Source organism: Panicum virgatum, chromosome 7K (genome assembly GCF_016808335.1).
Source record: "Panicum virgatum strain AP13 chromosome 7K, P.virgatum_v5, whole genome shotgun sequence".
NCBI classification, from domain to species: Eukaryota; Viridiplantae; Streptophyta; class Magnoliopsida; order Poales; family Poaceae; genus Panicum; species Panicum virgatum.
Genome location: NC_053142.1, coordinates 41,243,306 through 41,312,518, shown reverse-complemented (window position 1 = coordinate 41,312,518; position 69,213 = coordinate 41,243,306). Strand labels below are relative to the sequence as shown.

The window sequence follows — 69,213 nt, the reverse complement described above, 5'->3', positions numbered from 1 at the left end:
CCTGGAGACTTTTATTTTTGGACAGCAAATTCTGAAATTTGGTCACGTTTACCACCCTCTCCAAGTTTTTGTCTTCTCACAGCATGCTTTCTCTCACGTCTGCAAGAGTTGGGCCAAACCCAACGTTACGCAAGCTGCTGGCCACCGACGTCAAGCCCAACCGAGTTGGAACCGACATCGCCGCCGGATCGTTTTCCCTGGTGCACAATTGTGGTCCTCGGTCTCTCTTTTCGCTACAAATCACGTCGCCCTTTTAGCCTAGGGCACCGGTCCCTGCGTTCCCTGCAGGCCCGCGAGCGTCGCCGCATCCGCTCGCCCTCTCGCTTGCGCAGCACCCTGCCGCCAGGAGTCTGCGGAGCACCCAGCAAGCCGCCGTCGGGCGCTGGCCGATTCGCCGCGGCCTCGACGTCCCGTGCGAGTCTGATGCTGCCTCCGTCTCCACGGCGCCATCTGGCATCTCCTGCGCTACCTCGTCACCGCCCCATCGCCGGAGCACCGCTGCCCACGACAAACAGATCCGCCACCAGCCTTCGCTGTGTCAAGTCGTGCTGCCTGGGAACCAACGGACGCGGCTGAGGTGTCCAGGAGCTACGCAGCACGCGGCTGCCCGCACGCCACCGGTCCTTGTCGTCCCTCCCCTGCAGAGTCGTCATCGTGGTGAGCAGCAGCTGCGGTGGCTGCCGGTGAGCCCATAAACGAGACCCCCTTCACCTTCTCTCCGTGTCCTACTACTCACTCAAGTCCCTCATGCTAGGAGTCGGCAGCAGTTTGGAGCACCACAACCACAGTCGGTCATGGCTGGGACATCTCGAAGCTTTTGGGTCAAGACCGCTGGGAGACAAGGTAATTAGTCTCCTATTCTTTGTGTCTTGGCGCGTTCTCAGTTAACCTCTTCTGAAGTTTAAGTCCCTGCAGATCAGCCCAAGCCCATCCTTTTCCAAATCCTTTTCGTGAGGACTGTTCCTTGTACCTATAATCTGCAGTTCATCGCGTTTTAAACCAACAACCTTGTTTAGTTTATAAATTCATCGTTTTAGCTCTGTTTTTAGTGTTTCTTGCGTTCTCACGATCATAGCTTCAAGCCCTCTTCTTTAGTGTGCTCTTTTAATGCTTTTGTTCTGTTTAGTTTAGTGCTCTTATTTTAGTTGTGCTTATTTGCTTGTTTCTTGCATGTTTGCATCGATGCTTGTTGCGAGTAGAAAGAAACGTAGTTCGAGAACTGTGAAGACAAAGAGATGCAAGAACAAGTGTTTAAGACTCTGAGCAGTTATTATCTGGATTTAAGGCAAATATATTTCTTGATCATGCTTTATCCTAATAACATTTATTTTAAGCTTGCATGCATTAATTTTGATGGGTACCTATTGTCCTTATTGATTATCCATGTCCTTGAATAGCCGGGTTTCTTTTATAAAATCATTTTGGGCAGTTTGCTTAGTTGCTAAATATTGGTTATGGGTGGTTTATAATAATGCTACATGAGACTTATTAGTATATCTTTTGGGACAATATGATAAATTTGTGAACTTCATTAAAATCAACCATGGAGAACCACCCAGAAAAACAGCGCAGCCACAAGAACTATATGGCTCTGGTCTTGGCTGATTAATTAGATGTCTCTAGCTTGTTAGTAGCTGACCGAAAGGCGCATGAGGGGGGCCTGTGATGAGGGGTTCGCTGCCTGCCAAGGGTGCCTTCTTTTGTTTGGTTTTTGGTCACGCCTTGGGGGAGGTTCACTCACGCAGCTGCTGAAACCTTAGCGGGCTACTACTGGTTAGGGAGTCTTTGTAAAGCCCTCGTAGTGAATCCCTGCCACTCACCAAAGAAAGTGTTTAAGGGCCTTGCAAACCCAGACATAAAGGGAGACACGACTTGTGGTGAAAGTGTGTAACCTCTACAGAGTGAAAACTAATATATCAGCCGTGTTCACGGTCAAGAGCGGCTCGGACCCTCACATGTCTACTTAATAGAAATCAGTGATTAATTTCAGATATTTTATTGTTCCAAGTTAATTGTTTTTCAGATATATGCTCTTTTTCATAAATGTGGGATGGTTCAAACTCATTGCTTAGTAAATAGCTGTTAATCTTCAACTATTAATTAAAATGCTCACCGCTTTATTTAGCCAGCCTTTTTCCTTGCTTTAAGCCTTGCATGTCATTTATTTCCAATATACCTGCTGAGTACGACATGTGCTCACCCTTGCTGAGAAGAAAGATGCAATGAAGTTGAAGATGTTGCTGAGTTCTAGGCATATACGCAACCCCTGGTCAATTGCCTGTGAAGTGTGGAGCCTTCGTTTTCAGAAGAAGTTGTACATCTCTGATAATCGTTTAGTGTTGTAAGTCTCTTTTACGTGACATTGTTGTTTATTTTCCATTATGACATCACTATATGTACGGAACTTGATTCTGGCATACATATAGTTATGCATTCGGTTTCTTTTAAAAACCGGGTGTGACATAACCATTAGACTACATGCCCTTTCGCGACTTGATCTCATTTGTGACTCTACCCAAATCTTTTTATGTATATCCTAATTCTAATGTACCTATTCATTGAACTCATTTTTAATATAACTTCGATAATGTATAATTTGGGTGGCGAGAGGACATATAAACAAACGAATGACATATATTTTTTAGGGAAAACAAAATACTATATATTTCTTGAGGTAAAACAAAATGCCATATATTACACATGTTAAGAATGAATTTTGGACCATAAGAAGTCCCATTTTTCCTTGTAATTTGTAAGAATTGAAAAAAAACTCATTTTTATGTGCTGTTGTAAGAATTTTGTATTTAAAAGATGGGCCACTGTGCACTTTCCTTGGCTTAAACATCATTGGAACTTCCATCGGAACAATATTTTCTCACTTGTTTCTGATGAAATACCCACATAGCGGCATCTAAAGCCCCAAAAGCCCATGCCGCAATACATCCTTAGGTTGTTTTGATTTAAATTCATGATCCATGGTAAATTTGAATGCTAAGGATGTGAAAAACTCATCTGCATTCAATAGCTCCTTGTGACCTGCTGGTTTCTATATTGTGTTGCAGTTATTGCTTCGTTCGATTAGTGCAGCTCCATTTTCTGCGGTGTTCATATATCGTGGAGTATACCTGACCCTTGGGTAAACTCTCAATTCTAATTTTCCCTTCGCCTGATTATTCTGATTTGGTGCTTGTGGTTTGTTTAGCCTAGCTGGCTATCTAACCATTCAAGTTCTATACTTGAATTTCATAGTTGCCAAATGAAGCACACAATTCTTCAAATCCCTCTACTATGGTATTTAGTTGCCATGTCAAAAATGATGGACTCATATTCTTTACTCCAATTGTGTCATTGTGTGCTTTTTGTTCCTGTGTGACTATGTGATAAACTTGTAGATTGATTAGTTCCATATCTATTTGATACGGTTAATTGCCTAGAATACTTCCATAGGATTAGTGCCACCATGGTCTATCAATAGAATCATCCTCGAATCACAATTCAAAGATATCAGATATGCTAGAAGAAAACAACGTAACACTGGCTCCAACAGATCAAGGCACAAGACGAACCAACAGAGGATAATGCCAAGATGAGGTGAAATTTTAAGGCAGCCCATGGATGTGGCTATGCTAGAAATTTAATTAGCATTCTGCACGAGTAGCGTCAACATAGGAAAAATAAAGACCAACAAAATCTCATCTAACCTTTCTTCTAAGGTTAGGATCCCCAACAACTTGCTACCAAATTTACCACTAACATCTAGGCACGCTGCCTCCCTACGCTGATCAGATGTCATACACACACATCGGGCTACTGGGGACACTGCAGGTTTGATTTTGCGCGGTCCACTGCAGAGTCGCCCCTTTCCACTCTAATGGACTCCAGCATGCTCCCTAGAACCTCAGATGTGAGGTTGTCGTCTAGGGCATGACATCTTGCAGGTTTGTCCCCACCATCCGGCTCCTGAAGCAGCCTTTCTATATCTGTTAGTGAGATCACATCTTCCATTATGACTTTGGCAAATAATTCACCTAGGAACTTGGTCGCTTTCGGGGCATCAGTCACAGCATCTTCCAGGGTGGATACAACATGTTGGAATCTAACAAAAGAGGTGGATTATGAATAGCGTGACTTTGGCAACAAGTCATCAATTATAAACTATACTTTTGTCAAATGCAAATGGACCATACCCATGGAGTAGTTGCTGCTGGCTTAGCAAATTCTCTTGAGATTTGCACAAGAACACCAAAAGTTTGGCCAAGAGTTCCCTTTCCAGGTCTTTCCTTTCAAAGGAGTCACTGATCCAAAGTGACACGAGTGAAGGGTAGAAGTTGGGTGCATTGAATTCTTTCATGCACAAAACAACCTCCTGCTCATCCTTAGCACTACATGGTAAATATTATGTTAGTATAATGATAATATCATGACAAATTGAAATTAAATGGGAGGTTCTAGGTTTGCCCCTAGGCTAATCAGCCACCCAAAAGTATCGGACATGTTAATAGGCAACACCACATGTAACATTTTAATTATTATTCATTTGATTATGTACATGCTCTACACACAAATTGAGAGACAATAATTCTGCATGTGTGAATAGATGCTATAAAATATACCTATAGTACAGGGAAGAACCATAGAAAAATGGATAAAATAAAATCCTTATTTTTTACAAAAAAATTAAAATCATACTAGAAGATGGAACTCATTACCTAATTTAAAAGTGTGGCTATCTAAAGGTTGAATATACCATCGGTTATGGCAAAAAAAAAATTCTACTAGAAATATAAAGAAAATATTACTAGATACAACCTGATACAAGTATGTGCATGTCATTTTTCGAAAAAGGGGCAATAGCTACATTGATCATCTTGATCATCATGTAGATTAACAAATAATCAAATATGATAGCTTCTGGAAATAATTTTTACCAAATGTACTGAGAACATATGACTACATATCAGCATATATTTCATAAAAATTGAGAAAGATAAACAACTGTAGCATTTACAACATATAAATAAATTATGATAGATGAGAGCTTGCCTGTAAAATTCCTTTATGGTTAATATCGATTTTTCTTGAAGAACCTCTTCAGGAAATGTTTGTGCTTCGGCACACATCTCCTTTTTGAGTATGGGCGATGTATGTGTTTGATCAACAATTGATAGTTGAGATGAAGCATAATCTGATGTTCCCCATGATGTATTACTAGATTTGATGTTTGCTCGATTACAAGCCATTCCAATTGCTAAACCTTCTCTTGAGTTTTCTAATGCTTGACAATGATGACTGTTCAAATGAACTTTTGGAAAAATATCGTTTGAAACAGGTGGCTTCCCACAAAGCAACATTCTTTTTCCTAGGTCACCTTGAGGACCAAGACGAATGGATTTATCAGAACGCTTTTGATTGTGAGAAACTGGCAAGACCCTATTTGAAGGCTGATATTTGGCATCAAGGTTAACATTCTGGGATCCATATGTACGTACTTGTGATGGTCCACGAGAATACAACATAGATGATCCACGTGTGCTATTTTCAGGCAGACCTGGTCTTAACCCAGAGTTTGTGCAGGCAACAGATGAGTTAAAGTTAGGAGAGGAGCCAAACCTATTTGATTGGCCCAACTTATGTTTTACTGCATCCCTATGGACTTCATCGATCTTTTTTGGCCCTTCCACTTTCCTTCTCTGCCTCCACTTATTTTTCCTAAGGTCAATCACATCCTCTAGCATAAATCTTATTCGAGATATTAACTTTGAGTTTTCTGATAGCTTTTGTATAAGGTCAAAATAAAAATCCATATATACCTTTGCTCTCGGATGATCTATCATCTCCCCGATTGTGCTCATCAATTTACACAGAGCCTCTAGATCTTCCTCATCTGGATTTTGATACTCACGTAGCAATTTATTTATGCATTCATGCATTATTCTCTCAGTCAACATTTTCTTTTTATACAACTCCCCAATTAGTCGAATATTTCCTAGCATGCATCTACGTGCTCGGATCCGTTTCTCTTCTCTCTCTCCTTCAGACTGTTTCATTCCACCCTCTTCTGCGGTTTTATCTGCTTCAGCTTGCTCTCTTTCACCTCTCTCAAATTCTTCTTGGCATTTATTTAAAAGCAATCGTTTGAAGGTGATTTTCTCATCATCCTTCACAAAGTTTGGTAGGTCACCAGCCAATCGAAAACAAAAACTAGCATACATCTCACAAAATGTGGGTTCCATCAAGGCTTTGTCAAATATCTGAGATATCACACCAGTAAGTGTGACAACATTATCAATATTCAACTCTTTGACTTGTGCAAAGAGTTTCTCAAAATTTTGGGGGGTTAACTTATTCAAAATACCTTTCAGTTGCCTTTGTTTAGCCTCTTCCTCATCAGACACCATACCAATCTCATATTTTTTCTCAGCTTTGTGCATAAGTGGCATAGATACTTGAGATGGTGATAAATTACCTTGTGCATTAGCTCTATGCTGCCATTTCTCTTCAACAGAACCGTGTGACATGCTATGTTGAAATACTTCTTTCACAGCTCTAGTGAGAACCTCACCACTATACTGACTCATAAATGGTTGGTTTTGTGAAATATTTCTTGTATACCCATGTCCAACATGCTTTATTACATCCCAACTAGAAGAGATAGGTTGATGAACATTGTCTGAAAGAGAGTTACGTCCCAAAACATGAGAAGGAAATTGTTTTCTCCATTTATCATCATCGAACTTGCTAGCCATATGACAGTTAGCTCGGGAAGTTACTGAACCTCGATCTTTTATCCTTGCATGGTTTGGATCAATCTCGATATTGTCAATAAATGCAGCACCAACATGTACACTCATTACAACTTCAGAAATATCAAATCCAATCTTGAAACCTGCAGGAAGTTCGATGTAGCTTTGTGCCAATTTCAAAAGAAAATCCCGAGAATACCGTTTATGATCAAACTCACATTTTCTATTGTTTACTTCTAATCCATTGATAGAATTCATATACCCAAACTCTTTTAACTTTCCTATAGAATTTTTTGTTGTATCTTCCCAGTCAATCTGGCTATCAATCTCACGAGCTGAACTAACCTGTTTAGTATCCAATGAACAATTCTGCTTCATGTCAAAACTCTGGACATCTTGTAATTTATTAAATTTCTCAACATTCTCATTCAGGGAGTTAGCTGCACTATCAATATTATGATACTTTTGTCCACTAGCCTTAAGGAGCATCTTCTTTCGCTTTTTTCGCCGTTCATTGGTATTTTTGGCTTTGGTTGATTCCATATCAATCTTTTTTGTTTGCACCGCTGAAGGTGCAGCAATCGAGCATTGATTAGATATTTCTGAATCAACATTTTCATGCCCCATTTTCCTTAGGGAACTACATGAATTAGAAATAGGCGATGCACTCTTTACATCTGTACTGCCATTCTGCATATTCTCTGGTTGAGATGTTACAATTTGCACATCTAGTAATGGTTGCTTATCATTCTTTAATGTTTGCTTATCAATGGATGTGAAGTGATGAAAATCAGCTGATTCGTGGCATGCATTAAATCGTCCTGATTTGGCAACACCGGTGCCTTCCTCTGATCCAAAGGCAATACCTGGCATGGTCACATCTACTTGTTCTATGTTTGACATGGAGCACATCCCTTTTTCAGTTACGACATGTTTTTTAACCAAAAAGTCCTGATTTTGCAATGGAACTGAACCAAGTTCACGGCCTGTTTCTAGAAATGAAACTGGATTCACTTTCTCCTTTCTAAGACCTTTTGTGAGTGTATTAGATCCTTGAAATTTTGGTGAGACTATGTCTTGTGTATAAATTGCTGGAGGTTTCCCCAAAATGCTATTGCCATGATATTTAGAATTTCCGTCAGTCGGTAATGTCACATCAATATTGGAAATTATTGAAGTTGCGGTACAAATAACACTCTCGCTTCTGCTTGAAGACTTAGTATGTGATGACTTGATGTTTGCCTGGGATGATGTACTTGTTGTAATCAATGATGATTCTTCCATCTCACTAGATTTCTCTTTTACTGAAAATATACAACTTGTAGTAGATGACAAAGGTTGATTACCAATCGAGATAGTTTGAGGGGCCATAGTTGATGTGATATGATCAACTGAATCTTGTTGACTCTGTATCTGTTGGGTTGGAACTTTCTGAGGTATTGAATTACAGCTATCAGAAGTTACATCTGTAGCTTTAAGTTTCCCTTCAGCAAAAACTAAATTTGCAGCTTCAGGATAAATAGGTAGCCCAATCTTATGATTACTTTGCTGATATGACATAGCAGATTCACCAGAATAATTTAATGACACATCATTCTTTTCAACAGAGAATGTAATAGGTGGTTTTACCTCAACACGAACCGGAGCAGATAAGCTTGATGGAAGCAACCCTTTGAAACTAGAGACTTCTGAAGTAGTATGCAAATTAGTCACTGCCCTGGAACTAGCATCAACCCAAGATATCGGCATTGGAGGTTTCATTGAAGTAATTGGATGGTTGCTATTAATGGGGTCAAAGCTTTGCATTGGGGGCTGCATTTTGGAGGAAATATGCCTACTTGCAAGGGGGGCACTAGTGGTGTTGGGAAGATAGATAGGTCTTGAGTTGTATGTGCCTGGTCTAGGATAACACACTTTCTGAACTGGAGAAAATGTTTGAACAGGCTGAGGTACCTGGTTTATGTTATGTAGAGGCATCTGGCTAGAAAAAGGAATACCCATAACAGAATGGCCACGTCTATCCAACATGAGCTCTTCGTGTGTCTCTGGATGTGTTATCTTGACAGTTCTCTTTTGTTCATCACTGCTTCTAGGATGCTGCTGAGATAACTCTTTTGCAAACCTAGCATTGCCAAACTGAGGAAGGTGACAATTAGCTGGAGGGGCGCATCCAAAGCCTTGTCCTTGGTGGATGAAGGTTTGCTGATGCAATGCATGAGGAGGATGAGTGCCATGAACAAACATTGGTTGTATGTGAGGAGCATTGCCCATGGGGATAGCTATTTTCACAGGTAAGGAGCTAGATACACAGCCAATAGGCTGTGTTTGAAAGCCTACCCCCCTAAATTCAATTGGCACTTGAGGTTGCTTCTGCTGGAAAGCCACATGCATTGATCTCCCAGGCATTGGAAGCATAAATTGTGGTGGCGTCAAATTGGGAGGATAGGAAGCTGGAATTTGCACACTTATCTTGGGCTTAGTAGCAGGATATTTATATGTAATGTCAGATTGATTGGTATGAACCCTATCTCTTGTTTCTTCTTGGTTTTGGCACTGCTGTTGAGTTGCGGGAGATGGAATTCTGGGAAGTAGCTCGCATGAATCCATGCACACCTGTGGACCATATTGAGATAAAACTAAGCAAAAATAGGTTGTAATACAACTAAAAGCAGGTTGATTGAGGTGCTAACTCTGCTAGATGGAGGAATAGAATTCAGCATTGACGTTTCATGTGACTCAGAAACACGAACACTCTCATATTTGTCAATTAAGTCAGCTCCTCCACCAATAATCAAGTTATCTGCAGCTTCTTGCTTTTTCTGCTCATGGGCAGATAATGAAACTATAGAAGGCTTGTCAGATAATCCATAGTAGACCTGAGTTTATGATATCTGTAGGTAAGTGCAAAATAGAAGCACAAATAAATTCATTCAATGTAATAAATCATGAAAAATGAATGGACCTTTTCATGTCTATCCCCGTTCAGATCAGGAGAGGTTGAGGATGTGCATGTAGTAGTATGCTATAAGCAAATTAGCATGAAACTTAATTTAGTGGATATCAAAATAAAAGCCAACAAAAAATTAGGTGAACATGAATGGTAACACATACTTGCTTGTTAGTAACTCCTGGGCTGAAAGTTCCGAACTGAAGAGTAAATGTAGGGGATAAATACCCTGGAGCAAATATTATTAGAATTCAGAAAAATGTAATATTATCTAACATTAAAATCAATTTAAAATAAACTAGTGTGCTTGTTGTTGTAACAATGTTATGCCAAAAACAACCTTTTGTGGGTACTGTTGGGGTCGGCGAATCTGCCACCGAAGTTCCTTCAGTGGAGACTGCGTTTAGAACATCAATCTGAGTAGGCACTTTGGAAGGTTTCACATTATCTAATGACCCGAAAGACGCTAAAAAGGGAGAGTCGTCAAACAATTTCACTAAGGGAGAGCTTTAACAAAAGAGTTTGTGCTAAAATATTAGCTAAATCACATGGTAGAAATGTAATATGTTTCTAACATTATGATCTCATCAATATGCACTCAAAGATTATGTAAGGAAAATATGTCATGCTTACAAGATCATATACGAAAGAGTGTACATGGACGGTCCTTAAACTTGTTCAGTTGTGCTACTTAAGCCCTACTTTCAAATTGCAGATTTTGCTCCTTAAATTTAGCCTTGGGTGTCATTTAGGTCCATATACTCTCAAAATGCGAATATAAACCCCTAAACTTAGCTTCGGGCGTTATCTAGGTCCCTATACTCTTAAAATAAAGTTACATCCCACCAATAAAACATAATAAGATCAAATATTGTGCTTTCAAGCATGCCACTACCTTCATTGCCTTCTTGTCTAACTGATTTTAATTTGTCGCCCCTTCATTTGGTTATTCATGCGGTGTTCAAAAGCCATGATTTTCTAGTTTGGTATCTACAACTACAAGTTATTTAAGTTTCAATAATCTTCTAAGAACATACCTAACAAGCTAAGATATTGCTTCCAAAGTAAAATTTACTTTATTTGAGTATAATTAAATTATATCAAAAAAGTTTTATTAGTTTAGTTGGGATGTCACTGTATATTGATAGTACAAGGACATAGTTGACACCGGAGGCTATGTTTAGGGAGCCAAATCCGCAAAATGAGCTTAAAGACTGGCCATGCACTTTACTTTATAGAAAATATTAGACGCAAAACAATAGAGGACAACTGTTGCATGCTCAATATATAGTGGCATGATCCATATCTACATTCTTCTATGCACATCGATTACTTGAATGCATAAATGTACATGGGAAATGATTACATAATCACACATACCACAAGCATTTGCACCTTGGTCCACTGGCTCCATGTGCTCAACAGCAGCAGCAGCACTCCTAGCAGGAGCATAACTAGTGGCATTCCCCTGGGTCGGTGCACCTGCAAGTGACCTTGGCCTGTATTGCTGTTGTACACTCCCGAGTCTCCCGCTGCAAATGCAATTTGCATGAAGAAACAACACATAAATATTATAATCAATATTCATCATCACAGCGATCAAACACGCATCATACGTCTTACCTCCGGTACGGCGGCGATCGCGGCCGCATAGCCGGAGCAGTGCATCCTCGGCCACCGGAGATGACCCAATGTGGGCCACTGCCACTTCCACGACCGGTCCTTCGTGCGGTGAAGGTGTGGTCGTACGATCGATCTGACCTAAACTGGTTCTTGTACATATATCCTTGTTTTGATGCGATCTCTACAAAAAAAAGAGGTTGAAGCTTTCACCATGATAGATCCGGATGATCAGCTAGGGTTATGCTTGAACCAAACAGGAAATGAGAAAATGCATATAAATAACAGGAGAACAAAAGGTGCAGGAAAGAATTGCTAGAAACGATTCAGAAATTTCTCCCTACGGTTTGAGCACATGCAGAGAAATTGCCAAAAAAAAATAACACACACGTAGAGAGAGAGAGAGAGAGTTCGTAGAGATGATCCCTGCAGAGGTGTGAACAACACCATGATGCATGATCAAATAGGAATTTTTACAATGCATGTAAAATTAACCAAACATGCAGAAACATGCAACATCGAGGATGAGAGGAGGTTCTAAAATGGAGGGCAAAATGAGATGAAAAAAGATGATACGATTTAGAGGAGAATGAGGGTGGGAATAATCACAAGAAACATGAAATGACCCATATTCCAAGAGTGTCGTACATGATCGAGATGAAGCAAAGTGATGCATGTAACCACCGGGGTTTAGGGTTAGTATCGATGTGGTGGAGACAGGACAGAATCAGGAGCGAAGTTGAGTGGGGGTTGGAGATAGGGGAAGGCAAGGGGAAAATTTGGAGGGAAGGGTAGGGGAAGAAGGCGAGACAGGTGGGAGGAGGTGACGCGTGTGAAGGCTCGAACGTCGCTTATTAGCCACTTGTGCCAGGATTAGTAACTAGAAATTAGTGGATGGACCGCTCTAGAAGATACTATCGGCTGCTACTGTTAGCAAAGTATTTACCCCTATATCGGATCTGTCTCTTACTAATTCCACATGCTATTGGCAAATCACACCATGTTTATTTGAGTTGTGGCTCCCTGATGCGGTTTTCGAGTATCCTCGGGCATGGGTTGCGTTGAAACCTATAGCTAGTTAAATTCAGCTGTGAAAAAAAATCAAATGGCACAAAGAAAGAATTTTATAATGAAAATCTCAAATAGCGCCCATCATTCTAGCTACAAGAGCTCCAACATACATAGACTCCCTCTAGACATCTTCTTTAATTACTTCTCATTAATACATGGAACCTAGCTTTGCTTTGCTTATTAGGGCATGTACAACGCCATTTAATCACGTACTCGTATATTTACAGTTAATTACGATTACCAAAGATCATGGATGCCGTCGCCTCACGAGATGACGGCACGGGCTCATGCTCCAACGCCATACCGACGCCTCAACACGTGTTTTAACCACGGCTTCCACCCAGCGATGGCGGCAAGGGATCCCCTGCTCCTCGCTTCGATTTGGCGCGTGAACCTTCCTGTGAGGCGATGTGGCACGGCATGCAAATCCGGCCGGTGGGGAAGCGGCGCGTCGGGAGTGGGCGGGCGGAGCCCCCAGTGGATGGCGCGCCATGGTGGTGGTGCCTCTAGCGCGACTAGACCTTGTGGCCACGGCGGCGGAGGCCCTAGGCGATGGCCATGTGAAGCCCCCGGCGGAGCGGCTGGTGACGGCCGAGCGGAGCCGCCGAGTAGAGGCTTCAGCGGGAGGCGTGCAACATGGAGTCCCCTTCGTAGTTCGCACATCACATAGGAGAAAGAGGTAGTAGGGCACCAAGAAACAAAATAGCACACAAAATCTTGTTCATGCTTGATCATCATGATTTATATGCCCATGCATAGATTAAATGGCTAACCGACACACTAACAGGCATCCCACGTACAAGTTGTCTATTCTGTTATCTGTGCATGGTGTTCTAGACGCTTCCAGACAGTGGCCGTCTGCACGATTGTACATGCCCTTACTCCTATTTGAAATGACAACGTTATCTGGTCGAAGGTAGTACTTGCATTGGAGACTAGAACAAACACATTAATGGACCAAATCACTTCCAAGAGAAAACTGCCATTTTCTGTGTCTGTTAGTGTAGAGGAGCTTACACTAATAGCCGCAGTCAATGTCAACGCCTTTGGGGAAAAGCCTCTTATGCCATTTTTTTGCTTTTCAAGTCATGCTAGCTGAAAACTGCATCCGTGTGTAATCTTCTATATAAAGAAGCGACAAATTTCAAATATTTTAATTAATGTTTGCCCTATATTTACTCTCAACTGACCCGCAAAGAAAAGATATTTACTCTCAACTTAAATCAAAGCTTATAACTTGAGTTCCGGAGCTCTTTATCAAAAGAGTTAATCCTTTCAGATTAGGCTAGCAACCTTTTCAATAGGTTGAGTAAATATGTTTACTTTATAACTAATCCAACAGTGCGCACTTGCTGAAAATTTATTCACTAAATATAAGTCACATTTCAACATATTTATCCAACTTTTCACTCGGATTTATGAGCTATTAATAACTATACTTTTGCTTTTAACTTTGATAGTCAAAGTTTCTACTTCAATTTCAAGACATTTACTAACAAGTTTGCTTCTTAATTCAGGTGATCAAACTTTGTACTCGTAGAGCTATTAACAAAAATCTCCTACCTCAACTTATTGCCAAACTTTTAATGAAATTTATGAGGTACAAGTACTTACTAAATTGAAAATTAAAATTTTGAGTCAAGTTATTAAACTTTTCCTCAAGGTCCAAAGCCATTATATAAGATTTATTACTTTCAGTTTATCTTGAGCCACATAAAGATCCTACCCACTTCTAAATAAGAGTGTAAACACTGACACGGACATGATTAAAGAAATGTATAAAGTCTAGACATGTCTTACCACACGAAAAGCTAATGGAATCATGAACCACTTGGCATGCATTCACGCATTCCAAATGTTTGCAGCACATCCAACATTGAGAAATGTAGGACAGTATTTAGGACGCAAAAAAAAATGTGGAAGAAAATGAAATAGGTTATTAATTACAGGATTTGCTCCTCTTCTTCCTTACGTACATCCTATAGCCTACTACCATGGGAGCATATGCAAAGGAGGCGGCGGTGAGACTAGTATGGTGCAGAATGGAGAGGGGACTGTTGGGAAGAGAGCGCGTAGCGGCATAGGTTTCTCTTGGAGGGGCGTCCAGTGCAAGCGGAGAAGGGACGAAGAATCAGAATGGCAAAGGATTGGTGAGTGTGTTATCTAGGCTAGGCATCAGTCGAGGTGGGGCTAAATAATATGTCTGGATAACTTGTCATTTGTTTGCCGAGCTGATTTGCTTAAGAGCAAGGCTAATAACACTGCCGGCTACAAGATTGGCAGGTCTCAGGGTGGCAACGGGGCGAGTCGGGGCTAGGGGAGCAATCCACGTCCTTGTCCCGATCCCCAAACAGTGTTCCCCGCCTCGGCCCCGAAAGGCTTAACTAGATGACACTGATCCCCGGCCTCATTCCCCGCGGATCCCCGCTTCCCAATGGGGCCTCGCGGGAATAGAAGCCAAGGCAACGGCGACGAAGGGTGGCGGCGGTAGGCAGGAGACACGAAGGAGATGCAGATGACGGAGAGGAGGAAGAGCAGCGGCCAGCGGGGGCAGCTCGGCGCCGGCGAGCGCTCAAGCAAGCACCGGGAAGATGCGGCGGTTGTAGGATCTAGAACACCGACTAGAGGGGGGTGAATAGGTGGTTTAAAATCTAAAACCAATAACACTAGAGAAATTTAATTAGTAACAAAGGAAAACCCTATGTCATGCTACTATTATCTCTAGATGGGTTTGCAACCTAGGGTGACAAGGCACAATTCAAGCTCTAGTAAAGTAAATTGCTCAAAGTAAAAACAAGAATTAAAGTGAGCAAGAAAAGTAACCAAGCTTGACACAAGAATTTATTCCGTGGTGTCGATGACTTGCCGGTCACCCCTAATCCACGTTGAGGTGGATTCCAAGAATCAACCGCTCCTCTATCAAGAACCTCTTGATCTTGAGCCGGATTGAATCAAAGAACCGCTCCACACCTCGATTCCACTAGAGTTGCTCTTCACCACTCCGGTGAGGTGAGCACAAGACCTCTCACAACCGAAATCGGGGCTCCTCAACAATCTCCTTGGAGGTGCTCCACGAAATCCTCTTCTCCAAGCCGTCTAGGGAGCGGCAACTCCCAAGAGTAACAAGTTGATGACGCTTGCTTGAAGTTTCCCTAATGCCACAAAGCTCAAACTCTTGATGCAATGCACTGAGAAGCTCTCACACCCTCAAGAATGCAATCTCTAAGCAAGTGTGTGTGAGGGAGGGATGCCTTAGCTCTAAGATGTCAAGTATGCAGTCCAAATGGCCAAGAGAACCCTCCAAAGGCCGGGCAATGGGTATATATAGACATCCCTCCAAAAACTAGCCGTTAAACTCTTTTCTGCGAAATCGCGGACCGTCCGCGGTTCAAAAACCGGACTGTCCGCCGTTATAAACTAGTGAGTCAGAGTGCATTTAATGCGTGTCAGAACTAGCCGTTAAACCCCGGCGGACCGTCCGCAGTTAAGAGAACTGACTTCACCAGAGACAAACAAGCTCTCTGGTCCAAAAATGAATTATCCTGCGGACCGTCCGCGCCCCAAGGGCGGACCGTCCGCAGTTCACTTTTCAGCCCAAACCAGAGAAACAACCTCTCTGGTACAAATCTAAGATTAGCCGGCGGACCGTCCGCGCCCCAGGGGCGGACTGTCCGCCGTTCAACTTTGAAGCCCACCAGTGAGACACCCTTTCTGGTACAACTTTTGAAATAAAGTGGCGGACCGTCCGCCCACCTGGGCCGGACCGTCCGCGAGCCCACCAGAGACTTTGCAAGCTCTCTGGAACGGTCGCGGACTGTCCGCCCATCAGGTGCGGACTGTCCGCCGTTACTCTGTCAGCTCTCAAATTTAGTCTTTTTCAAATCTTTTCAAAACGTCGTTAGCCCTCATGCATGCAACTAGATATTTTGAGCAAAATGGCACTAAAGACCCATCAAGCATGAGTACACAACCCCTCTTGATAGTACGGCTATCTATCCAATAAATCCGGTCACTTTTCATCCACTAAATGCCTTGTGACCGGTAAAATGCAAAAGCCCTATTTTATACCTTTGTCTTGAGCCCGAGCTTTGCTCATCATTTCCAAAACTCCATACGTTCACAACCAAATCTCTTTCATCCGTGGATCAACCTATACTCATTATCTCAAATGAAATTGTTAATCCACAAACCGTTGTCATTAATTACCAAAACTCGAATTAGGGGCCTAGATGCTTTCAGCGGTGGCGGCGGATGGGGATGGGGCGGACCGGTGCAGGATGGGAGGAGCCGAGGAGGACGGCAGATGTGGCGACAGAGGGTACCGTGGAGGAGATGAAGAGGCCAAGAGGAGTGGTAGAATGATTAGGGTTCCGTAGTATTGAGCTCAATTGATGGGTTGTGTTGCCCGTTGGGCTGGCTTTCCTTTTTTTTTTAATTTTTCGAGTCCCCACGGGACCCCGCGGGGTAAATTCCAAACCCGAACCCATCCCGACTCCATTTCGACGCTCCACCCAGGCCTCCCCATGGAGGAAAACTTCCCCCATCCCCGCTGCTAATAGGGCGGGTCTCCGCGGGGATCTGCTCTCACAAGCCCTGTTGCCACCTTGAGCCAGGTCATCAGGCAAATAGGAGGAGTGGTGGTGGTGGACCCCGCCATCCTTTAATGCTCCCCGTGAATAGCGGTTGTGCGGAACCAACAAGAGTCAGCCAAGATGTGGGGCAGTTGCGTAGCAGTGCATTTTGCCTGCTTTTTGATAGTGCTCCACAAACCGTCTGCTTACTTCTCTCATGCTTTCTCTTTCTTCCATGTTGGATTTCGCCGGCTCCTCATCATTTATAATACTTCACTATAAATGTTGTGAAGCAGTGAACGTTGATCAATTGCGAGGGAATAACAACTATCAATGTTTTTAGAAATAAATTATTATATATTTTCAGGTAAACATGATCTTTATCCTTTTAGCTAGGAGAATTATTACAATCACGGTTTACAAGTTAGGCGCAATGCAACAATATTTTTCCCCAGCTAAATGCGCTAACACATGAGGCCAGTCCCAACGCTGCTGAGTAGCTACTTCACTCCGCTAACACATAGTAGTACCTCGATACCCTCATACGTTTCAGTAACATCATTTTCCTATGACCAAGGCGTTCTTGTGCCGTCATCTGAACAGACCATCCATTGGTCTATTGAATTTTCATCAACAAACATCATAACAGTAAATAAATTTGATATAAAACGCCAGAAATATTGAGGACAAAGCTTCCACACGCCCGGGGGGGGGGGGGGGGGGGTGGGGGCATGAAAAAGTAACTTTTAGTCTCAGTCATCAGTAGCAATACCGATACGGCTGTAGCTGGTACCAATAAATTGAACAGTATGGTACCTTTTTCATGCACAAATAAACACCTAGATACCAATAGTACAATAATACCTTCACAAAAGTGATGATGAAACAGAGGAAAAAAAAGAATTACAAACCTGCAGAAACAGACCACCAAATAATCAGTTCTCTGCAATGGGAAAGGCTGACCCAATTTTGTTCTTCCCCAACCTGTAGCACTTGATGTTCAGAGTGTACGGACCAATATCGACCCGGTTATCTTCACCTCCAACAAAGAAGCACAATGTGTAGAGTGCAACCTCAAACTCAGGACTGACACCAATCAACGTGCTGGATACTGATTTCAGCACACCGTGCCACTCAAATTGAACAGTCAGCAGTTGTGTCTCTGAATCAGGCTACAAGGACCAGGGTATAACATTTTAGCTAACAGTATTCGCATGCAACAGCATTGCATATTTGCATCATTTTTTTACAGGCAAAGAGAGTGCATCAATTTTGACAATATACTCACTGATTCACCGCGACGTCTTGGGAATATATAACCTTGGTAGTCCACATTTCCCTTGGCTTCTTCTAGGTAAAACTGCAAATTAGTCAAGGAAAACCCGTTACAAGTACATTCGAACAAGGAAACAAGGGCTTATGATACATCACAAGAACTTGCCTGAATCCAGTTGTGGAAGCCTGAGACCTCATTCTCTCCTTGTCCCCGTCCTTTGATCTCACCAACGAACACATGCTCAAAGGCAGAAGAGCAGTTAGAGTTGCCACCTCTTCCATATAAATCAAACCATAGGGATGCCAGCATTCTCTTGAAGTCCTCGTAGTCCTGAGATACTTCCCCCTTCTGCACTAAGTACCGGTGTAAGTACTTAATTGGTGCTGTTCTGGCAATCTCTTCAATGAATGCTACTTCTTCGTGCTTATCCTGCTGGGTAACAACTTCCTTGTACCCCTGGTGTGGGTTGTAGTTATCAAGAAGTGCACAAAAACGAGAGTAGGTGGGCTTTCGTAGCACATCATCACCGAGCCAGCTGAACAAGCTTTCGGATGCCATATCACCCTTCTGATAAACTTTCTTTCCCTCGCCACAGTCGATTCTGTAGTCCTTACCAGGAACTAGGCGGTTCATATCGAGCTCCCATAGTCTGCTGCATGCTTTCGATAAGCTGTTCAGCTCCTCCCTGGTAGGGTCCACATTGAGTCCTTGGTGGTCGACATCCTCAGAGTATTGTTGTTCTGATGGTGGCTTTCTGTATCCATTCCATGCTTCAGACTGCATTATGCAATTATGAAATTCAGAGTTCAGATAGAACAAGGAAGACAGAACATGCTATTATCACCATCATATGTTTCTAATGCAACTAGAGTTTCAATTGATTTATGAAGGCATAAAAGTGACAGTCATACGAGAATTAAATGGGGTGTAGCTGTGTAACAACACCATGGTTTGCTCCGATCTTTCATGGTTTCACCAACAAGAAAGCTTAAAATGGTGGGCTACAGATTGAGGCATTTCAGAGTAACGATCCACTTGCAGAAAATTTTAGCAATTATCTATGCTCAGTTCATATTCTAATTACAATCACGTTATAATACTACCAAAGAGGGAAAAGTTGGCAAGTAGCACAGGTCACATTCTGTAACACTCAACTGATTTTTTTTTATTCAGTGGCTCAGTGCATCAATAACTGGACAAAAGACCATATCTGTAAATGTTGGTTCTTGGTTGTCAGTCGGTATATAGAGACACAAGGACCTAAAAAAACAAAAGCAATTGCTTCAACATATTGACAGCTATTTATGATGAAGAGGCAAAATAAAGAAATAGAAATCAGACCTGGAGTGGTCTTCCATGGTGCTTTTTCTCGCCGACAGTCTGCCAACCCCCATCATTTATCCCCTCACCTTCCTAAAATATTCCAAATCATAAACTCAACAAAACACTCTAAGACGCAACCATCATTTGGGATTCTAATTCTTATGAATTGCCAGTTCTGATGGCATCTTTAAACAAAACGGGTAAAACAACTAAACAAGCTATGCATGGGCAAAGCTCTAAGAGATAACCAAGAAAGCTGTTATGCTATTGCAATTTTGTTCTATGGAAGATTCCAAAAGCAGATAAAAACCTTGCAGATTATGTTAGTGTATTGCTCACCCTATCAGCTCAATAGTGCATCGGAAAAAGCATTCATGCCTTAACAGAACATAAACACAAACTGTTCCTATGACTGAAATGCAATCTCAAAATTTACAATATGCGGTCATCGGCTGTACTTTACATGTCAAGTTATAATGAAAGATGAACAGGTAAATTGCCCAATCCTTGTTAGGAAAGTAAAATGAGGCAAAAAGAAAAAATCAAACCTGCTGCTGCCTCCCGTATCCTGGTGCCGGCTGATGTTGCTGCGGCCGCCGGCTGCTGCCATCCCTCCTGTCGTCTCCCTCGTACTGCTGAAGTTGAATCCAGCCGCATCAGAACGGTACAACAACAAAAAAGTGCTCATAAATCTGCATAGCAGCACCCTAAATCCAGTCAACCTGGTTCTGCCGGCCTGCGGGGTGCTGCTGGTTCCGGCCGCCGACCCTCTCCCAACCCTCGTCATCCCTTCGTTCATGCCTCTTGTCCTAAACGCAATAAGAAAACGAAAGTGGACAGCATAATTGAACCCAGAGAAAATCAACGATCGCCCACCGACACCAAAACAGCAGCGGCCGGCCACTAACCCGCCCGGAATTCCGATGGTCCCGGCGCTCGTCGTCCGGCCCGCCGCCCTTGTGCTCGGAGACGACCTGCGTCACAGCCAAATCACACTGAGCTCAGACAAGCCCAACGGCCAACGCCAGCCACTCTTCATTGTTCGTAAATGCCAGCGGCGAGTGGCGCGCACCTCGGCCCACGTGGACCGCGACCGCTCGTCGCGGTCCTCCTCCCCGTCGGCGCACTGTGGCGCCCCCCTCCTCGGCGCCTCGTCGTCGTCGTCGCCGCCGCCGCCGCGGCCGTGGCCCCGGTCCCGCACGGCGTCCTCGACGGCGTCGATCGCCACGTGGACCAACCCCTTGATGAGACGCTCCATGAGCACGAACGGGCGAGGCGGACGGTGGAGCGGGGAGATGCGGAGAGCCGGAGACGGATCCGACCGGCAGGCTTGCAGGGGGATTGGGATCTGGGACGGGGAGGGAAGGAGGCGCGCGTGATTGGCTGGTGGACTCCACTAATCGAGTGGCCTGGGCTGCGACGCGCGGGGGATCATCCGGTGATTGGGTTGGATTGATCGCGCGATTAATAGCTCGATATGAGTTTTGCACAGCTGGGTGGTTCCCGCTAATTGCCCGTCGCCGACGGGGCAGCTCAACTGCTCAAGACGTTGATTGGCTGACTTGGACAGCTGCGCTGGCCGTTGATCGGCTGAATTGGACAGCCGCGCTGGGCCGTCGGCGCCACCGGCCGATGCGGCAGGCTGGGCCCTGGCAAGTGCGAGCGGAACAAAGTAAAACTCATTACGGGCCGAATCAGATCGAGAAGGTGGACTTCAATGGGCTGGTCGTTTCAGCCCACGCAGCTTGTATTGACGCACCTTTTTTTTTTTTGAGAGTGTATTGACGCACCTATGTCTATGCGGTTCCTCTAAAAAAACCTATGTCTATGCGGTTGGTTTTTTGGCCCAGAGGTTCACAAACCTGTCAGCAAATGTTTTTCATTCTTTTTGAAAAGATAGTGTTTTCCATTCTCTGTTCGGCTGTTCCTTCGATCACACACGACGGACTTGTGAAGTTCCTGATGGGCCTTCCTCTTTTTTTATTCATTTCTATCTGTCTTCGTTCATTATTATTGAATTAAGGACTGCTGGAGTTGTGCACACAAAACACCTGGCCACATGGCTTTAGCATGTCCGCACGCGCACAGTACAAGATAAGCAGTTGAAATTTCGTATTTGAAAGCAAAGCACCTGACTTTTTGGGTCAAAAACAAACATTTTACTTCCAACAATCGGCCAGATTTGCCATCAGATTTTGCTGATGAGGCAAGCTGGGCCCTGGCTCAAGTGAACGGACCGAATCGGATCCAGAAGGTGGTCATGCCCGGTCATTTCAGCCCACGCAGCCTTGTACTATGCGGTTGGTCTGTGGGTGTGGCCCATAGGTCTCCTAAGACTATCAAATGTTTTTTCATTCTCTGTTCCTGCGATCACAAACTTGTGAAGTTCCTGCTAAAAGAACAGAATTTGTATGTAGTAGCGCTCAGGAAATGTTTACGCCGTAAACAAAGTTTGTCCACTGTCTATTCTTTTACAACTCAACGGACTGCTCATTACTCAACTCAGGCTATCTGGATCCAGGAGATGCCCTTGCCAACTGAAATAAACCTGATGCTCGTCCTTTTTTCCCCATTCCTATCTGCCGTCAGTTCGTTACTTACTCAATTAAGATCCTGTTTGGAACCAAATTTTTTTAGAAATCCCTATCACATCAAAAAGAATCTTATTATTTTATAGTATTAAATAAAATATATTTATAAATGTTTTTTGATAGCTGATTACTTTTTCGCGAGATGAATCTAATGAGCCTAATTAATTCATAATTTGCTATAGTTAGTTTCGTCTCACAATTTAGCCCTAAGATTCTCCAGTTAGTTTTATAATTAATTTTTATTTAATATTTCTAAATACTAAAAAGTTCCAAAAACTTAAAAAAAATCCTTGGAACCAAACAACCCTAAGGAACCAGAAACACACAAACACCTGGTCGCGTGGCTTTAGCGTGTCTGCACGTGCATAGTGCAAGGTAACCATTTGACTTTCTTATCTGGAAGCAAGCACCTGACTTCCTCGGTCAAAAACAAACATTTTACTTCCAACGATGACGGCCACGCCACATCATCTGCCACCTGATAGCGTGGCGTGCCGTCCTGCCAATATGCTGCGCAACGTGATACTACAGGCCCCGTTTGGTTAAGTTTCGTAAAAAATTTTAAAAAACATTTTTATATATTTGAAGTACTTAACATAGATTAATCACAAAAATAATTACAGAATTCGTCTGTAAATCACGAGACGAATTTAATGAGCATAATTAAGCCATCATTAGAGGTTGTTTACTGTAGCATTACTATAGCAATTTAGCATCTGATTACAGCCTAATTAGATTCCTTAGATTCGTCTCGCCATTTACAGACAGCAGTCGCAATGCGTTTTTTATTTCATCTAGATTTAAGTCTCCATACAAGTGCCGAATTTTTTTTTAAAAAATTTTGAATTTTGTAATTGAACACGGGCTAGGTTCGCCGACTGCTATCTGATTGCTCTGACATCGATCATCATTTTGTACGCCCATTTTCTGCTTCAAATTGCGTGCCGACTTGATGAGGGCTGGCTAGCAGACAATCCACGGCAAACAAAGCATTTGCCAGCATCAGATGCAGTATTGCACGAAACATCTCTCTCATTTTTTTTCAGCCGGGGGCACACCACATACAATCCAGAGCCGCAGATGCCTGGTCCGAGCGTGACGCTACGACGACCCGCACGCCAGCGCCATCTTATCGGCAACCGAATTTGGTCAAGCATCTCGCGCGCCCTCCACACACCATGTGAACCCGATGCGAGTTTCGACCCAGAGGAACAAACCAAGCCACTTGCGCCGCTGCGTGCCAAGGGCTTGTCCCGGTCGCCGTCGCCACACGCCCAAAGAGAAGTCGCGGGCTCCCCCGGCTGGGAAAAAAAGATCACGGGCGCACGAGTCGCTGACCGACCCCGCGCTCCCTCGCGCCTGGCCCCGCCACAGGGGCGTAGCTAGGGGGGCGGGCAGGAGCCTGGCCGTTATGGTTCCCAATTTTATATTATAAATTTGAAATTTAATTAAATTTTTATATAAATTAATATAGTTAACCCTCTAATAATAAAAAAAATAAATTTCTGGCTCCGCCCTGCCGCCACTCGCCTCACCTGCCGCCCTCATTCGCCCACCCGCTCGCCGGCGCCCCCCCCCCCCACCCACCCCCCGGTTGTACTGCAGGCTGCAGCGCTGGAGCCTTTTGTACTTCGCGCCCAGCGCGTCCGCAGCCCGGGCCCGGACAGGAAATTACGACGCGAGCCCCCGCGCGCAGTGCAGCCGCTATATAAAACTGGCCGGGCCTGCCGTTCCGCCCTCTCGTCTCGCGGGGGCTCGTGGCAAGCACAGCCAGCAGCGGTAGGGGTGGGGGGAGCTCGGCGTCCGCTGCTGTTTCGGCAAAGCCAGCCAGGTGAGGCCTTCCCGTCCCAGCGTCCCGCCCTCTGCGTTGCCCCTTTTTTCTCCGTGGTTACGCGTTTCATTCCTCCCCCGTCTGATATTTTCCACCCAGAAAGAATCCGTTGCTTCGTTTGGCCTCCGGCATTTCCGGCCTCCTGGATGGTCCTCTTGATTTCCAGCGTCGTTTCGCGGGGGGCTGCGCTTCCAATTTTGATCGTATTCTTGTATCTGTTTATGCACAGTACTATAGTACTGTATACGTATGTATGAAGATCCTACGTATTTTATTTATTTTTATGAGAAAAGACCATACGTTGCTTGGGAAGAATTTGGTACTGCGCCTCCGTTCCTCTGATCGTATATGTTCGTCAGAGTTTGACAACCACACGTTCCTCATCCTTACTGGTCTTTTATTTGTTGGGAATTTGGGGATTCGTCTCAAACTTGCCATAAAAAATCCGAATGGTTTAGTTTTTTAAAAAAATACTTAAAAAAAAACCGAATGGTTTAAGCGTTTAACAATTCGAACCTACCCATCCACGATCCATCATCCAACCACTCGCGTCTTTTGCTGCTGTCCAAGTCCAATGCACGAGCACATGGGAAGATGCCCATACCGGCATGATCTGCTGGTTCGCGTGACCAAATGAACTCACGGCTGCGCCTCCACGCTGCAGCACCCGCCCCCGCCCTCGGAGCTCGAGCTGCCGGTCCCCAGGGCCGCCGCCGCTGCCGCCATGGAGCAGCAGCACGGCGCGCCGCCGCCGGGCGCGCACGAGATCGAGAAGACGCCCTCCGGCCCCGCCGCGCCGGACATGGAGTCGGAGCCCGCGGCGGCGCGCGCGGCGGAGCGCGTCCCGCCGTGGCGCGAGCAGATCACCGCGCGCGGCATGGTGGCCGCGCTGCTCGTGGGCTTCGTCTTCACGGTCATACAGATGAAGATCAGCCTCAGCACGGGGCTCAACCCCACGATGAACGTCTCCGCCGCGCTGCTCGCCTTCCTCGCGCTCCGCGGCTGGACGCGCGCCCTCGGCCGCCTCGGCATTGCCTGCCGCCCCTTCACCCGCCAGGAGAACACCGTCGTCCAGACATGCGTCGTCGCCTGCTACACCATCGCATACGGCGGTAAGTCACTCCCCGCCACCGTCGCCGCCGCCTTTGCTGTTCAGCATCTGACCGTGGGTGCCTGGCTCGCTGAATCTGCAGGTGGGTTTGGGTCCTTCTTGTTGAGCCTGAACAAGAGGACGTACGAGCAGTCCGGCGGGTCCAGCACGCCGGGCAACGCGTCGGCGAGCTACAAGGAGCCCGCCATCGGCTGGATGATGGGATTCCTCCTTTCCGTCTGCTTCGTCGGGCTCCTCACCTTGCTTCCAATCAGAAAGGTATACTACTAGGTACCAGACACGGACACTCGTGGTCCTCCTCTCTCTCTGATCTTCCATGTCCTACACTCCTACTGCTGTCCTATCCTTGAGCGTTTACTATTTTGAGTCCCGGTTTCTGAATTTTCCGTGGTTGGTGTTGCTATCAGAACTTTTGGATTTTTTTTGGGCATCCGAGCGGTATTCACTGACCACAAAATCAGTTGGACCATTCATCGTTCAAATATTTTATTAGGGAGGGAATCTTGGGTCTTTCTTTTGTTCTCATCTTTCTAAGATCGATCTCGAAAATTATTGCTTTTCAGGTGCTCGTGATCGATTACAAACTAACTTATCCAAGTGGGACTGCTACTGCGGTTCTCATAAACGGGTTCCACACACCTCAAGGAGACAAGAATGCAAAGTAAGCTCTTTTATTTCAGTCATGCTGACGAAATCTTTTCACTGAACTATTCACTTTCACCCTCTTGTCAGAAAGCAGGTCCGTGGATTCCTCAAGTACTTCGGGATCAGCTTCCTTTGGAGCTTCTTCCAATGGTTCTACACCGCCGGGGACGCCTGCGGATTCGTTCAGTTCCCTACTTTTGGGCTCAAAGCTTGGAAGCAAACGTAATCATCTTATCTTTTCCAAAAAAAAATATCTTTGTCGTTATTAATCTAGTGTCAATTGTGCAAAAAGCGTTAAAATTGCTATTTTGATCTTCAGGTTTTTCTTCGACTTTAGTCCGACGTATGTTGGCGCTGGCATGATTTGCTCGCACCTTGTAAACCTCTCATTGCTCTTTGGCGCGATCCTATCCTGGGGCATGATGTGGCCACTCATCAGCAAGCAGAAGGGCAACTGGTACTCTGCCAAGGCGTCTGAGAGTAGCATGATGAGCATCTACGGTTACAAGGTACTATCTTCATGGATTCACCTGTTCTTGTTGGATTAGTTCTTGGCCTGTGGCCACGATGACTTCCATTTTTACCCTGATTTCTTCCCTGCTCATCAGGCCTTCCTCTGCATTGCTCTGCTGGTCGGAGACGGGCTGTACAACTTCGTCAAAGTCATGGTAATCTCTGTCAAGAACATACGCGAGAGATCACATCGCAAGAGCCTGAACAGAGGTGAAGAAAGCAGCCATGCAAACCATATCCGTTTACCTCACAGAAATGGTACGGCCAGTGCTGACTAGCCGGAGCTTGTTGCAGTGGCGGACGCGGACACCATGGCGCTGGACGACCTGCAGCGCGACGAGGTGTTCAACAAGGACAACATCCCGACCTGGCTGGCCTACACGGGGTACGCCGTGCTCGGCGTCATCGCGGTGATCATCATCCCGGTCATGTTCCGGCAGGTGAGGTGGTACTACGTGGTCGTGGCCTACCTGCTGGCGCCGGTGCTGGGGTTCTGCAACGCCTATGGCACGGGCCTGACGGACATGAACATGGGGTACAACTACGGCAAGATCGCGCTCTTCATCCTGGCGGCGTGGGCGGGCAGGGACAACGGCGTGGTGGCCGGCCTGGTGGTGTGCGGCGTGGTGAAGCAGCTCGTGCTCATCTCCGCCGACCTGATGCACGACTTCAAGACGGGCCACCTGACGCTGACCTCGCCGCGGTCGATGCTGGTCGGGCAGGCCGTGGGCACGCTGATGGGGTGCATCCTGGCGCCGCCCACCTTCATGCTCTTCTACAGGGCGTTCGACGTGGGGAACCCGGACGGGTACTGGAAGGCCCCCTACGCGCTCATCTACCGCAACATGGCCATCCTCGGGGTGGAGGGCTTCTCGGCGCTGCCCAGGCACTGCCTGCAGCTGTGCGCAGGATTCTTCGCGTTCGCGGTGGCGGCGAACCTGGCGCGGGACCTGCTGCCGCGGCGGCTCGCGCGGCTCGTGCCGCTGCCGATGGCCATGGCCGTGCCGTTCCTCGTGGGGGCCAGCTTCGCCATCGACATGTGCGTGGGGAGCCTCGTGGTGTTCGTGTGGCACAGGCTCGACAGCAAGAAGGCCGGGCTGCTGGTCCCGGCCGTCGCGTCCGGGCTCATCTGCGGCGACGGGATCTGGACGTTCCCGTCGTCGCTGCTCGCGCTGGCCAAGATCAAGCCGCCCATCTGCATGAAGTTCACGCCGGGAAGCTAGAAACGATATAGACATCAGTATAACCAAGGGCAATGCGCCCAATAGCCAATACTACATACATACAGATAGAGAGGTATTTTCAAGGAAGGAAGACCTCGATCTTTTTGGGGGAAATTCCAGATAAATTCCCAAAAGAATCCGGCGTGCTCTTCTGTACATATGAGCCGGATCGTGCACCGTGTAAAATTCATCTAAGATGGAAATTCGAAGGACGACAGGAAGAACCCCGGTGTTTTCAAACTTTCAAATAAATAGCACACTAATCGGAGACATGATCTCCACGTTTTCAGCAGATTCCACTCCGATCTTGCACTGGAAAAATGGAGCGGCAGCGCGGTGCTATCTTTCCCCTCCGAAGAGAAATCCCGGCACGGCATTTCCATGCTCCGCGCATGCCAGTGCCCACCTAACCCGTCGGCATCAGGGTTCAGGGATCCCCCACGTCCACCGCCGGGTTTCGCTTCGCTCAAGTTGCCCGGCGATTCCTCAGTTGCCACTTGCCACCACAGTTTTTGTTTTGAAGAAAAAAATCCACCACAGGTTTTGGGGTCCGGCACCGCCGCCTTTATCCCCCCACCCCCCGGGTGTCTCACCGTCACTACCAAGAGGTTCCAAGCAGGCGCAAGACCACACCGGCAATCTGACGCATTGAACTGATACCCGTCGAAGAAGCGATGCCCTTTTGCATTTTCTAAGGCCGGCTGCGTGCCGTGAGCTATCCCTTTCGCCAGTTCCGCTTTCAGCGGCAGCCGTGTCCGAGCTTGGCTCGCACTGATTCGGTGCGGGTAGGAATCCCGTCCCTCTGAGTGATGAGCTCCGGTCCGGATCAATAGGCTGCGCGCGAATAGTATCTCCCAGCAGTGAAAGTGCTCCCAAAGTTTTCAACGCAGAGCATAGTTCGCGCCACCACCTCGTTTGCCGATGTCGTCGTGGCTGTAACTGTCGACCTGTCGTGCTGCCCTGCACTCGGACGCGGCCGGATAGGCATGCGCGCTGAATGATTTGGGAGGATTGGGGAGCCGTATGCATCATACATATATTGCGCTGTTGTGATAAGGATTGAGGAATATATTTTATAATTACACCGTACAATTCAGATATTTACAACTCATGCACACTCATTCATATAAACACACGTATGTAATTCCTATTCTGAGCATCTTCGAAGGTTGAGAGACAAATTTTCGAGATTGATCAAGTCACCGCAGGCGTCTCGCTGTCGATGAGAACATCGCATATCGCTGAAAATACAATACAATTAAATTCTAAAATCTGACCGGTCTGACCAGTCGGCACCCAGAAACGGTCTTGCCTACCGGTCTGACCGGTCTTGCCTACCGGTCTGAACACGGCTAGACCGGTCTGACCGGTCTTGCCTACCGGTCTGACCGGTCGGCACCCAGAAAACCCCGTGAACAAGACTTTAAACCAGAAATCTTGAGCAAACGAAGTCCAAATCTGATGAAACTTGGAGGAAAGCTTCGTTCCTACCCCAAGAACGTATCCCAAAGGGATCTCACCCTAAAGATATCCATAGCACGAGAATTTCGGGATGAGATCAAAAGGGGTGGGGTTTTCTCTAGAACTCAAGAAATCGAATTCGAACGAGCTAGTGATTCCAGAGGGTTTAGGACATGGCTAGAAGCACGGGAATCACAGCAAAGAACTCGTAACCTTCTCGCAATCAAGTGCGCCAAAAACGAAGTCAAAAATCCATCGCACAAGGCACAAAACGAGGAGATGGGATTGATTCAAAAAGCCCAGAGGGCACGAGGAGGTTAGGGCCTCCTTTCCCAATCAAATCCATACAAGGTCTCACAAATCCATCAATTAAATCTACTCTAAAGAGAAGAACAGAGGGAGAGGAACACAGGGGCGGCGGCCTGGGAGATAGAACAATTCATGGACGAAATACAAATGTCGCAATAATCTAATACAAGTGATACAAGTGAAGGGGTATTTATACCCGCGGAGACCGGTCAGACCGGTTCCATGGACCGGTCAGATCGGTTGGTTAGACCGGTCAGACCGGTGCCAGGGACCGGACAGACCGGTTGGTCTGCAGTATCCCCATGTACACGATCCCATCTGACGGCTGCGGTCCTTTTTTCGGAATGAAGTCTTCTCCACGATGCCGCCATCTTGATGAAGATCTGATCCGCGGTTTTGGAGGGTCCGCGAAACCCGGGTAGGTGGCCGGTTTTGAGAAAACCGCCAAAACTCCTCGCGCGGGAAGATTCCCGCCTCCACGCCGTGGCCCTAGACGCCGTTCCCGCCTCGGCCTTCTGACGGCCCTAGACGCCGCCCGACGTCCGTCACCTCCTCGCCCGCAGCGAGGCCCTAGACGCCGTCGACGTCCGTCGCCTCCGTCAGTCCCGAGACCGACGCCCGTGCCTCTACTACTTGGCGTCTTCAACCGTCGTCAGCCTCCTTGGTTTTGTGGCGCAAATCAAGAAACCCGCCTTCCGCCGCCGCTTGCGCCCTCGATCCAGGAGTGGACGCCACAGCTGCCGCCCGGGCCGAGCTCCGGTCCCGGCTGCCCTTCACCGCCGTACACCGCACGGTCCATCGGCCACAGCACCTCCACGACAGCTCTCCGTCGACACTTGACGCCCGTGTACCTACAATCCAAAGACCAAGCGCACGGCGCAATCTCCACAGAGTCGCGACTACACCACGGTTAGTCCACTCCACGTGTTGACCACCCGTCAACACCTAACGCTCCACACGAGCACTGAAGAAGAAAACACAAGAACATAAATAAAACGCACACACAGCCGTTAGCCTTACACAAACACAAGCCAGAATTAAGCTAACACGCCAAAACCTCCAAGTCATCACGACAATCATTCATCACAATATATGAGGTCAAGGTACTTGTCAACTTGACCTCTCAATCTCCCCCTTGATGATTGCATTGTCGAAAAGATGACATGAAAGCAAGAACAACCCAAGCGAGTGTCCAAAAGACAGATAAAAGCCAAGAACAAGACCACTCGACATGAGCAAGGATCTAGAAGTGTATATTTGTAAGTGTCTAAGTCTATATTATATTATAAAAAAGGTCTTGCCATGAATTTTCACGGGCTGCTGGGTTTTTCACCCTGTCAGGGCTTCCGAGCTCGGGTTGGCCCATGCACGCTTGCAAGTTTGGAAGCTCCGCTTTCCCTACCCTCTGCCTTTCCTTTGGTCATGCCCGTTTTCCTTGTTCATCTTTCACGGCGACGAGCACCAAGACTTAGCCATCGCACAAGTCACCCTTTCGACCATAGCAACCTAGGCCGATCACCAACCATCGATCGGAATATCAGATCGATGTCCCCTGCTTTGACTTGCCACGCACCACCACTTACTTCCACGATCCGTCGCATCAGATCCTCTCGGCGCGGCGCTCCGTGTACTGCAAGATCATCCCAGGCCTCCAGTCGTAGGAACCCAAACGAAATGCGCGCGTCCTCTACCGAAAGTGAGCCCTCGCCATCGAGCACCTACCGCCACCCAACAAAGAAAACGGCAGGGAATACAAACAGAAATCGAATGGAGGAGCACGGCCGCGCGGCGCGTAGACTCTGTAATCTGTAGAGGAGGGAGGGGCCGGATCGGAGGGTGGGGGTCCCCTCTAGCTAGCTCTAGGCAGGACGACGATACGGCACTTGTCAAGGCGTGTCTTTGAGAGGATCTCCATCTCCCGGACAGGGACACGTGAAAAGGAGATGTATCATCGTGCGATGCGAGTGCGACCATTCGGTGCTCCTGTTGACCCTGCTGCAAATGGGCTCATCAGTGATTACTGATTAGTTATTTTCCCCCAATGAACGGCGTGCTTCGTGCCGTTCGCACTTGGTGCGCGCGGTTCGATTTGGAATTGTGGATCGCCCCGTTTGGGGCCAAAAAAGATTTTGCTCCTATATTATTCACTGCTCCAGAACGAGGTTTTGATACTTTACATTTGTCCCAACAAATATTGAATCAGGGACAAAGAACCTTTTAGTCTTGGCTCCAAAAACTAGAGGACGAAAAGACGTTTTAGTCCCGATTAAAACCACCAACCCGGACTAAAAGTCCATCTTTAATCCCGATTGGTGGTCCCAACTAAGACTAAAGAGTCCAACCCTGGGTACTAAAAGGCAAGCATTAAAGACTCAGCGCCGCGCGCATGGGCGACGACTCATAATGATCAGCTACTGACTGAAGCAACAGTGCACGCTGCTACAGTGGATTGAGTCAGTAGTTCGGCGCTTCATCATGACCTCGACGCGCGGATGCAGAGGCTAGACTATACTATGACAGGACAGTTCAAGACCATCCCTGGTCAGAAGCTACGCACGGAAGCTGACGACAAGATCTCCGGATTTGAGGCATTGAAGGCCAAAGTGTAGTTTATAATACATCGTCGGGTCCACATGTCGGGGCCCCGCTCAGTGTACGTGCTCCCCTTGGACATATCAAAGGGAGAGCACGCCCGCTAGGACACAGCTAACGCCAGTGACTCTCAGACAGACTCCAAGACTCTATACACACAAGCTCGGTTTCCACTCCGAGCGACCCGGCTCTCAACCTCCTGAGAGCGCAAGCAATACAACACACAGTGGACGTAGGGTGTTACGCTCCGGCGGCCCGAACCCCTCTAAACCTGTTGTGTTCATCGCGTTATTCCACCGAGATTGGGCTAATCCTAGCTAACCCCCGATTACTCACCCTCTGGACTTAGTCGGGTGCATTCCGCCACCCGGCTGTGGTTTGCCACACCACGACAGTCCCGGTTGGTGTTACCAATCCGGACTAAAGGCCCATCTATGTAATAGTTCAAAAGGAAGGCATCATATAGTGAGTGACATGTGTTATGTAGATGGATTGGCAAGGTAATTGTGCACGAAGCTAGAAGTCGTGAGATCGAATCCCGCAGGATGTAAAAACCACCCGGGACTAAAGCCTCCGGTCTTTTGTCCCGAAAGCCTAGTCCCAATTTAGTTTGAAACTGGGCTGTAGTAGGTGATTTGACACCGTGAAATTCTATTTTCTAGTGCTTGGAAACTTTAGTAGGTGATTTGACACCGTGGAATTCTATTTTCTAGTGCTTGGAAATTTTATATGACACATGATCACGTCCACATTGGAGAACGTAGACATGAAGTAATAACAAAATGCTACAGTACCGGAATATCCTTTATTAAAAAATGCTAGAGTGAATAAGTGCTCGTTACCACGTGGTGCCGGGCATAGCCATCCTGAGGCCTTGCCTAGTGTGGCTACGGGTGAGTGTCAACATAAACTAGACGAGCCCGAGTCCGGGGTAAGTACCAGGTGAGGTAAGACCTAAAGGAGTTGTCTGTGTGTGGTCCTGTTGGATGGACCAAGTGCTCGTCTGCCTGTTCCCATTGGTCCACCCACGGCTGCATCTTGGTGAGCCAATCATCATAGCACGGCAAGCCACTCCTTGACAACCTATAAAAGTGGACCACGAAGAATCGTTAGATTCGACACGAATGTATGAGCCAAGTTCATTCATAATTACCTGTGGTCCTGGCGACTGACACGCTCCAACGCGGTGGGCACCGGAAACTCCTGGCGCTGCACAAACTGTCTTCTGACTCTCCATAGGCAATATGCCTCAACCGCGATGTCATAAACCAGGACGGCGGTAGTAAGCCACAGGTTCGCATTCGCGGAGCAGTGCGAAGACAGGCCTACTGGTGCACGGGTAGCCACAGCCTCTGGGCTGTAAGGCTCCCAGACAACGTCCTCGGGCGTCAGCATGTCGAGCTCCGAAACAAACTCAGGATATGCGCGTCTAACCTTCGCATGCGCCTAGGACCTCTGCATTCCGAATAAGTAAAATTAAAAGGGCGCTAATGCATCATGTAACAATTAATAACAAAATTAGATTTGTTGCGAACGTACCTGACGCCAGATCCAGATAGTTCCCATAGTGGGCCTCTCGTCCTCCTCGTCGCCGTACATGCCCCCGTGGTAAGGCTCGTGGCTGACCATGGGCCGACCAACGGCTAACCTCTCGTACGACCAAAGCTGTAGCAGTAGTGGGCACCCTGCCAGGATAGCGTTCCCATGTGTCTTCATGCAGCCATCGCAGAGTCCACGATAAGTGGCTGCAAGTACCGCCTCACCCCAACTGTAGGGCGGTACGTCCTCGTCCCCATCCGCAATATCCCGTGCATACGGAAGGAGAATCCTATCGACCGAGTTGTCATGAGTGTTGTTGAACATGATGTAACCAAACAACCAAAGTAGGTACGCCTCCAGCGATCTGGTCACACTGTACTCGTCGGCATCCGCAGCCAACAGGGCAGACTGCATAAACAATTAAGATTAATTAATTCAACTGACAATGGAACATGTGAATTGTAACAATTAAATTTAAATATGGAATGAATACGTATTGTAAACTGTAGGAATCAGGTCTTCGAAAGACCTGTTGCTCGCGGGTGCGGGTTGATCGGACCTGCTTCTTCGACGCGGTCAACCAGGGCAAAACGGGCATCCAGGTCATCCTTCCACGAGGCCGCCACCACACGCAGACCTACAGCCTCCCCGACGATAGGGAGGCCGAGGAGGTAGGCCACGTCCTACAGTGTAGGAGTCATCTCCCCACACGGGAGGTGGAATGTGTGTGTCTCCGGCCTCCATCTGTCAACGAGCGCCGTCAGGAGGGATCGGTCGAGCTGAATAGGCCCAACCTCGACAAGACGGCTCAGAGTCAGTAGACTGGCCTCACGTAACCTGCAATAAACAAAATTGTCGAAACAAAGGAATACCGACGAATACATATGTGATAAACAATAATATTTCATTACATACCTGTCACACCAATCGTGGTGTATAGAGATCGTCTCCCCAGGTGGACGAGGACGTAGCACCTCTAGGGCTCGGTGCTCAACTGCTGCAAAGTAAGACCTGTGGCTCGAGTCGATAACTGGGTCTAGCAAGGAGTCCATCTCCATACCTGCATTCAAAAATATATGAGAACACATATGTACATATATGTTTCATACAAACTGCACACATAGGTATAATAATATTTCATTACATACCTGCAATATTTCATTACTACATATTACAAATAATGAAATATAATTGTGGATCATGACACCGAATGCCTTCCATGAGCAATTCTCGCCGATGGTCGTCTGAACGTAGAAGGTGCTCCATCTCTGGGATTTCCGGAAGGACCGACGTCAGCAGCATCGTGAATTGCATTCTGAGGACACTTCTTGTAGTTGTGACCCAATGCTCCACATTAGCTGTAACGCTTTTGTGCCTTGCTTGCTTCGGACTCGTCCATACCATTCCGAATACGATGTGTCTGACGACGGCCTTTGCCTTTATTAGTGGCTAGATCAGGAATAAACATCTTATTCTCATTATCCTGAATGAAAGGCCCCACTATTCCAATCCCGTATATCTCATGTCCCCAGGTGGATACAGCTGCTTCCTTGCTGAAGTAAGGTGAAACAAATACTCCTTGCTGCAACCCAGACTCTGCACATGCCGCAATGAGATGGGAGCATGGCAAATGCAATAACTTAGGCTTCATGCAGGAGCAGAAGGCTTTGCCATCTACTGTAATCAAACTTTCTTGTACCACCCTATCTCTACGGATACCACGACCAGTTCTATCCTTGCATAGAACCTCAAATCTATGCTCCATTGTACCTGTCAATATGACGCGGTGCAGTTTGGCCTTTTCAATCTTCTCTTGCATATATTGTGTCACTCTTTTGCAAAACTGAATTTGAGGGTTGCTGATGTTTATGCTTGCAGCCGTGTAACGCTCTCTGAAATACTTCATGCACCCATACATGATGAACTCAACAATTCCCTCAAGAGGAAAGGCACGACAAGAACGCATAACCATATTGAAACACTCTGCATGGTTCGTTGTCTGAATACCATACCGTATTCCGTTGCTATCATAAATGAATGACCATTTCTCCTTAGGTGCACCTCGAATCCAGTGTGAAAATGGCTTCTCAATTGAATCCCTAGCCTCTGCAGCCTGACTCGTGCCTGCTCCTGATGCCCTTACCTTCACTAGCTCTGCAGTCAACTGATCAAGCATATGCCATAATGCATTGAATTTTCTCTGTTGATTTTGGGTGCACAACCTCTTAAACAGGTTCTTAAGATCCTTGTTCTTAAAGTGGTCATAGAAGTTTCCACCCATATGCCTAATACACCACCTGTTTTGGACATCGGGCCACAATGGAGGCGTTGTCGCAGTTCCACGTTGCAATTTCAGTATTGATTGCAGCAGACCTGCATGCCTATCACTAATAAGGCACACATCTGGACGTGCAGCAACAACATGAACCTTCACTCGTTTAAGGGACCAATACCAACTGTCTAAGTTCTCATTCTCAACAAATACAAATGCGAGCGGAACTATTTGGTTGTTGCAATCTACCCCGATTGCGGTGAGTATCTGACCTTTATACCTTCCAGTCAGAAATGTGCCATCAATGCAGATCACCGGAAGACAACACTGAAATGCTCTAACACAAGCACCTATGCAAAAGAAGACTCGTTGTATAATTCTTTGCCCCCTAGTCACGGCTGGTACGAGGTATGTGTCATAAAAGCTTCCAGGATTTCTAGCAGCAACCTGGGATAACATACGAGGTAGGTTATCATATGATGCCTCGTATGTGCCGAACCGCATCTCGAACACCCTTTGTTTAGCCCGCCATGCCTTCAAATAACTAATGGTGTACTGGTAAGTCTGCTCAATATGTCGAACAATCATTTTTTCTCATAATTTAGGTTGTCCATAATAAACCCATACATTTGCTTTGCAACAAAGTCGCATGATATATTGCGATGCGAGGGAAGAACTTCTGACAGCAAACAAATGTGCTATGTCACAATGGAACATTTCCAGTTCGACTTCTATTTTCCCTTGAATGCATGTACTCGCCATGGATATCCATCATTCACACACTTCACCTCATATTCTTTACTACCAGACTTTACGACTCTGAATTCTCGTTTCAATGATATTGCCCATAGTCTCACAGCATCTTTTACGGTTTCAATGTTTGGATATGTTGCACCTTGCACTACCTCATTGCCTCTGTACTCCCACTCCTGATTTCGTGCGTCTTCTGCTACATGACTGCCAAAACCATGCTCCTTCCATTCTTTTGGCAATGAGTACTGCTCGTCATCAGATGAGCCATCATATTCTTCCATCTCTATTGCGGTTTGGTCTTCTGCCTCCATCTCGTCCACAATGCTATGTATCATCTCTCCCTCATCAGCAAGGCTCTGTGGTCCCATGTTTTGGTTCTCTGTCTCTTCTGACTCATCTTGCTCAACATAATTGGTCTCTCTTCGAATACTCGGAGTTCCTTGATCTGCACAATGTTGGATTTCATTTTGTGTCTTCTCCCGGATTTGAACAAGAATGGCCAGAGGCCACCCACGCTCTAGAGCTGCTTGCATGTACTTCTGCCAGTCATCAGTGCTGTGTATCATCATCAATTCCAATAAATCACTTTCTACCTCCCAATTAACAAGAGACTGGACGGTGATCACATGTGTCAACGGATCAACACGGAACCCACGCTGCAGCCACTTACATATGGAACCAAAACTCCTTTCCAGAGGTTTATCTATGGCGCTAGATGTGCACTTAAAAGCATAAAGATCTACTCCATTTGGCCCATACAAAACATTATAGTCACCATAAAATACTTGAAACTGCATCTTGCTCGACATATCTGTATATCACATAATACTTATCGAGTTATACTCTTTACTTCACTACCTTATTCAATAATTCGTAAAAACTAAGTATGAAATTCAACTACAACGTATAAGTATTTATAACTATGTGATGACACTCAAATTCTATACTGCATATGCCAAATTCTATTCTAAATCATAATTAATTTATAAACACGTCTCTAATAGTATTGCAATTGTAATAATAAATGCGTAGTACTAATTTTCTAAACTAATTTACTACTACGTAACTACAAACTAAAGTATCATTAAACTCCTACTTAAATGGTTCTACTACAGCACTAATTAAATTAAATTACTCACCCCTACTTAAATTACTCCACTTAAATGAAAAATATATAAACTAAATGTACTAATCTGCAGATCACAAGTACTGAATCCGGCAGGACTTCGCCGCTTCCCTTTTCCTCACCCCTCTCTTTTTTTCTGGATTTTTGGTGGAATTTTCGGGCTCAAATGAGGAGGGATGGGGGGTTGGATGCTTATATAAGGGGGTACCCCGGTCGCCCGAGGGGGGGGGCGACAGGCCCCCCTGCCGCGCCCGTGGGCGGGGCCCAGTGGTCGCCCGAGGGGGGCGACAGTCGCCCCCGGTCGCCCGTTGGGGGGGCGACGGGCCCCATTTTTTTTCAGAGACCTCGTTGCAAATTTAAAGAAAAAAAATTACACTTAGGGTCTGTCGCCCTATGGGGGGCGACCGGAGGTATTTTTGAAATTTTTCAAAACGAACATATATTTTTGAAATTTTGTTTTTTTAAAAAATATAAAAAAGAAAAAAGCGCCTGGTTGGGCTCGTAGATCCGGGTGAGGAGTGGCGTGGGCGGGGCACACGCCCGCGAAAACGACCCACGGGCCACGCGACATCGCCGCCCCCGGCTAGTTCTAAGCTTGCACGCAACATGATATAGAATTAAACGGTGTGGGTGGACGCAGTCTGATTACCAAGCATCTTTGATTCTTCATTGCTATACTAGTATACGTCAGGGCTTTATCTGATGAAAAACTCGGCACCGTCCCGTTTTCTTCGAAAGCAATCGCCGCGCCTGAGAACGTCCGGCCCGGCCGCCCGGCTCGCCGGGGGCCTGGTGGGGTGCCTGCCGCGGGCGCCGGGCGGGCACACGCCCCCCGGCCCCGCGAAAGCGACCGGCCGCGGGGGACCGCGAGCGGGTAGAGACCTCACCGTCACCGGACCAGGACCAGGAAAGCAAGCGGGCGCGGCGCGTGCCGCCGAAGCATGACCGCCGAGGAAAATACGGGCGCCCTTTGCGTGGGCGCGCGCGCGCGCGCGCGTGACCTGCGCCCCGTCCGGTCTCTGGTGGGTCTGGTGGTTCCTGGTACTAGCCAACAAAGTTCGATCCAGCTGGGCGATTTCTCCCTGGTGTAACTTTGTTGCAATACTGATTTAGCTATCATACCCAGACTGGTAATCCAAATCCTGCATGATGTGAACGGACGCTCTCGCGATTTGCCCTTAGAAAAATGCGTTGACTTCTCTTTTCCTATTGTCCTGCAGTATTTTGATATTTTGACACCCCGTCCAAATCCGTTCGTCCGGAAATTTCAAGGGACAGGCAGCCACAGTGTTTCTTGCACGGAACGTTGGTCCACTCCACAGTGTTTCATGCATCGCGATCATTGATTGTGTGCCGACGACGAACTCTCCCTCGCTTATTTTATTTTAGCTTATGCCTCTGCGTCTAGTTCGTGCGCCCCAGCTCTCGTCAGGCGGAGGAGCACTTCACTTCACACCCAAGTCTCAAGAGGTGGGGATTTTTTTTTAATACTTGGTGGGGAATTTACTTTGATGATTCTTGCTAGCTAGTGGCCTGTCCAAAAAATGCAGATGATCTTTCTCTTTTTTTTACCCATCCTTTCCCCCCTTTAGTTTGTGACGTGCTGGTCAGTTATACTATTGCCCACCTTTCATTTCTTGTTCTGGTCACTAGCTCACTCTGCTGCTGTCCTTGTGGCTGGTGCAGGCGAGCCCCAGGTGAGGTGAGGTGAGGTGAGTTTTTTTTTTCATCTGTCTCTTGGAATTCTCTGCTCCACTGAAATAACTCCATGGATTGTTCATGGAAATCTAATCTTTTTTCCTCATGGATTTCTTGCTCGATTGGTTATTTGGTTTGATCCTTGAAGATCCTAATTGAGTTCATAAGCTCACACTTCTGCCAATAGAACAACTCACTGGCACCGTACTCTTGTTTGCTCTTGGTCAAGAACTAGTTAGTTGACATGAGACTATGAGAGGCTTCCTCTTTGTAATCCACCAACTCTTCCCTCCTCTGGCGCCTCCGAATCTGAGTTCTGACCCCGCCAAAATCTTTCCGCCATGAAGCAGGAGCGGCGGAGGAGGCAGCAAACAAGGCCGCCGCCGCACGTCGAGCTGGCGATGGCGCACGCGCGGGGCGGCGGGGTCAACGAGGGGGCGGAGGCGGCCGCCTGCCTGGAAGGCGGCGACGCCGAGACCGGGGCCCGCGCCGCGGGGCGCGTGCCGCCGTGGCGGGAGCAGCTCACGGCGCGCGGGATGGTGGCGAGCCTCGCCGTCGGCGCCATGTACAGCGTGATCGTCATGAAGCTGAGCCTCACCACGGGGCTCATCCCCACGCTCAATGTCTCCGCCGCGCTCATCGCCTTCGTCATCCTCCGCGGCTGGACGCAGGCGCTCGCTCGCCTCGGCGTGGCCACGCGCCCGTTCACGCGCCAGGAGAACACCGTCGTCCAGACCTGCGCCGTCGCCTGCTACAGCATCGCCGTCGGAGGTCAGAGACGTCTGGACTTTTGTGGTTGAATCTTCCCTTCTTGTCTGTGGAGGTCTCGGACGGATTGATGAATTCCCTGAGTTTCTCTGTCTGTCGCAGGTGGGTTTGGCTCCTTCTTGCTTGGGCTCAACAAGAGGACCTACGAGATGGCTGGGGAGGAGACGGAAGGCAACGTGCCGGGGAGCTACAAGGAGCCCGGCATTGGCTGGATGACCGGCTTTCTCTTCGCCGTCAGCTTCGTTGGGATTGTTGCGCTGATCCCTCTCAGGAAGGTCGGTGAGCTGAGCTCCATTTTAAGAAATGGCACTTTACCTTTCTTCCCCAATCTTGTTCCGTTCCCCATTGTTGCCCAGTCAATTACTGCTAGTCCCGTAAGAAGTAAAACGAGCAACTTTTATCTCTCCACCAGCTCTTTTCTTTTAACAAATTTACTGATTACCAAACAGAACTGAAGACAAAAAAAAATACAAAACAGTATTCTTGGCTGTATTTCTCTCCTTCAGCAGCATGCGGGAGACTTTCATCTGTGGTGCTATCTTGTTGGTTTCGTAAAACGTCAGCTTGTGCTTATTTCAGTTGTAGCGAAGAGTTCTTCACGGATTTGCTAAGCAGGAAGAAGTAGAAAATTTCTTTGATTTAGTTAACTGCTTTAGTGTGGCCCAGTAGGCAATAGCTAGTATTTTGACATTTCCAAACCATTTTAGATGACTCCATCTGCTGATTGAATTGTGCTGCTACATATACGATCGTCACTGTCTCAAGGCATATTATCTGCCTCCGTTGTTTAACCAGCTAGGTGATTGCTAGTTATGTCAGGGCAGTCAGGCACTGAGGCACATATAGTTTCATGATGACCGATGATGAAAGAAAGGCACCAAAACACCTATGCTGTGTGGTGCTTCTCTAATCTCTATTCAGAGTATTAGCTGCTTTGCTTATGGATTGAGGTATACATTGCCAAAACAAACGGAGAATTTAAAAAGTAATGATATACTTGATATTAAAGATTTGAATAGCAATTTGATGTACTTGCCAAATGCATAGATGCATTGAGCTATCACTAATTACATTGTTACAGCCATAGGTTGCCAGAATAGAAGTTAAAAAGCAGTGCAAGCTCACCACGCAAACATAATTTGATAAGCTCAAACACAATGTTGACTGCTAAACATATGTGTTGTGAGCCTTCTGAAAACGAACTTTTGATTCCTCCGAGCTCTTTCATATTCTGTTTCAAGAATTTCAACAACTTGTTAAGCATTTCAGTATAAATGAATGATGAAATCTGCTACTGACATTGTAAACCATTTCAGATCATGATAATTGACTACAAATTGACTTACCCAAGTGGTACTGCAACAGCTGTGCTTATAAACGGATTCCACACAACTCATGGAGATGCAACAGCAAAGTATGTGGTTCTCTACTTCTCTCACATAATCCAACCTGCAGAATCAGATAAAATTTCAATGATTGAATGGTTTTTGTGTTATGTTCACAATAGGCAGCAAGTGAATGGATTCACAAAATACTTTGCAATCAGCTTCTTCTGGAGCTTCTTCCAGTGGTTTTACTCAGGTGGAGGCAATTGTGGGTTTTCACAGTTTCCCACTTTTGGACTAACAGCTTGGAAACAAACGTCAGTCTTTTGGTTCATTAGTCCATGAATTAGTTCCTGGCTAGCAATAATTTCAACTGATTAAGACATGTACTTGGATTTCAGATTTTTCTTCGATTTCAGCCTAACATATGTTGGGGCAGGGATGATTTGCTCCCACCTTGTTAATCTGTCTCTCCTTCTTGGTGCGCTTCTCTCATGGGGCGTAATGTGGCCACTGATCAGTGACTTGAAAGGGGATTGGTATCCTGCAGACATACCTGAAAGCAGCATGAGAAGCCTACAAGGTTACAAGGTTTGTTTCACAGTTCCATTTTGTTAATGCTCACATCTACTACATTCATTTCTTCTTACCTTCTCTTGTTCTTTAGGCCTTCATCTGCATAGCACTCATCTTAGGAGATGGTCTATACAATTTTGTTAAGATTGTTGCATTCACTGTTAAGAGTCTGGTTGACAGATCAAGACTGAAGAGTGCAAAGAAAGGTGAATAGTTTGACTAGGTCATGTGAATATGATATTTGATGTATAGTTATCTGATGTGGGGCTCATCCTGTTTGCAGAGGAAGATATTCCAGTGCTCGATGAGATCCATCGCAACGAAGTTTTCACAAGAGACAGTATCCCTACCTGGCTAGCCTTCTCTGGATATCTTGCACTATCAGTTGTTGAAGTGTTTGCCATTCCCTTGATGTTCCATGAGATGAAATGGTACTATGTTGTCACAGCATACTTATTGGCTCCTGCGTTGGGTTTCTGCAACGCCTATGGCGCTGGCCTTACTGACATCAATATGGCCTATAATTATGGAAAGGTCGCTCTCTTCATTCTTGCAGCCTGGGCTGGTAAGGACAATGGTGTAGTTGCTGGCCTAGTGGGTTGTGGTTTGGTAAAATCGCTGGTGTCAATATCTGCTGATCTGATGCATGACTTTAAAACTGGACATCTTACTTTAACATCACCTAGATCAATGATTATTGCTCAGGCTATTGGCACTGCCATGGGCTGCGTCATTGGACCGCTGACATTCCTTTTGTTCTACAAGGCTTTTGATATTGGCAACCCAGATGGGTACTGGAAGGCACCATATGCTCTAGTCTACCGCAATATGGCAATTCTTGGTGTCCAGGGCTTCTCCGCTCTGCCGCTACATTGTTTGCAGCTGTGCTATGGATTCTTTGGATTTGCAGTGGCAGCCAATCTGATGAGGGACCTCTTGCCACCGAAGTATGGCAAATGGATTCCTCTGCCAATGGCAATGGGGGTTCCCTTCTTAGTTGGCGCGAGCTTTGCCATTGACATGTGTGTTGGGAGCTTGATAGTCTTCACCTGGAACATGATCGACAGAAGTAAAGCATCATCAATGGTGCCAGCAGTTGCATCTGGTTTAATATGTGGCGATGGGCTTTGGATCTTCCCAGAATCCTTGCTTGCCTTGGCCAAGATCAATCCACCATTGTGCATGGCATTCAGGTCTACACACTAGAGGAGTAACAAACATGCTCAACATCTGACAGCAGTATCATGTCCAATAGAAAGAAAAATATTGACATGGCATAGTTCTTCAGTAAATAATTGGGATGTGATATAAAAAGATGCAGTGCCTATCTAGATGTCACCTACATATAATGATGTAAGGTGGTGCTGCGGTGCTGCGGTAAAATTATCATGCGCAAGATGATTCCTCACAAGTGGCCAATGTTACACTTGAGAATCTCATCTCACCATTAGTGAGTGATGGATGTGCGAGCTACTGAATAGCCGAAAAATTTCCCCAATAATCGGGGCCCACAGGTTGAGTATACCATGCATCTTCCAAGGTCAACTGATCCTATTGTCAATTGTCAGTTTCCAGCTGCTTTCGGTAAAAAACAAAAGCAGTCAGATTCAATGAATTTTCAGATGCTGATGCCAGTGAATGGTTAGCAAACCATGTACATAAATTTCTGAATGTGTTTGCCATATCTGGATCAACAAGGTGTAGTGTAGTAAGAAGCATCTTCATCGGGGTATACAATTGTAAATTGCCAGTTTCCATCTTTTTTCAAAAACAAAATGATGTCAGTACATGATAATACAGATTTAGTGGCATGGTTGTGAATAGTTAGCAAAACATGCATATATGTTCATGTATATCAGCACTTAAGCAGGTTCTATGAAGAAAAAAAAATGTGCCCATTCAACAAAACCAGTGCAATGATATGTTGTTTTCAAAAATAGCTGTGGGTTATTACTTCATAAAAAAAGTTATGGTTGAACGTTCAAAGGGGAACATAGTTTGTGTCGTTATCTCTATATATGATCATTCCTTTTCAAGGAAAAGCAGGGGATTTGCTACCATCAAATCAGAAAAATTTAGTGAAATCTTTCGAGGATAAGATTATCTACTTGGCTCTTTCTTATGGCAGACAAACGGGGCGGACCCTCCTGATTGAAGCAAGGGGGAGGCGGGGGGGACCCTCCAATGTTTGGCTTGAGTAGCTTTGTTGACTCCAATCGCTTCCCATGATAAGGTTCTTGAATCAGAAGTGACCCTCTGAGTTATCTACCTGTCCATTTCCAGGGTTCACATGCTTACATCACTAGCCCAAGCGCAGAAGTCAGTAAAAGATAATTCACCTGATGTGCCTGGCCAGACGTGGAAATGCCTTTCCGGGCCAAAACTTGTTCGAAAAACAATCTTGAAAGATGGTAGGCATGATGCTTGCAGCCCACAGATAGTGTCGAAATCAATGCATTGATCAGTTTACAGTTGCCGGTTCCTTGTGTTTTGTTCTTGTGGCCGTCGCTATCCAGATGACGCTGGCCCGTGAAAGGGACCGAGGGCATCTCGCGAGGTGCCATGCCTGGCCTCCCACAGGACTCTGCTCGGCGTGGATCGCCGTCGTTCAGACGTTCCGCCGATGCCTTTGCCGATTGGCGATCGGCATCGTTCATACTCGAGACGTTCACCGATGTCCTCGCCGACTGGAGTGCGCCCTACTCAAAGATGCCTGAACAGTCTCGGATGCGGCCCGGCCTCTACTGATGGCGCAGGGTCTCCCGGAATCTTTGGCCTACTGGTAGCCTACTTCCCTATGAGGGATTAGCATCGGCTTGCGCCCTCGGAGGAGCAACACACTTGTGCGCTCCGCTGTTTGATTGGCATATCAGTACGCTTCCCTTCGAGTTTAATGGTCCATGGCTGCCTCAATTCAGCCATGGGAAATGGGCATCCTGTCCTATGCGGCTATGCCCGACACCGGACTCGGTCCTTCTGGCTCAGTTTGTCCTCTGGTCGGTCGGCATGTCTCCCTGCAACGCTCGAACGCTGTCATGGGCTCGCTCATCTTCAAGGGCATCTTTGTGGGTCAGAGCAGATTTGTCGTAGATACGGTAAAGACGAAGGGGAACCACAATTTTATTTCAAAAAAGAAAAGAAGGGGAACCACAACACAAGAATTCTGTAATCTGAGTCAAAATCCCAGCAGATTCCAGCAAAACCGTGCCCCCCCCCCCCCCCCCCCGTTCTTTCCACTTCACCAACAGTTTGACGTGAGCCGAGCAATGATACGGAATCTTGGCAGTAATTACCGACGGTTCCTCTTCAACTCTCTGTGGGATGGGCGAGGCTAATGACCACCATCCCGGTAGCGATCAGGATGGGGGCAGCATCGCCTTCACGGAAAAGCAGAAACGCCTGTACGGTGGACCGGGATGAGGCATCGTTCTACTGTTCCGTTGAGGTGACCCGGCATCTTCTCGGCTCCAAGACCTCCTGTAGGAGACCAGGAAAACAAATTACTGTAAGCGCGTTGCGATGTCGTTCGTCTTCTTGCTGTGAGTGTCGCTTACAGAGTTTGGAATAGTTTCTCCCGATGAGAGACAGCATGTTTCGGCTGAAACCGAAACCATGAAACAGTACCTGTAGATAGGGGTGATAAAGGGCCAAAACTTCGAACCGAAAATCTAAGGGCCGGATCCTAAAAAGACTGGGTTCTAATCTTATATAATTTTGAACTAAAATATTTAAGGATCTTGTTGGCTATGAAGAAACCACTAGAATCATGACCTATTACCACCCCTACTCACCGTGTTCGGCTGCTTGCTTCCGGGCTGCAGCAGCAGCCAGCAGCCGCGAGCAGCCAGCAGCAACCGGACAGCGAGCAGCGAGCAGCAGCCTAAGCAGCAAGCCGAACAGCAGCAGCAGCCAGCAGCAGCCGGAAGCAGCCCGGAAGCTAGCCGCCGAACACGGTGACTGTTGACGCAAATCTCGGTCAACACACGAATGCAAATCTGCGTGGAGCGGTCAGACCGGTCTAAGGAACCGGTCAGACCGGTCGCCGGTGAGAATCGGCGACGGCCGACGAACGCGAACCCTGGAGGGACCCCGTCAGGGTAGGCGCACGTAGGGTTGTTCTAAGATCGGCAGGCCACCTAGAACGCCTTCAAACGTCACGGAGACGAGGGAAGAACAGCAGATGTGGTTGGAAAAACTAGGGTTTGGAGAAGAAGATAAAAAGTAAAGTTTGTATTGATTTTGTTCGATTGGATCCTCTAATCGGCCGTGACCCTTTATATTTATAGGGTGGGGTGGACTTATCCCGCAAGAAATCTTGTTTACAGATCTAAATCTATAAAAATCTCTAGTTGTACTCGGACTCTACCTGGACCGGTCAGACCGGTCGGACCTACCGGTCAGACCGGTCGGCCCCTGTCGGACAGGCCACAGTACCTTGACCAGTCAGACCGCTCGGTCATACCGGTCAGACCGGTTGGTGCCAATTTTGGCTGTCAACATATGCTCCCCTGTTTTTTGGCAAAGCTTGCTTACCAAAAAATATTATTCTGAGCCAAAATTATCTAAGGGCGATGATTAACACTACATCGGCCATGTTTTGCTCAAGTCAATGTTGAAACAACTTGTTTGGGCCGCCACACCTTCTTCATTGTCGCTGACGTCTTTGGCACGGTCTCCACTTGTTGTCTCATTGCCTCCTTCTTGCGCATACGTTGCAGCCTTCGCTTCTGAGTATGAGACAAACCTGAGGGACACCACCTCGGCTGTAAATATTTTGAATTTTGCTCCTTGCTCTTCCCATTCTCTTTGCTGCAATCAACATCTTGCTTGACCGGATTATTGCTAGCAACAATCGGTCTTTGTAATAATGCATAATTTGGATACATAGGAGGATATTGAATATAATATGATTGCATATGCATCCTACTATAATTTATAGGTGTATAAAAGTAAGGATACCAACAATACCATGGAGCAATCGGTCCACTAGATGAAGTATAATTACTTTGACTCGATTGCTCTTGATGTCTTAACGATGATCCCGTATCCTTGACTTCGCTTGGCGGCCCCTTCTGTCTCTGAGCACTCCCTTCCTTCTCATATTTGGCCAAGAGTTCTTTAAAACTCGGCCATGTCTTAATTTTGGAGGAGTTCCCAGATTTACTGGGCGCACCGGTCAGACCGGTCCCATGACCGGTCTGACCGGTCGAACCGGTCAGACCACCGCTATGGCCGGTCAGACCGGTCGACTTGTTGTCGGCCTTCTTCTTGTCTTGCCCCCCGAGTGTTTTTGCACCTTGAGGGATCTCCTGTGTCAACTTCTTTTCAGGTCTTTCATCACCAATAACTACATTCTTCCCCTTGGTTGATTCGGCTTGACTCGGCCGAACTAGCACTTTAGGATTTTTTCAATTCCAACACATGCACTGGGAAAGGATTCTGATCAACCTGCATATTAGGAGTAACCAATCGTCCTTCATTAATGGCCGATTGAATTTGTCTACGTAACACATTGCAATCATTAGTAGCATGTGAAAAAGTATTATGAAACTTGCAATATGCTCGCCGCTTCAACTCTTCAGGCGGCGGTAGAGTATGTGACATCTTAACATATCCAATCCTATATAACTCATCAAATATTCTCTCGCACTTGGATACATAAAAAATAAATCGTTCATCTTGCCGATTTTTCTGAATCGGCTTAAGAGCAGAACAAGTAAATGGTTTATTTTGAGATGACCAAGCAAACTCAGTAGCATACACATCATTAGACTCATCGTCCGAACAATTTGAATTGCATTCTAAAGTATGCACACTAGAACGATGATGTTTATGAGACTCTTGAGACTCTTTGCTTCAGCTTTCTATAGCCAAAACTCTTTGATGCACCTGAGTAACGGTAAAGAAATCATAGCCCTCTAATCTTTCTTTGATGTGAGAGTGCAAGCCATTAAAAGCCAAATCAGCTAAATCCTTTTCTGCAATATTCACACTAAAGCATCAGTTTTTTGTATCACGGAATCGTCTTATATAATCATTGATAGATTCATCACGCGATTGTCTAACCGATGTTAAGTGAGACAATTTAAGCTCATCATGCCCACAGAAAAAGTGCTCATGGAACTTCTGCTCTAATTGTTCCCATGAGCCAATAGAATTAGGTGCCAAAGATGAAAACCATGAGAAAGCGGTTCCAGTTAGAGATAAAGAAAATAAACGCACTTTCAACTCGTTTATTGAACCAGCTTCTCCTAATTGGACAAGATACTGACTAATATGCTCAAATGTACTCCTAGTATCTTCCCCACTGAATTTAACAAACTCAGACAACCTAAAACCAGCAGGGTATGCAACCGAATCAAACGAAGTAGGATACAGCTTTTGGTATGTGCGGGTTTTGCTTCTAACATCCACTCCAAAACTTTTTCTAAGCAGATTAGCCAAATCATTCTTATAATCAGTAAGCATTTTATCAAAATTACTTGAAGAATTTGGCTGTGTGGATGTAGATACCTCTCGCTGGTTTGAAACAAACTAACCGGATGGACCGGTCGGTACGACCGGTCGGACCGGTTGGGGGGAGCCGGTATGACCGGGCTGATATACCGGTCTGACCGGTCTCTGCCAGTTTTGCCAACGCTGCACATATCGGTCGAACATCTCGTCGGAGATAGGACCGGGGTGTGGCGCTGAATTCCTGGAGATTTCTGGTGGTGTGTACTGAACAATCTCGTTCGTTCGGCTAATGTTGGCCGAACCAGGAATACTCATAATAGGATCAGTGTATGTGGGTGTAACAGTTTGACCACTGAAATAATTTATCGGCATCCCATATTGAGGTTGACTCGTAGGAGATGCTGCCAATGGTTGAGGAACATAAAATTCAGAAGTAGAAACAGATGAAGGTTCATCGGCTGATTCTGGTTTCTTACCAGCCGATTCCCTTTCCTTAGAGCTAAGCCAATTAACCCAATAAACATCACGCTCAGCTAACAATTTCTGAATTTGTTCCATAGTAACACCAGAAGGTGGAGCAGTTGCAGCAGGTGTTACCTCAGTAGATGCATCCGAGGAGGTAGAAGTGAAGTCGATCTCTTTGATCTTGGTGACTTTGCCGCATCGACCGACCTTGATGCTCGCAAGCGCCGCTTGTAGATCTTCTTCATCACGCTTCTTCTTGCGCTCCTCCAGCAGCAAACGAACATCCTCCGGAAGATGCTCATATGAAGGGATGATGTTCTCCTTGTCGATTTCTGTGTTGGAGCCCATCTTCTTTGGAGTAGATTAGATCGGTTCTATTAACCAAGATCTTTCGTCCCCAGCGGAGTCACCAAAAAGTATGTTGACGCAAATCTCGGTCAACACACGAACGCACTAGATCGTGCGGCGCGAGAAAGAGCTCGATGCAGCTCTTCTGCGTGGAGCGGTCAGACCGGTCTAAGGAACCGGTCAGACCGGTCGCCGGTGAGAATTGGCGACGGCCGACGAACGCGAACCCGGGAGGGACCCCGTCAGGGTAGGCACACGTAGGGTTGTTCTAAGATCGGCAGGCCACCTAGAACGCCTTCAAACGTCACGGAGACGAGGGAAGAACAGCAGATGGGGTTGGAAAAGCTAGGGTTTGTAGAAGAAGATAAAAAGTAAAGTTTGTATTGATTTTGTTCGATTGGATCCTCTAATCGGCTGTGACCCTTTATATTTATAGGGTGGGGTGGACTTATCCCGCAAGAAATCCTGTTTACAGATCTAAATCTATAAAAATCTCTAGTTGTACTCGGACTCTACCTGAACCGGTCAGACCGGTCGGCCCCTGTCGGACATGCCACAGTACCTTGACCGGTCAGACCGCTCGGTCATACCGGTCATACCGGTTGGTGCCAATTTTGGCTGTCAACACCTACCTATAGGCTCCCTTGCTTGGGTCTTTCTAGTTTTTAAGTTCTAATCATAGTCACCGAGAGCGTGGAACGCCCACGTTTCGGGAACGGCATTCCAGGGATGGGAACTAGAAACATTTTTCGTTCCCATAGTGTAAAAATTCATTCCAAATGCCGTTCCCCGCTCCCTGATTCTTATTCCTTAATACGTTGTCCTGAGAACTTCGGTGATTATGTTTCTAACTTATTATAAGCTGCAATAGTTGGGACTCAACTCTAACTGACCTATACGAGTAATAAAACTAGGCTATGCGTTTATTTGTGCCAAATTTTGGATTTGGAATCAGCTCTAGGAATGTCCCGAGAGAACACAATAAGTGATTCAAATATATTCCTTGTTTTCAGCCAGGGTCGAGAGAAGGCTCACGCTCACTAGGTTTGAAGTGTTTATACCATGAAGAGCTTAGATTAGGGGTCGGGGGATTTTATGGGTTTCGAGCTTCAATGAGCCTCCAACGGTCCCACATTCTCCAATAAACTTCTACTATTGGAAAAAGGATGTGCTCCAATAATTCCTCAATGCATCTTCTTTTTTTCTAATAACTATTGGATTGTCCCAATATTTCACCCCAACCCCTCTCAAATTAAGGGAGGATTTATGTTATCCTAATATGTTAGTTGTATTGAGAAAAGATTATTGGGAGACTGCAAAAGCAACCCCCTTATAATCGTACAACTGTTATTGGAACATCTTCCAATACCAGTTATTAAAAAAATTATTGAAAAACTGATGGAGATGCTCTAAACCCATCATGCATGCGATGAGAGGGGGATGGATGGCAGCACTTCAGACAGGCATCGAATGCGTCCAGGAGAAAAGAGGGTTTATAAGGGGAAAAAATACAAGGACCCAGCTAACGTACGGCCGGCCGTAAATTAGGCCGGCCGTACGGCCTATCCCTTTTTGGAAACAAGAATATTCCAACTTTATCCACTTTCTCTTTTTGGAAAAAAAAATAACACTGCAGCTCAAATACGCTGTCACAAGATGATCTAGGACCAGAAAAAACAGTATGAACATAACAAGCAATTTTATTCAGAATGTACATATGTTTAGGTATACAACATGGACCCAGCTAACGTACAGCGGCCTATCCCTTTTTGGAAACCAGAATCTTCCAGCTTTATCCACTTTCTCTTTTTGGAAAAAAAAATAACACTGCAGCTCAAATACATTGTCACAAGATGATCTAGGACCAGTAAAAACAGTATGAACATAACAAGCAATTTTATTCAGAATGTACATATGTTTAGGTATACAACATATAACTTAGAACTGCAAATGATTGCAAACCTAGTAATTTGGTACATAATAGGCTATTTACACAAACATATTTGCCTCTGCCTCCGTGAATCCAAACTACCTCCACAGGCAAAACTGAACATTCATGACTCGTAGTGCTGCGATTGCCTAATTGCCTCCACTTTGTACTGATCAAAGAAAAGATAGAGCTACTACAACTACTATCAAGCTGCTCGTAAATCAAATCAAGGTTGAGCTGCAACTAAACTGCTGACGATGACAATCCAATAAACTTTGAAGCCACCAAACACAAACCGTGAGAAAAAAGTCTTCATTATGTATCGAAGTTGGAAACTTATAAGGGATGAAGAGCATGTTATAGTGCCGATTCGCTTAGGAATCTTGCAAGCAAAAAAAAAGCACATCAAATTTCAGGTCCTAAACACCATTTTGTGTGACTGAAATGAGGAAATGAAACATAGATTAGTGAAAGAATAGCAAGTGCAGTTGATATTAGGAGTAAATATTAGCTAGGTTGACTATCTCTAGTAACAAACATTGCTAGTTCTATATGACCTAATTCATTATCATATTTTTGCTAATTCAGAAACACATAATTGCATAAGTTTGTGGCCATGTTATTATAATTCAGAGCCACAATATTGCCTAAAATAATTTCATAATTTGTCTAATCTAAATAATATTACTGCCTAATAAAGTACATATTTAGACAAATAAGACAAGAAATATACTCGCTCTTGCTACATATGTACTTATTTACTTGATCTGGTTCACCTGCACATCATATTTGCTCCATACTTTGTACTTGATCTCCCCTGACAGATAACTTGGGGACCTATAATGTAAGAACCGAAAAAATAAACCAAAATTTGAGAAGAAAGAATGTTATAAAAGATGTCGAGCGATTTGCACTATTTTGCCTTGACCTTACGAGTTACGACAGTATTGCTTGATTATAGTACCATTATTTGCCTCTTCTCATAGCTATTATTCCTTTCTGACAGTCTAATAAAGTTAGGTAACTAATCAGATGCAACTATAGGCATGTCATACTGGTGATATCTCAACTATAAGCCTTGATAACTCAACTAATCTAGCTGCCGCTAGTCGTGCAATACATCGCTAAACATAAACAACCCACTAAAATTGAAAGTTAAATAGTAAAAGAAGAAAAATGTGCTAGCTAAGGGGATGAATGCTCTGGCAAAAGAGGAAAGAAGTGCGAAATTTGCAAGTCAACCAACTCCACTGCTCCAAAAATGTATTGAGAAAATAAGTAAGGAACTTTTGATTCGGAAAAAGGCTTTTGCTGAACCTAGTCCATTTTTCTTGTGATTGTAATAATGTAAAGATTTGGTTCCAGACAAAAGTAGAGTCTATCAGCTGTCACGTGAGACATATGAAATGTAAAATTTTTGCTTGATCTGAACACCGACACTCTGCATTAGGTTTCTTTTTGTCCATCAATGCATAACAGGAGTTCTAGGCACAATATAATGAACTCAGAAGCAACTTAAAACAAGTGAGTAGGCAAAAATAATCAAAACCCACACACAACCTAATTCCTTGCATTTTATATCCTGGTAATCAACTCAACAAGTTACAATAAGCAATTTTCTTAAACCTCCTAAGCAAAATTTTGAAACATTACGAGACTGAACAAGATCTGTTTGTCTATATTTTAGTATCTTATAAATTGCCTATATCAGACTGAAAAAGGACATAACTAAGCCAATTAAAATGCTTATGAATTTTTGTCAAAACTGCTTACATCTCTAACACAAAAATCATGTATTAAAACTCAAAAAACTATAGATTGGTTGCATACCTGGTTTGTGAAATCCTACTCTAATACCAAGCACCATCGTCGTGAGCAGCAGCATAGATTGGTTGCAACAATCCCTAACCAAAAACAGATGGCAAAGTCAACAACAACGCTAGAATCACACAGTACCAAATCAACCAAATCAAGTGGTGCACCATTGCTGCAGGTAGTCCACGCTGCTGCTCCTAACGAGGCAGAGGATGCGCTTCCCCCTTGTTCTTCCTACACACAGACACCCAAACAACATGGAGGAGTCCATCAAAATTACCAAATAACTCAAAATTTACCTCTGCGCACGTGCGTACAAACCAACAAGCAGGAGCGTGAAGCAACACAGCATACCGGAGCCTAAGGGGCGGACGATGGACGATGAGGGAGGGGCAGTTGAACGGCGACTTGAAGTGGACATAGCGGAGGTCATCATCATCCTGGAAGTCGTAATCCACGGCTCTGTTCATCTTGGCGAGATACTTCCTGACCTTACGTATGGCCGAGCCTCAAGTTCCTCTCTGATTTGGTGATTGATGTGGTGACGAGAGGAACACCAATCGCTGGAATCACTGCCAGCTCTTCGCTGCCTGCACCCCCCAGCTCCATCCTTCCCTGGGTGATGGAAACGAAGCCAAAAGTCAAAGGCACCCCAAATCAGAGAGGGAGAGGGAGGGAGAGGGGGAGAGGGAGGGAGAGGGGGAGAGGGAGAGAGATTTCAGGTGTGGGGGCGTTGCGCAGGAAGGCACCCCAAATCAGAGACGAACTGTTTTTGCTCCTGTTACTAGCAGCATGCAGAATCCGGATGTAACATTCTACGAAAAAATACTCATTGTAACACATATTATTGCCTAATTCCTATATATTATTGCCTAATAAAAAAACTAGTGATGCTTGTATCATAAAAAATGTAGTATCTAGAACAAATACTGCCACGACAAGAGAAAAAGAAGCCTATAATTGAGAGTAGAAACATGATGTATATATCATTCTGGTTAAATTTATATGCTTCTAGATCAGAATCATATGATGGTGCAGATCTCAGTTTTTTATATCCAGTTCTGATTAAGATTAGCACAAAACACAAGAAACACATTTGCCAAAATCAAAAAATGTAAATTGCTTATCATAAGCTATAGAAATGCTATAAGGAATGAGTATAATTGCAGGTGAAAAATAGTATAGTTGTCATCGTAATTAATATTTGTTAAATAAAAATAGGAATAAGTATAATTGCTTGATTGAATGCTGATAAAAAAAATGCTTGATTAGATTGATTTGCTGAACAAACTAGCAAAAACTGACATATACGAACGTCTGAACAAAAACTTAAATCATTCTCAATTAAGTTTTCAGTTAGGCTACTGTACTAGTCCAGTTATAAAATATAAATTAAAGGTTGTTCCTGTGGTATCGATAATGCATAAGTATTCATCAGTAAAAATAATGCATAAAAGTATGAGATATTATTGCTTATCTAGAACAATGTTATTGCCTGATTCATACCTATATTATTGCCTAAATCCCATGGTATTTGCCTAATGGCATGATCCTTTAAGCTGAACAGAAAAAAAGCTGCAAAGCTAAAAGATACAATGAGGTGCCAGACATGTAGAAAAACCATATTACAAAACTGAATATGTAGTTTTAGAATTTTCCTAACCCTTAACTTTGCTAGATTATCAAAACACTATCAATTGCAAAGATCAGATTCCCATGTTCATGTATTATCAGGACACATCTTACAAAACAAATGTAACTAACAATGATGGGCTCTCAAACATTAACTGAACTGATCAACCCATTCAACGCCTTCCATGTGTGCTTGAGAGAAAAAAAAACAGTGCAAATCAGTAGAGCCCCTCTCCCCTTATTGTCCCCAATTTCAATTCCCTATGCCAATTAAAAAACAAACAAAAAATCAGGTGATTCAGATACCAGGGAGTGTGAACGTGGAATGAATACCCATAACCCCAAAAAGGAAAACTCATCTTCATGTTGGTCTGCTCCTACCTCCAAGTATCGATCTGTGCTTTAGTATCCAGTAAACTGTCCACATAAAAATACTTTCGAATCAGTTAATTTGCTGGAATGATTGGGTAAAAGATCCACATAGAACACAACCATGAGAGGAGCAGTAACCTTCACTTGCATCGACCTCCTCGGTCTTAGGCTTTGCGCTTTGCAATCCACCAGAAATCTGAGTGGAGAACCTCCAAAATCAGTCGATTCACATAAGCCAAGGACTCACCTCGAGTGTGGCCCTCCCTATGCTTCCGATTTGTGGTTCCCCTTCACAAATCGATGGGATCTGGAGAGAACATGGAGAGAAAGAGAGCCCCCTTCCTGGGAATGCAAAGAGAGATACGGACAGAGAGAGACCTAGCAAAGAGAGAGGAAGGCCAAATGAAATCAGCCTGTGTCCCAAATAATCGTGGAGAGGTCGTCGGAGTTCGGAGATGTCTAGGCAGGTGTGGCAGCAGCAGATTGCCGGGGGAGGGGGAGGGGGGACTTATCTCTTCGAGGTTCGGAGCTCGTCATCAGGCGGCCGGCGGCTTGGCCTTGGCGGCGAAGCAGGCGGCGGCTCACTTGCAGGAGCGATAGAGGCTGAGCATGGGCAGGCACTTGGCGAGGGCGTCGCCCAGCCGCGGCGACCGCCGCTGGCCCCGGCACACCCTCCAGTCCTCCACCCCAGGCACCCCGCGCGGTCCGACGGAGGGTGGATCCATCGCGGCGGCGGCGGCATGCGGCGGCGGCGAGAGGGAGCGCCAACCCTAGGGTATGCGAAATGGGGAACGGAAATACGAAATGAGAGAGGCAGAGGAAAAGGAGGATGGGCGTGCGGGATCGTGGGTCCTCAAGCCGGGTGCGTGGACAGTTGATGAAGCCAGCCATGCGGATGCACTATCGTACGGCCGGCCGTGTTAGAGTCATTACCAAAATACAAACCATTTGGTTTTGGTGCATGATGGATCTGCAGGGGTTGTAGGTTGCTCAGCACCACCTCAGCCAATATATGTCTCATGGAAAATTAGTCTTTTAGTTCTAAAAACGTAAAGTTAGCTTCTCTGAATTCAACGCTGATTTTGATCCAAGTTTTTTAAAAAAAAAATCAGCTTGTGGTCTGAAACATTTGGTCACAGTATAAATAGGGAGATGTTTTTGCAATTATTAACTCACTTTTAGGATTTGTCAGGTTGATTGCTCCTCTATAGAAAATGGAAGAGAATGTGCCAGGAAGAGGGTGACCTTTCCATCTTCCAAATCCCTCTAACTTCTATACGGATTGGATAGACCGATCAAACCCTCACAAAGTTTTTAGTAATGTTTTATGTGGGGTATGACATCACTTATCTTCTCGTTCAAACAAAAAAAAAAACGTTTTGTAAGCAGAAAGGAAACCAGCGGTGCAAGCAAACGCAATAAGCACATAAGAGTGTCTGTTCTGAATTTGGACATTAGAAAAGGCACTCTATTAGCCACGTACAAAAGCTATGAACACACTCTTGTGCACACTGCATTACAGGTTTAATAGTCACATGGGCTCTGCTAGGGTTTAGCTATTCTGCATCATCTGCCAAATTTTTTTTCTCAAAGAAAATTGCAGCGATCTTAAAACAGTTGCAGGCTGATCACCGTAGTTTTCTCCAGGAAAAATAGTAAGGTACTGTAGCACCTGCAGATACTTGCACAACAAATACACCTCATAATAGTGCCCCTAAAACTCCAAAGCTAGTAGGAAAACTCCCACCTTTTCCAGTGTCTGGCGCAGCACTACGCTACGCAAGAAGCTGCCCTGCGATCCCTGCAGATCAAGTGGAAGTGGAGTGACGTGGCCGGCGAACGAAACGAAACGAAACCTCCAAAGGAAAGGAGCGTCCTTTTTCACAGGTCGAGGAAGCCGGTGGTGCGCCACACGGCGTTGCGCACGCGGCGGAGGTCGCGCCCCTTGAGCGTGCGCCCGGCGCCCTCCATCACCGACGCCGCCGCCGCGGCGCGGCGCGCGGCCATCTCGTGCGGCGGCACCACGGGCTCGCCGTCGTCGTCCTCGTAGTCCGCGGCGAAGTCCAGCTCCGTCGCCGCCATGGCCTTGGGCCAGGCAGGCACGGCGACAGGGGCGGACTGGTGGTACGGCTGCGGGGCGCGCTGCCTCTCCGGGCGCGCGGCGGCGGCAACGGGCGCGGTGGGCGCGGTGTGGCGGTCCTCGGCGAGGAGCGCGGACAGGCCGACGCTGCCGGACGGGAAGTGGTGCGACGACGTCGATATGGACCTACCGCGGCTCGCGGACGGTGACGGGGTCGGGGACGGCGAGGAAGCCGCGGAGGTCGACAACGACGACGTCGCGCTGCCGCCTGAGGAGGACCAGACGACATCGCGCTCGTCGAGCTCGAGCTCCTGGACGCCGTCGACGCCGGCGTCGTCGGGCTGCTTGAGCAGGCCGAGGAAGCGGAGCGACGGGGAGGCGGTGGCCAGGCGGCGGCGGGGCGTGGACATGGCCGGCAAGCGCGCCGCTGCTCCTCGGCCGTGCGATGCGTGTGTGGTGGCCGCCGCTGGCGCCCTGCCCGTCGCGGGTCTCGGCCTCTCCTTTAGGCGCGTTATTATTGGCGGGCCGCGCAGGCCACTGCCCACTGGTGGCGACGGCGGGTGAGCGGGGCAGTGAATTATTGGGGCGTGATGGCGACGAGACGGGTCGCCCCGGCGTTGCCGGCCTCCGTGTCGAGCGATCGTGCACGGTGTCTGCCGCTGCGGGCCGATAGCGATACCGCCCCGGCCCCCCAAGCAGAAGCAGCAAGCTTTCCGGGGGCGAGCCGACGCCCGGGGAAATTGGAGGCGCGGCGACCGAAGGAACACGACGCCGGTGGCGACGGCAGCAGGGAGCGATCGACGGTGACAGGCCCGGTAAAAACTGAGGACATCAACGCGTCAGGACGCGTCATCTGGGCGATCATTGGCTCTTTGGCTTGGCTAGCGATTAAACAGAGTCCTATCCGTTTGCTGTACCTAAACTAACCCGGTGTCCATATGCATCCGCCGCACAAATCACGGGGGGCGATTGACAGGGTACCTACCACCACACCACCCCCCATTTTTCTTTTTCCATTGGGGGCAAGGGAGAGAGACGGTTGAGGAAAATAAATTTAGACGTCGCACTCGGCGCCTCATTTAATAACACAAAAAGAAAAATCTGGGCGCGACTGAATGGCTGGGGACTGGAGGGCCTACGCCGGATCGCAAGGGCTTCATGGGACTTCTCTGATGCTGCACGCTCGAATGATTTTTGTATGACGAGGCAAAACCAAACTTTATTTCTCCGTTGGACCATTGAGCCCGACTAGGCGTAAAGAAACGAGTTTTTTTTTATTAAGCGTAAAGAAATGAGTTTTTTTTCTTCTGGGGGGGAGCGTAAAGAAATGAGTTGAGATTCTGCGCTCTGGCTTGCCGGAAAATTTAGATAGTAACGCGAAATCGAAGCTTCAGCTGTTTGGATAGGGCGGAATCGAAGTTTCGATGCTTCAGATTCACAGCTGAACATTCTTACATTCAGATGCTTCGACTGTGCGCTACACTACTGAAACTGAAACGGCTGATGCCGCAGAGATGGCTAGAAGCGATCAAGCAACGGCCATGGGGACGGCGCATCCTCCCACGGATGCGAAGGGGAGGGTCAAGAGGGTCTCGCGTGGAGGAGGTCGCAGGAAGGTCAATTTCTCGGCTCGAGCAGGACGGGTGGTGGCGATGGGCTCCATCAAAGGGGATATGAGCAGGAGCAGCGAGGATTACCAGCGACGGAGACAGGTACCCCGTACCATCCACGACAACGGGAACTGGACAGCTGGACACTGGAGCTCGGCAACCATGAGTCACAAGTTTCTATGGATGCAATGCTTCGGGGGGGGGGGGGGGGGGGGGGGGGGTTCAGTGCGAGTGTATGACGACTGACGAGCCTCCTGCAGTTCTGCCTACTGAGGGGTCTCACTGCATTGCCAATTTGCCAGAAATAAAAAGGTAAAGAAAACAGGTTGCTAATGAAATGGGCCTTCAGCTGCTTCACATGCTGCTAGGCAGCGATGGGCCAACAGGCTTCAGCATGCCGACGTTTGGGCCAGCAAGATGTGCCAAGCAACAGTATAATAGCAACGGCCAATTAACATGATCTTATAAAACTTAAAACAAGGACATTAAATCAGCCGAATGAGACCAGAAGATACACGATCCATCCCCAGAAATGACTAGGCAACAATACAGCTATCGACCAAGTGAGAATGTACATGATCGAGTCCCAAAAGCAAAAAAATGTGGACCCATACAGGAAGAAGATCCCAGGGGGCAAGGGCACCGCCAGAGTTGTTAGCTGTTACATCTCGCCGAGGCCTCACAGATGTTCATGAGACGCCTGAGTTTGGCACAAAGTAACTTCTGTCGACCAATCTCAGTACTATTCCATCAAAATACATTGGCAGGAGACAGGACAGCAGCACGCAGCCTGTCGATAGAGGTTCCGGTGGAGGAAGTATCATGGCATCCCCGTTCTTCTTGCTCAACATTCCTATCACGCTCAATCGCATTCCTTCTCTGATATACCTACAAGCATATGCAACAGTATTTTTATGTTTCTGAAGGTTCAATTATAAAAATGCAAATAAAAGGCATAGGTTTTTTATCTGAACAATTACCCTTCCTCAAGACGAATAAGCTGAGCTTCTTCAGAAGAAAGGTTTCTCTCTTCGAGCCAATACTTCAAAGTTGAAGATAGCTCGGTGTCTCTGCTTGTTGTTACCAGAAGGTTTTCATCAATCAGTGGTACTACCTTTGAGTGATGCCCAGCTTTCACCAAGGCTCTTTTACCTGATTTTGCATCTGTTATGTAGAAATCAGCAGCAAACCTCTGCCCAACTCCACAGAATGTTTGAATAAGAAATACATCATACATATATGTGGCATCTTAAATTCTTATTAGGTGTTACTTGTATAAAATAATGCCAGAGAGAGAATATTCTGTAGAAATGCTGGAACTTGGAAGATCCTACTAATATATTATTTCATTAATGTAACATTAAACTACAAGTCCTTGCTGTGTTATTCAGCTAAGCAACAAAACTCTCCAATTAATATAACAGCGAAACACTACCATAAAAATTTTGTCAGGGGAAGAAAAACGCAAAAGTTACTGTAGAAACTTGCCCGCGAAACTTTTTTTCAGTGTCTTGCAAGAAATTGAAGAATGTGAGTGTTACATTATATGCTGGATTTGAAACTAAAGCAATATGAAGACACTTCAGCTATTTTATTCCTAACACTAACCGTATCACGCAGAAATAATAGTATGTTTCAGATGAAATTAAATTGCATTAGACTGCTAAGGCACATTGACAAATAGAGCAGTTAACTCATAGGGACCTAAGGCAGATTGGCGGAAGACAAAGGAAAGTATATATATGTTTTACATGAAAACACGTCAGAAGAGATCGAAGTTGCAAGCATAAGCCAACAAAGCATTATTACCTCAGCATGTATTAATTTCCATTTGGACTGCCGATTCCAAGGATTTAGTATCATGGAACCCCATCTGGCACATTTTCTTAGCAGAGTAGATGTGTATACACAATTTTCAACCTTCTCGTATGAAGAGATCAGTGAGATATCACCACATGAAACAAACTGCATGAAAGAATGAACACCACATCTGAGATTAGCACACGAGGAATACTGAAGGTAACTCGTGCATAATTGCAGATATTGGCGCTGACATGGATACAGTAACAATGGTGCTAGAATTGTGAAATGGTAAGCTGATAACGGAAAAGGAGCCGTTACTTGCCCTTATTCAGAAGGTGCGTTGAATTACCAAAGTAACTGCTCTAAATAGATAAGGTTGAGCTGTCTCTAACGCCTACTACTTTGCAAGGTCACTGCACCTACTGTTCAAACTTCAAAGACATCTAGTGCTAGTGAATTTAGTGCAGAGAAACGTAATGCAATGGCGAACACCAGCTCAATTGCAAAGCATAAATGCTGCACAGTTGACATCACAGTTTCTTAGACCAATTGCGGAAATTTCGCCACGAAGGAAACGTAATGCGCGTGGAAAGGGCAAACATACTCCGGTGATCTTCACGAGCTGGCCATCGGCGGCGACGCGGAGGCTGGAGGCCGGGAGCCCGTCCACGAACCACCGGAGCGCGCGGCCGGACGCCGCGGCGGCCGCGTTCCACAGGAGGAACGCGGCCACGGCCGCCGAGAGGAGCACCGCCACCACGAGCAGCGCGGCGCTGTGCACGGAGGCGAGGACGAGCGCGCCGACCCCGAGCCCCACCGCGAGCAGCGCCGCGACCGCCCACGCCGCCGCCCTCGGGAACGGCGGGCGCGCCCCCGCGCCGCCGGCGCCAGTGGCGGTGGCGCACAGGTCGTTCAGGGAGGCCGCCGACGCCGATGTGGCGGCGTCGGCGTCCTCGTCGGCGGCGGCGGTGGCGCCGCGGTCGCGGTCGCGGCGCTTCCCGTCCTCGCCTCCTCCCCCCGCGAGCATAGTGGCATCGGCTCGCTTTGCCCTGGTGGTTGCGGCCTGCGGGTGTGGGCGTCTCGGGTTTTGGCCCTCTTCCTTTTGACCTTTTTGTCCTCGTTTCTCCGGGGTGGGTTCGGCATTAGCGTGCGGTTTAAGGAAACCAGCGCGGACCGTGACTAAATCTACCCCACACAATGACGTGCGGGACCACGCGAATGTGGGACCCGCACGGCAGTGGGACAAAGGTAAAAGCGGAGGTCTTGGTGCGTAGCAGTGCGCGCGCGTTATTCTTCTCACTTTTTGGAGCAAAGAGAACGCGCACAGCTCACCGCGCCATGTTCTGCACATGACATGTGGGGCCGAGTCATGATGCGCCACGGGCGTCAGCGACTGTTCACGCGTCAAGGGTCCGTGGGGTGGTGCACGCGCGACGAGTCGGACGACGGGATCAGGGGCACCAGGCGTTGCGTGCTCACATGAGGTGGTGGTGCGCTCCCCAGTGGGGTTTGGTGAGTGGAGTGACTGACGCTGAATAGGCCCGGTTTGGTTTGCTTGTGCTAGGAAGTAGCACATATTTTGATCAATAATAATGGTATTAAATAAAACTAGTTTACAAAATTAACTTTACAACCCTACACTATTTTACGAGACAAATTTAATGAGATCTTTGACTGCACGATTAGAAGTTGGTTACTATAGTATTACTATAGCTAATTATCAATTAATTAGCATCATTAGATTCGTCGCGAAAAGTTATGTCCATCAGTGAAAAAAATTTACAAATAAATTTAATTTAGTACTCCATACATAAAAAATACTTTTTATAGCCCAAGTAGCGCAACGCTAAAAAAACCGGGCAGCTGGCTCTGTAATCGCACCGTTTGGGCAGCGAGCATCTGAGCCTGACGGGTGGCCCCGGAACTCGTGGGGCCCAGTGTCATTGGCGTACGTACCTGTCTACATTTAGAAGGTCTGTGATACTAATGCGGGTTGGATTACGGTAGTGCTTATATTTAAGTAGAGGTGACGTGGGAAGGTGCTAAACAGAAGAATTAAGAAACTGGCAGAGGTTCTGGGCTTCAGGCTGCCTTTTCGGCCGATTAGTTAACAGCAAAACCCCATCCAAACAATGGGCTACGACAGCCGGTCAGGGTATAATCATTTTTTTTTCCACTGACCTCAGCGCTCCCTGGACGCTCTCAAGTTTGAATTCATTCTTGCCCCGAGACAGGCACAGTGAGTCAGTGACCGCACGGCCAGGCTGCAGCGATCTGCTCTGAATGAATAGTGACACACACACGAAAACCACTCGCCGATTGGACGAAGCCTGGGTCCTGGGAGCTGTGCGGCTCTGGCACTGTTTAGTTCCTATCCCATAAACTCTGGGTGTGTTTAGATCATACAAAAACTCCAAATTTTCCATCACATCGAATAATTAAATATAGCAAATGATCCATGCATGAAGTATTAAATGTAGGTAATTAAAAAAACTAATTGCATAGTTTTGATGTACGTTGCGAGACGAATCTTTTGAGCCTAGTTAGGTCATGATAAGACAATATTTACCATAAACAAACAAAATGTGCTACAATGTCCGATGTGGCTTTTTTGCCCGTTTTTTCAGGATCTAAACACAGCCTCTGTGAACACAAAAGAAAACATCACATTGATTGTTTCGATACATGCATGAAGTACTAAATGAAGTCTATTTACAAAACTTTTTGCATGAATGGGCTGTAAATCGCGAGACGAATCTAATAAGCCTACTTAATTCATGATTTGCAACAGAGATACTACAGTAACCATCCGCTAATTATTGATTAACTATAGATTAATTAGTATCATTAGATTCGTCTCGCGATTTACAACCCATCTGTGTAAAAAATTTATAAATAGACTTTATTTAGTACTTCAAATTAAAATTAATAAGATTCTATCGAAAAAAATTTTGCGCTCAAACTAAACACACCCACTTTGTTCCAGCTTCCATTCCAGGGAAGAGCTCGCCGCCTCGCCGTACTGTGGGTCAAACCGCCAAAGGGGGACCCGGATCGGATGCAGTCATAGCTACGACTGCAACTTAAGCGGTACAACTACATCTGCCGTCCAAAAGCTAACCGACGCTCCAGATTTACAGCTAGCCCACTACTTCTTCTTCCCCTCCCAAACTCTTCTTCCTCCGTTCATTGCGTCTGCTCAGGTCCGCCGTCGGCTGCACGGCCTGCACCGAGGACTGCGCCGCGCTGTGGGAGGACGAGAAGGAGGACGTCGCGAACATGGCGGGCAAGATGAAAAAGGCCAAACACCACCGGCGAAGGGTGAAGGCCGCAGTGGCCATGATGTGGAGCTGCTCGAGATTTATAGCTAAAATGAACGCCAAGAGTAGTCTCGCTGGGTACGACTCCAGGAGCACCCACATCATATATCTTCTGAGCAAACGAAGAGGATGAGAATGGCTTGGTGATCCGATGGATTTGAACAGCCAATCAAATGAACCGCAGCTGCCTAGCAATATCTGCTACTGAAAGTAGGCCCTGGAGTGCAAGCTGCTGCTGTGTAGCTGCAGCTCTGCAGAAAAATCACTGCCTATTCCAGTGATGTTTCTTGGTTTCTTCTTCTTTTTCTGATTTAAGTCGATAGAGAAACAAGTTAGAATTGGTTGATTTTCAATTTCATTCATAAAGTTGTAGTACATAAGTAGAGAGTTTTGGCCAAACTCATACACCCGCTCTCTTAGCTGTGGAGTATGGTCAAGGTAGTGCAAACTTGGACTCTTAGAATGATTTCGTTTTGTTTGTATGGAACGAGGGAGGCAAATCGTTGCGGGCTGTATGCAGTGGACGGAGGTGGAAGAAGAGTCTGGAGAGGGACTGTCAATCTGGAGCATTGGTTGGTTGCTGGATGGTAGATGTTGGTGGTACTGCTTAAGTTGCAGTCACAGTTATAACTGCACCCGATCCTGGTCCGCCAAAGGGGTAACCGTATAGTACGCCCTGTACTTTTTGCATAGTAGTATTTATATCGTTTTCCCTTTTGGCATTTCTGTTTGCGGCGCCGCTGGATGACGCAGACGACGACGGCCTCACGGTCACGGGAGCTTTGGATGGACTAGGACAGTCGTGTAGGACGATGCGATGCTAAATGCTCTATTTTGCATGGTTGGCCATGTGTACTGATTGATTTATGCAAGCGAATCAATGTATCACCATAACACTTAACTGTAAAAAAACATGATTTTCTATATCTGCTAAAGAATTTAAGATCATTAATTCTTGTAAACAAATCATGGATATCCTATGAGGAATCCCAATCCAAATTTTCAAAACAAACATAAGCGGATACGACACTATAGCATAGGCATGAAGTAAAAGTACATTTACACTAAATGTTCACCTAAGTAAAACTGATGACAGCTGTCATGATGTATTATTGTTTCCTCTTTATTCTGATAATCTCAAAGTCCATTAGTACAAAGTAGCGTTCTTACTTCTAAAGTAGTCCATGAACAAAGGAGATTAGCATGAACGTAATCAGAAGATCTCTGATTGGTAAAGCACATTGGAAGCAAACATAAAACGGTATGTAAGCAGGAATGGATTGATTTTTGCGTACTGTAACTTCTGAGTTGGCTTGACAGGATAGGACATCAGCCAATCCAATCAACGATTGAATTGGTAGAGCATAGCAAGTTGAGTGCAGCACCGAACTGGAGTGTCGATTGCAAATGATTCAGCTTTCGTGTTGCTTTGCTCAGAGCTGGCCATTGTAAATGATTCAGTTTTCATGCTGCTGCTGCAGTCCATAGTTTGCTGGACAATACTTGATATGCAGCTGCAGCCGCTTCTTTGTGATTGCTGCATTTTATAAGGGCAAGATTGAAAAAATGAAAATATCTTCATCTCTCGATCTCTCTCGAGTCTCGACTTTCGGTATCTCTCTTGCCTTCAGCTCCATCTCTCGACTTTCGAGTCAACGCCATGGCAGAGCTCCTCTTGATATCTCCGCTCTCTCGGTCTCTCTCTCCCACCGGGGGCGGGCCCAGGATTTGGGATCTTGGTATTCAAAATTGTAAGCAGTGGAAAAAAAATTTTAACAGCCCAACATACATATTAGTAGCACATGATTTAGTACTAATAACATAAATTGTTCATAATCTGAATTCTGAAATTGTTCAACATATAGAAAATAGAGGTACTAAAACAATAAATGGCATTAATAAGGATGCTTACAAATTACAAGATAATTTTTCGGTCCTTCGTAGCTTGAAAATAATTGATGATGTCCTCATCCTTCGCTTGCAAGAAGAATTCCCTTTCAATGAATGTGATCAAACAATTATTCAGAAAATCCTGTCCCATCGAGCAGAACATCAGCACCCCCAGGATAAATCTGCATTGCAGAGAATGAGTTTACTTAGCAGTAAGATCAGTGCAGCGTATTTCAATTATACTTGACCTGAAGCTTCAATTGACCCAATTTTGTTGGTAATTAGTTGACGAACAGAAGGACAAAATTCCATGGACTATCTAATGCTGTGCAGAATCAATCTACTAATTAGTTCATCATGCCTTCCCAATCTCGCAAACCTGACATCCAGAGCACCGCTAGATTGACAGCAGCGCACCACAGGCCGCGCACGGAGGCAAAAACCTCTCAGGCCCATCGAACACGTCCACATCAAACGAGCAGTGCGCGCTCACCCTTCCCCATGCGCGTTCACACCTCTACCTACCAATACCGTACGTACAGCAGCAAGCAAGGGAGGAGGAAGCCAGGAAGGCGCTACCTTGCCGGCCAGAAGCAGGCTAGATCTAGATAGTCGCCAGTCGCCGTGAGCCGCCCAGGCGCCTTAAGACGACGAGACCGGACGCTGGACGCCGACCGCCGGGACTCGGCGAATCGCGCCGCCGCCCGCCGCGAACTGCGCCGAATCGCGCCGCCGCCGCCGCCGAGGGTTGGGGTTGGGGAATGCCTAGAGTTGGGGAGTGGGGACTCGGGCTCAGGAGGAACAGGCTGTGGTCTGCGGACAGGTGCGGGCGGAGCCGCGGAGGGGGCAGGCAGGCAGGCAGCACCGCAGCAGGCGAGCAGGTCGAGTGGGCCGGGGGATGGGCCGCAAGGCTGGGCTACGGACGGGAACGGGCCAGGTTTGGATTGAACGTTCTCTATTTTGCTTTTTTCCATATATATGTATGGTATATACTATGTATAGAAAATTTTTTCTCCAAAATAATGGGTATTCAGTTGAATACCATTGAATTCATGTGGGCCCGCCCCTGTCTCCCACGCGCCCCCGATAGCTCCGCGCAGCACCACCTCCACGCCGCCCGGATCTGCCCATCTCCTCTCCCGTCCTATGCACCGGTGCGCCTCCACCTCCTGTGTCTCCTCTACCCACCTCCTCTGCCCATCCTCCTCTGCCCATCCTCCTCTGGCAAGGCACAGTGGCGCGGTGGCCAGCGCTGGTGCGCGGGTGCGCGGGCGCAGGCGGTGCCACAGCCGACTCCACACGGGCGGCGTCGCGGACAGGGCGGCGCAGGCGGCGCAGCGGCCAGCGCTGCCGAGTGGGGCCTAACCCGGTGACCCCTAGCGGGAGCGCGGCACTCGCTTCTGCGACTGTGGCGCGGTCGCTTCCTCGACTAGCATGGGCGCTCGGCTCGCTCGTCCTCTCCACCTGCCTCCTCCGCCGCCTCACCCCTCCCGGCTCTAGCCCCCAGCGCCACGCAACCGCCCATCATTCAAAGTGGTGCGTTGCATAATTACCGCTCGCTGCCGCTGAGAGGAAGGGGTAAAAAGGAAGAGGCCCGGAAGAGGAGGAAGCCGAGGTTGGAGGCGGTGCTGCGCGGTCGTGCCTGGCACGATGCGGGGCCAGAGGCCAGAGCGAGGACGTGCGAGTGGGGCGGATGTGACAGAACCGGCAAGTTAAACGGCTTAATTAAGCATAATGGCCATCATTTGAACGCATCAGGCGCATTAGCTTAATTAAGGGTAACCTGACAGTCTGTTTCCAACCCACAGGCCGATCGAAACACACCAGAAGTCTCGCGCGACGGCGAGCACAGACGGTACCAGCATAATATAATTTCACAAAAATAGATAATAACATAAATATTTACAAAATAACTTTAAATTTAGAATTTACATAAAACGAATGACAGCAGCGGAAGAGAATATGACCTGAGAGAAGGAAATTTGATTGAGAACCAATAAAACAAAACGATAACTATGAACACGTGAGGACGTCACATCGAGCCCACTGATGCGAATCCTGGTTAGCTTCTATACCTGAAATAGGGTAAACAACAAACCCTGAGTATACTAATACTCAGCAAGACTTACCCGACTATGGGTATCTTAGCCCACATATCTAGACATGCAAAGCTTTCTGGCTGGTGGATTTATTTGCAGAAAAGCATCTAAGGGTATATCCTTAATTTCAAAATTTTAGCTCCAAATTATAGTTATAAAGTTGCTACACATCTATGATTTGCAGATCTATAACAATCAATGTGAAAACATAATTGATTAAATAACATCAACATGTATCATATCATTTCGTTTCATTTCCTTACTACGATGTGACTCGGAGATCAAGGTGCTCATGTCCGAGAGCGACTGACGGCGAATCGATTCGATTTAACCTTGCAAGGTGGACCTAACCAACACGGCACGTATTTGCCCCGTCGGACAATACAAACCAACCATTCCCCTCCCCGCCTCGAACTACAGAACCGCCCCACCTGCATATAGTCAACCGAGCCCTACGAGAGACCACCAAAAGTAAACATATGCATCCCAATTCTCCGCGGCCACTCGACTGCCCTAAGGGGTGGGTAGAAGTTCTGTACTTTCGAAACAAGGCAGTACTCAGCTTACCGGTTTCGACTACCTCCTACTCCTGGTATGCGGTTAGTACAAATCAAACATGATCAGCAGGGCCGACAACGGTACGGTCCTTAACCGACACAGACGGGGCTAGACAGTTCCCGTCCGGTCTCCAGTTTCTTTCCTTTCCTCCATATTCCAATATTCCATAATCAAATCATAAAGACAACCTATATCTCGCGAGTAACAGGAAATTACTCGACTTCTACCGAATCCTATTTTTAGCATGGCAAGGATAACGACATACACATACTAGTATTCCGACCAATGGAACCTAGGAATCATGCAACTAGGGTTTCATCCAACGCCTAGAAACTTAATGCATAATCAAGTAAACATATATATAAAATTTCATAAGTTAAAATAATAGGTTATGCTCCGGGGCTTGCCTGGGATTAACACTGAGTCAGTGTTAGTTAGATGATACTCGCTTGGTGAGCATCTGCCTTCGGTCATGCACATCGGGATCCATCCATCCATCTTCTAGATGTGTCCACCATTCACCGTCTTCTGGCTCGGCTTCAATGTCACATCCCTCACGTGGTTCATCTATCGTACCTAAATGAAATGCAGCAATGCATATGTATGAATGCACAGTTCTGAGTTGCTCAACAATATAGATGCTATTATTTTTCCTTCACGATAAAGTTGTAGTCTAACAAGTAACAAACAATCATATCACATGGGCAATCGTTTATAGAGTAGTTAACTACATTTCTAACTACCCATGGCATCATGATCAACGGCACAAAAAGAAGTTCACTAACTGCACAAAGAAGCAATAGTTGATTCCTATAACATGCAGGTCATGGCTTGCTAATAATCAAATAACTCAGTACATAAACAACAAAAATTTAAGCAAAAATTATTCTAAACAGAAGGTACAATGATCAATTTACTCTGTAAAAATCATGTCATTTCATGCATCCATTT

General features: G+C 46.4%; 7 protein-coding genes and 1 long non-coding RNA gene across 11 annotated transcripts; 3 read left to right on the top strand and 5 right to left on the bottom strand.

Annotated features, from left to right (window-relative positions):
* Window positions 1-3,807: 3,807 nt before the first annotated feature.
* On the bottom strand, window positions 3,808-11,342 carry LOC120640259 (eukaryotic translation initiation factor 4G-like). Its single transcript, XM_039916114.1, has 6 exons — window positions 11,314-11,342; window positions 11,071-11,222; window positions 9,855-9,919; window positions 9,494-9,619; window positions 5,044-9,356; window positions 3,808-4,096 (listed from the first exon to the last, which is right to left on the bottom strand). The coding sequence occupies exons 1-6, from the start codon at window positions 11,340-11,342 to the stop codon at window positions 3,808-3,810; spliced, it is 4,974 nt and encodes a 1,657-aa protein (XP_039772048.1).
* A 6,336-nt stretch (window positions 11,343-17,678) lies between these two features.
* LOC120641398 (poly(U)-specific endoribonuclease-B-like) lies at window positions 17,679-20,998 on the bottom strand. 2 transcript variants are annotated; one of them, XM_039917493.1, is made up of 8 exons: window positions 20,624-20,998; window positions 20,460-20,525; window positions 20,274-20,360; window positions 20,100-20,186; window positions 19,570-19,641; window positions 18,394-19,005; window positions 18,241-18,312; window positions 17,679-18,124 (listed from the first exon to the last, which is right to left on the bottom strand). In XM_039917493.1, the coding sequence occupies exons 1-8, from the start codon at window positions 20,807-20,809 to the stop codon at window positions 17,888-17,890; spliced, it is 1,419 nt and encodes a 472-aa protein (XP_039773427.1). In that variant the 5' UTR covers window positions 20,810-20,998; the 3' UTR covers window positions 17,679-17,887. The 2 variants fall into 2 exon arrangements, with proteins under 2 accessions (XP_039773427.1, XP_039773428.1); XM_039917494.1 differs by having other exon boundaries at window positions 20,100-20,183.
* Window positions 20,999-23,834: 2,836 nt separating this feature from the next.
* LOC120641397 (probable metal-nicotianamine transporter YSL16) lies at window positions 23,835-27,709 on the top strand. Its single transcript, XM_039917492.1, has 8 exons — window positions 23,835-23,973; window positions 24,638-25,085; window positions 25,167-25,342; window positions 25,648-25,745; window positions 25,817-25,951; window positions 26,049-26,238; window positions 26,338-26,452; window positions 26,537-27,709. Exons 2-8 carry the CDS (start codon window positions 24,698-24,700, stop codon window positions 27,463-27,465), a joined length of 2,031 nt encoding a protein of 676 aa, XP_039773426.1. The 5' UTR covers window positions 23,835-23,973; window positions 24,638-24,697; the 3' UTR covers window positions 27,466-27,709.
* Window positions 27,710-38,760: 11,051 nt separating this feature from the next.
* Window positions 38,761-43,804, top strand: LOC120641395 (probable metal-nicotianamine transporter YSL9). Of its 3 annotated transcripts, none has more exons than XM_039917491.1 (8): window positions 38,764-39,224; window positions 39,566-39,986; window positions 40,086-40,258; window positions 41,300-41,397; window positions 41,491-41,625; window positions 41,710-41,899; window positions 41,976-42,090; window positions 42,168-43,804. In XM_039917491.1, the coding sequence occupies exons 2-8, from the start codon at window positions 39,617-39,619 to the stop codon at window positions 43,088-43,090; spliced, it is 2,004 nt and encodes a 667-aa protein (XP_039773425.1). In that variant the 5' UTR covers window positions 38,764-39,224; window positions 39,566-39,616; the 3' UTR covers window positions 43,091-43,804. The 3 variants fall into 3 exon arrangements, with proteins under 3 accessions (XP_039773423.1, XP_039773425.1, XP_039773424.1); XM_039917490.1 differs by having other exon boundaries at window positions 39,563-39,986; XM_039917489.1 differs by having other exon boundaries at window positions 38,761-39,986.
* Window positions 43,805-51,032: 7,228 nt separating this feature from the next.
* On the bottom strand, window positions 51,033-56,193 carry LOC120641394. Its single transcript, XM_039917488.1, has 6 exons — window positions 55,041-56,193; window positions 53,253-54,947; window positions 53,066-53,132; window positions 52,914-52,987; window positions 51,860-51,920; window positions 51,033-51,522 (listed from the first exon to the last, which is right to left on the bottom strand). Exons 2-6 carry the CDS (start codon window positions 53,335-53,337, stop codon window positions 51,489-51,491), a joined length of 321 nt encoding a protein of 106 aa, XP_039773422.1. The 5' UTR covers window positions 53,338-54,947; window positions 55,041-56,193; the 3' UTR covers window positions 51,033-51,488.
* Window positions 56,194-56,335: 142 nt separating this feature from the next.
* LOC120641393 lies at window positions 56,336-57,535 on the bottom strand. The gene has a single exon (XM_039917487.1). It carries the CDS (start codon window positions 57,390-57,392, stop codon window positions 56,784-56,786), a length of 609 nt encoding a protein of 202 aa, XP_039773421.1. The 5' UTR covers window positions 57,393-57,535; the 3' UTR covers window positions 56,336-56,783.
* Window positions 57,536-59,027: 1,492 nt separating this feature from the next.
* On the bottom strand, window positions 59,028-61,463 carry LOC120641392 (uncharacterized membrane protein At1g16860-like). The gene is made up of 4 exons (XM_039917486.1): window positions 61,000-61,463; window positions 60,402-60,557; window positions 59,573-59,784; window positions 59,028-59,480 (listed from the first exon to the last, which is right to left on the bottom strand). The coding sequence occupies exons 1-4, from the start codon at window positions 61,420-61,422 to the stop codon at window positions 59,282-59,284; spliced, it is 990 nt and encodes a 329-aa protein (XP_039773420.1). The 5' UTR covers window positions 61,423-61,463; the 3' UTR covers window positions 59,028-59,281.
* Window positions 61,464-63,440: 1,977 nt separating this feature from the next.
* On the top strand, window positions 63,441-64,364 carry LOC120643075. Its single transcript, XR_005662842.1, has 2 exons — window positions 63,441-63,485; window positions 63,599-64,364. It is a non-coding gene; the product is annotated as an uncharacterized LOC120643075 (long non-coding RNA).
* The last annotated feature ends 4,849 nt before the right edge of the window (window positions 64,365-69,213 follow it).

Coding starts and splice junctions, on each gene's coding strand:
- LOC120641392 (XM_039917486.1), bottom strand. CDS start 61,422: ATGCTCGCGGGGGGAGGAGGCGAGGACGGGAAGCGCCGCGACCGCGAC. Junction 60,558..60,999: donor AGCTCGTGAAGATCACCGGA/GTATGTTTGCCC, acceptor TCTTTCATGCAG/TTTGTTTCATGTGGTGATAT. Junction 59,785..60,401: donor GGAAATTAATACATGCTGAG/GTAATAATGCTT, acceptor GGAGTTGGGCAG/AGGTTTGCTGCTGATTTCTA.
- LOC120641394 (XM_039917488.1), bottom strand. CDS start 53,337: ATGATGATGACCTCCGCTATGTCCACTTCAAGTCGCCGTTCAACTGCC. Junction 53,133..53,252: donor CGTCCGCCCCTTAGGCTCCG/GTATGCTGTGTT, acceptor GTCTGTGTGTAG/GAAGAACAAGGGGGAAGCGC. Junction 51,921..52,913: donor AGTAGGATTTCACAAACCAG/GTATGCAACCAA, acceptor CTTACATTATAG/GTCCCCAAGTTATCTGTCAG.
- LOC120641397 (XM_039917492.1), top strand. CDS start 24,698: ATGGAGCAGCAGCACGGCGCGCCGCCGCCGGGCGCGCACGAGATCGAG. Junction 25,952..26,048: donor CTCAAAGCTTGGAAGCAAAC/GTAATCATCTTA, acceptor TTTGATCTTCAG/GTTTTTCTTCGACTTTAGTC. Junction 26,239..26,337: donor TGAGCATCTACGGTTACAAG/GTACTATCTTCA, acceptor CCTGCTCATCAG/GCCTTCCTCTGCATTGCTCT.
- LOC120641395 (XM_039917489.1), top strand. CDS start 39,557: ATGAAGCAGGAGCGGCGGAGGAGGCAGCAAACAAGGCCGCCGCCGCAC. Junction 40,259..41,299: donor CGCTGATCCCTCTCAGGAAG/GTCGGTGAGCTG, acceptor AAACCATTTCAG/ATCATGATAATTGACTACAA. Junction 41,626..41,709: donor CTAACAGCTTGGAAACAAAC/GTCAGTCTTTTG, acceptor CTTGGATTTCAG/ATTTTTCTTCGATTTCAGCC.
- LOC120641393 (XM_039917487.1), bottom strand. CDS start 57,392: ATGTCCACGCCCCGCCGCCGCCTGGCCACCGCCTCCCCGTCGCTCCGC.
- LOC120641398 (XM_039917493.1), bottom strand. CDS start 20,809: ATGGAGCGTCTCATCAAGGGGTTGGTCCACGTGGCGATCGACGCCGTC. Junction 20,361..20,459: donor ACCATCGGAATTCCGGGCGG/GTTAGTGGCCGG, acceptor TATTGCGTTTAG/GACAAGAGGCATGAACGAAG. Junction 19,642..20,099: donor GATACGGGAGGCAGCAGCAG/GTTTGATTTTTT, acceptor GGAATATTTTAG/GAAGGTGAGGGGATAAATGA.
- LOC120640259 (XM_039916114.1), bottom strand. CDS start 11,342: ATGCGGCCGCGATCGCCGCCGTACCGGAG. Junction 11,223..11,313: donor CGATCGCCGCCGTACCGGAG/GTAAGACGTATG, acceptor TTGCATTTGCAG/CGGGAGACTCGGGAGTGTAC. Junction 4,097..5,043: donor ACCATAAAGGAATTTTACAG/GCAAGCTCTCAT, acceptor CTCTTTTGTTAG/ATTCCAACATGTTGTATCCA.